This window comes from Cupressus sempervirens, chromosome 10, assembly GCF_028749045.1.
Source record: "Cupressus sempervirens isolate cs-2001-9-10 chromosome 10, ASM2874904v1, whole genome shotgun sequence".
Lineage (NCBI taxonomy): Eukaryota > Viridiplantae > Streptophyta > Pinopsida > Cupressales > Cupressaceae > Cupressus > Cupressus sempervirens.
The window spans coordinates 985,045,696-985,117,784 of NC_143127.1; the positions used below are offsets into that span (position 1 = coordinate 985,045,696).

The following is a 72,089-nucleotide window of genomic DNA, read 5'->3' on the forward strand; positions in this document are numbered from 1 at the left end:
TCTCACAAACTGAATTTTATTTCTATTTTGCAATGATTAAATGATGATTAATTGGTTCCAGATCAACAAGTGTTGATGCCTTTCCTTTCGATGCCTTAGTTGTCTCCCTTTTTTTCTATTGTTGGTGGTCGTTCAAGGTCATCAACTTAAATGGGTTTATCAGTTGTATCGAGGATTTAAGCTATTGATCACCAGAGAAACAAAGAGAAAATAACAATAAACTTGTTCTAATGATTATTCTTCTAAGCTATACATCCTCAAGCAAGGAATCAAAATATATTAGCTGAGACTAATTTCAATATAATTGACCATATATGGTCCATGAGTTTGTCTCTAGCCCTAGAATTGTTTCAATGTTTTTCTCAGGTGCTAAAAATAAGGACTTTTATGGCTATTGTGATATGTTACCTACTCTAAACACGTCAAGTATCAAAGTATTCCAACAATAAATAACTAAGCCCAAATAAGGACATTTCCCAATGAAACATGATTAAAGATCAATATAGTTATAGTAGATGATGTAATTGTAACTAAATACACACAAGCAAATATTTTTGAAGAATCCCATGGCACTAGATGCTATTGAAAGGGAAGATGGCAACCTTGTTGTTGACAATGCTAGTAGGAGGGAACGAGATGAATTTGTGTTTAGGAAAACATTGGTTACAGAATTTGTAGAAACTTTACACCATCCCTTCTTTTGGACAAGATTTTATGTTATCTTTTCCAAAAAGCTTATTCCTTCCAAAAGTTGTTTGCCAAAACTTATGTTTCTTGTTAGCAAATTCCTTTGTTATTTGTGAAATTATCTAAACACAATTCAAATCCCTAACTTTCTTGAGTATTGCGCTTCTCCATTTCTTTGGTATTTGCTAATGTTAGTTTTGTGTAATAGGAGGATCTAAGCACTTATGTATTGTTGACTTATAGATTGAGGGCCTGTTGTCACAAAAGTTTGCACCCTTGTCCAAAGTTTTTACCTAAGGACAACCTTGTGAAACATGGAAACAACTTCCAAGCTGTGGGACTTGAACTGTGAGGTTGAATCTCTGGAGAAGGTCGACTTCTTTTAGTATCAGGGTGCACCTAACTACACTTGGAGAGGAAAAGGGAGAAGGAATGCATGAAAGCAAATCTACCTACTCTAACTTAAGGGGTGATGCACCAAAATAGAGTGTTCAAACCAATCTCCACCCATACATGCACACTTGAGCCATTATGACATCACTTTTATTTGGCTTAGCACAATTTTTATTCCTCACAAAGGAGTGGCTTATAAGTGAGCATTCCCTCATAAATATAAGCTCTTATACACAATGGATACACAACAAATGACAAGCCCACAAATGACAAACCTACCACTAGAAACTTATTAAAACTTTGTTGTATCTTGCCAAAAAGTTAATATTGCATTTAATTTAAAAGAACAAGCCCACCACTAGAAATTTATTAAAATTTTGTTGTATCTTACCAAAAAGATAATATTGCCTTTAATCTAAAAGAACAAGTCCACCACTAGAAATTTATTAAAACTTTGTTGTATCTTAGCCAAAAAGATAATATTGCATTTATTTTAAAAGAACACTATTTATCTCAGACAACCAAACTAGAACTTCCAGCCATCCTAAAACCTCTTATTATGTCTTGAATTGTTTTTAAAGCTTGAAAAATATATCAAAAACTTGAAATAAAATGAAGGATTTGTTCATCATTGATTGCTAAATTGTCGTGTGCAACGATTCTTAAACTTTTGGTGTGTGTCTTGCTCTTTTAGCCCTCACTTTTGAATAAAAAGAAAACCTCTAAAAACTATTGACGTCTTTGGAGGAGAAAATGCTCTTTTTTGGTGATTTGTGTTTGTCAAATGACTTGCAAGCACCAAAAAGGGGTACTTGATGGAAAATGCATGCTTTTGGGTACACATGGAAAAAAAATCTTCATTAAAAAATATATGTGGTCGTCCCAAGCAATGATTATGCCCAAGGTATCACTTGGGTGCTTGGGATCACTATGCATCTTAAGGACCCATCACAGACTCAAGCTCAAAACTGACACCCTAGACATATCAAGGGCCTCTCAGGTCCAATTATGCATAAATGTTGCACCTGTACCCAAAATGAGGCTTGCCTAGAGGTACCTAGTTACACAATTAAAAAATAAATAATCATATTGTAATTGCACCATATTAGAACTAGCAAGTCAATAATAAGCACAAAACACCCAAATTACCAGGCCAGCCTTCTATTTGCTTCATATTTACACAAATTAGTACATCGTTAATCACAACTCATGTAGTTTCAAACACTATGCTACCATTATGTTACCTTGATAATTTACCCAAGAAGTTAAGAGAAAGTTTAGTTTGGGAATGAGAGTAAATTTAAAATGCAAAAACCTGCTCTCTCTACGAACTTTTCTCTCTCCATGTACTAAATTTTTCTCTTTATGTACTAAAATTTCCTCTCTTTCTATCAACCTTAACTTTTTGGAAAGTTAAGGTTAGAAAGTTAGAGTTTGAGAGTTAGAGTCGATACTTGGTGTCTCTCATTCTCTCTCCCTGAATCTTAACTTTTTTGCCCTAATCTTAACCCAAAGATTTCAAGAACCCAACTCCAAACTTCAAACCCAAATGCCCAACTCTACATCCACATGGGAATATCCTCCTCATAAGTGCCAATGGAAAATTGAGCCTTTATCATTTGTTTCAAAGGTATCAACCAATTTTTCTTAGATGTGATAATATCAGTGGCCAGGAGAAAGATTAAGTGCAAAATAGTTGGCAAGATGTCAAATCTAAAGACAACAAGGTTTATTGTAAAAAATGTGATCAATAGCATCTCCAACTTGTCACATGAGAAGGTTGTTGGAAAACATAGGGAGATAGAGCATCCAATGCTCAAAGTAACCTTGTGAAAACATAAATAGTGGTATTTGCACATAGCAAAGGTGAATCATGATGTAATCATGCCAAGTATTTAACAAAATGCTCTACCTAGTTTAGACATCAGTCAGATCATGAAATGATGCAAACACCAATGGAATCATAGACCATGCATACTTAATGATGAAGCAAGAAAAAGACTATGGTATCAAGTGCATGTCTCAAATCATAATGGAGGGCATTCATCAAATGTTACAGCTTCAATTTCCCTCATTAAAAAAATGTGAAATCACTGACAGAGTAGGTGTGAAGATCCAAATGCCAGTTCAAGGGAATAGTGTCTCTATAATACAATGATTGTCACTGAGTTGATCCATGATGGCTTTTGTATGATGCAATGAGATTTGTGTTTTATTTTTTATTGATGGAGAATTGAGCAGATAACTTTTATATCCTAAGGAACATAGATGAAACTCGATGCCACCCAAACAATGTGTAGTAAAGTATCTGTGTGGTAGTACTATCAACATTGCACGTCATATGTTCTACGAAATGTCAAGTTGAATTCACTTGCATTCAAGCAATAACTATTGAAGCTTGCATTCGATAAGGCTTAATATGCAGATGAAGTTGGTTTAATTGGTTGAACCCTCTATGGTTATTAATGCTTGAAGCTTGAGGAAATTGTGGAAGTATATGCTATATGTTTGACCAAATCCTTCTCTCCATCTCTTTTTCCCCTACGACATATAGCATATCATGTTCGCAGAGATGGTAATTCAATAGTCATCACATCTGAAATCTTTGACATTTGTATGTGATTGTTTTTCACTTTCAAAGGGTTGCCAAACCACAATATGCAAATCAAAAGCTAAGATCTCGTGGGAATCTTGACACCAAATTACATGTTTAAAATTGAATCTAAAGCTTGGTCTCGAAGTTTCATTATTGTTGCATACTCTTATCACAATTGATTTTAGTAACTAGAGGAACTGATCAGAGAGACCATTGAAGATGTTGGTTTTGAAGCCGTGTTAATAGAAACTGATGATGGTGGTCTGCAAACATGCCATGTAAACCTCGATGACTAGCTGGGAGAGTATGAGAGAAATGATAAGAGCATCAGATCTATTTGATGAAATTAACTCAAAGTAATGTTCATATCCTCCTTTCCTCACGTGTTGATGATGTGCCACCTTACTAATTGGCATTAGTCAAAGAGTGGTGTATATTTAGCACATATCGCTCAATTCTACACAAGTCATTGGCGGCACTTCATTGAAAATAACTTCCATAAAGATCACGATGGTGATATATGGAGTGATGAAGGGATGTAGAACCACCATCTCGAGGGAATAGTGCTTGTGTATGTTGTGGTTGTCATTGAATCAACCGTGATAGCTTTTAAGGACGCCATGTGATCTATGTTTTTCTTGGGTGGAGAGTTGAGCAATTAACTTTTATAATCTCTAAGGACTTCTCATCAATGGAAGCGAGTTGGTGGACAAAATGCCTATTAATGAAATGAAGATATTTTGGTTTTGTTTTAAGAGGAATTCTTGAAGTACATATGGAGACTTCTGGATTCATGAAGATATGACAACTGTAACTTAGATGACAAATCTATCCTCACATGCATGTGAGTCACGCAATGTTCTTGCAAACATATATGTTGATGTTAGCATACAAACAAGGCACGTGTACTATTTGACGTAATACTTCAAGAGGGGAGAGTACCTTGACTAGCTCAGTGGGGTGTAGTAGTTTTGATGTGAGGTGTTTGACAAACATAAAATTGGCGTGTGTCAATTGCTCATTTAATGATTGCAGGGCATACATAATTTTGGCAAGATACACTTCAAATGGAGAAATGGAGGTCACACTCTTTGCTAAATGAAATTATGAGAAGCGAAGTCAAGATTTCTTTACTTTGAAAACTGACAAGTGTCACTTATTGCAACCAAAGTTAGGATGTTGTGCTTCAACTTCGTAAAAGGTTGGAGTTGGTTGTGAAATGCATTCCCAATGTCCAAGTCCTAATTTTTAAGGTAGTTGCGAACCCGAAAAGTTGATTAAGCTATAATAGATTATAAATTCATGAATAACACATGTAATAGGGGACTTTTTGGATTTGGAAATAAAGGGACACTTATGTTGAAGCTTGATAACAAAGCAATTTTTAGAAAGTGCATACAATTCTCTCTTGTAATCAGCAAATTTTCTTATGTTCTTGATGCAAAGAAATAAAAGGAAGTGCATTTTACGTTTTTTTTTCTACCAAGTTTGAACTATTTGGGAGTTGATTCTTGTTGTAATTAATGTTTTCACAGTATGGTGTAGATGTTAGTGAACAATTGAATCATCATTGGGCTACTACTAACCTTCAAGCATAATTCTAAATCATTCTTGTTAGCAATTGAAGCTATATACGAAGGCTTCAAAGTCGTCTGGTGCATTCATTTTCAATAGCTTTCTTCATATATTTCTAAATTTGAATACATCTTTATTTAAAATCCATATTACATCTTATGAGGGAGCTGCCCCTCTAAACATAGAGGAAGGTTGTATACCAAGGGCCTATCCAATTGTTGGAGTATTGATTTACCACACATTCCATTGGATCAAATCACATACTTTCTAAGTGACTGTTTACCAACACACTACAAACATAGAGAAATACTGCCAAATAATTCTCATATATCTACTCCTATTGATGTTGTTGGTATTATCAAATAAAATATTAAATAGTCATAGAGATTTACAACTAATAAAATGTCAAGAAAAGATCTACAAAAAGAAAAATGGAAGAACCATATAAACAGTGTGCATGACAAAGGAGATGCTGCTTTAATGTATAAGTGTTCCCTAATGTTAGCATTCCATGAGAAGCGAGGAGTTTGCAATGATAGAGGTATTCTTATTTTTCATTTGCCTTGTACTCTTTTGAGTTGTACAACCCTACCTACCTCAAGATTTGAATATGTGACCTCTATTATCCAATCCACATGTCCACCATCAAACAAATTTGATCTGCACAACTGATTATTAACAAAAACAACATATTATAAAGAGGCAACATTTCTTCTATGATATTCTTACCTAATAAGTGATACAAAAGAATTGATTGGATCCAACTTCATGACATTATTATTGTTCAATCTCATTTAGTAATATATGTGTCCAATTTTTTCTATCTTTCAACTAAATATCCAAAACTGTTTTAAAGAATCAACCATAAAAATCAGAAGACAAGATTTTTAATGAATTGATAAATTCACTCCTCGCCCTTCACCACACTACACATTCCTACCATCTCTCTATCATGCCCAAAAAATATAGGGGCAAAACACACGCAAAAAAAATTATTATTGTTTTTTTTTTTACAGGAAACTCAAGTAATTAAATTAATTAAACCAACTCTATAGATGAAAGGATCTAGCACTGATCATTTTAAAGTACTCTTAAAATATTACATGATTAGAATATTAGCGCCGATCTTACTTATAAATAATTTAAGTTCTGTAAATCTTAGTTATCAACTTCGATTAAGCAAAGATTATCATTAAAAGGATGATTAGGTTTACGTGTCCATTTACATAACATTAATCAAATTTAAACAATATTCTTAAACAGGACACCCCCCAAATATAAAATCCTACATTCAAATAGTTATACTTTAACCAATTATATAAGAAAACAATTAACAACTGACCAATTGATTGGGTGTATTATTATTATAAAACTAATTAATCATGATTAAGATGTCATATTAACTAAAGTAACATTCTCTTATAATTAAGTACACTTTACTCTAATAACCAATTCATCTTACTCTATAATCTATACAGCCTCCACATATTAACTTTATCTATTAATCTAATGTTTTCTACAACTATCAATTTTGTATTTAAATCTATAATTATAATAGAAATAAAAATATATATTTCCAAGGATAACCACAACATAAATTAAACTAAATAAATGAACAATTATAAACTAATATTTGAACTAAACTAACTAAAACACTAATAGCTTTAACTACTAATTAAACTACTCTACTAAACAAATCCCAACTAAATACAATTTCACTACAAACAAAATACTATTCAAAATAAAATACTAACATGACTTAGCTCTAAAACTAACTTGAATCCAAACTAAATCAAATCTAAACTAAGTTACAACTTAGGCTAAATTAAACTAAAGAAAAGAAGAAACTAATTAATACTAACTAAATCATTAACATAAACTAACAACATACTAACTTAAAACAAATAACATACTAACTTAACAATATAAAATACTAACTTAACAATCCTACATACTAACTAATCAAACTAGCCTAAGACCTACCCCCTCCCTACTAGCTAAGTGGCTCAACCACCCACTTGGGTGCTTTCCCCAGTGGCTCACACTACCCCATGCAGCAGTGTGTTGCCCCATGCTACAGGAGAGTACGCATGAAGATCATGATAAAGGGATGGAGGGGGGATTAAGTTGTTTTGCAATGTTTCCCGTATATTGTCCACATAATAATGTTGACCTCACACTCAAACTTCACATCACACTACGCCAGCTTGGAGGGAGAAGTTTCTTGTTTTTTTTTTTTTTTTTATGTTTGGTTGAATGAAGACTCAAGCCCCCAAACGACTATGACAGTCTGCCACCCACGTGATCCAAGATTTGAGTTTTGGGACAATTTAAATTTTCATTTGCCATGATTTCTTTCAAGGTAATTTATTGCTAAAAGTTTTATTGGTGAGGTCCATGGACAAAATGCTAAAGAATAAATATATATATATATTTATGTATTAAAGAACTTGCTAACACCAAAACTTATTTATTTTCATATTTGAAAGATTGGAAAATATATTTTAAAAGAAGAATCAAACTGGAATATGCTCTGTTGTTTCTCCAAGGACCAACTTATTTTTCTCCATAGAATTTCCAAAGAGCAATTAGCTCTTGGGAGTGTTTTTTTTTTTTTGAGTGTAGAAAATTTTCCAACATGCATAATTTCTCCAAGGCATTTTTTTTTTTGTCTTAAGGGTTTTTATACAAGGAGGTTTATATCTTCTTCCTCTTCAAATTGAATTCACCAATTATTTTGTTAACAAGAGGGTTGAATAAATTTTGTTTATCAACCATGTGAAGTTTGTTTTATCTACCAATATGCATGAGTCAAATTGAAAATTTCAACATAACAAAATTTCTTCCTTAACATAATTGAAAATTTGAGAATTGCATAGTTCGAAAGCATCAACCTTTAAACTATCCTTCCACACACCTATACATGAAATGAAATAACATAAGATACAATGCAAAGAGGTTTTTTCAATTCTTTCTCTCTATTAATCAACCTGGTTCAAAGCTCCATCGGGAAAGAACCAGTAAAAAAACCCAACATCCTTGCCAATACATCAAAATTTAAATACATTTGTACATAATGTTACAATTCAATTGAATTCTCTTCTACGTCTTTCACAAGAGGCCTTTTCCATTATCTTCAATGCACCAAGGGAACCATGGGAGAGACAAGAACCAACACGGAGGTAAAACAACATAATATGATAAACAATTCAATCATGCATTCCCAACTCGATTTTGCACAATAGGTTCAACATTGAACCAAAATAAAGGGGGAGGTGGATTTTTTTAATAAGAGACGTCAATCACCATACCATAACATAACCCTTTCGGGGCTAAAATTTAAGAACTTTCGTTCTTCTACAAATGCCCTTTCGAGGCCAATACAACAAAAAAATTCATTCCTTCCCTTCTTCAAGAATTCAAATTTTCATATAAGGTATGTGATGACAAGGGCCCATACACCCTACCCTCTTTCCCTCTTCTCACCATGAGAGGAGACTCTACACTATTGAGGTCCAACTAAGGCCCTTCCTCCGTACTTGCCACTTCTTCCATATCCAATGGTGAGTAATGCCAAAACAATCTCCATGAAATCCCCTCAAAATTTCAAAGCAAAGCATAAGAATGACATCCAAAAACAAGTTAAGACCCCTCCCAAAACACCTTCAACACACATACAAGCAATACAAAGATCATCACAATGCCTTAAGCATGAATCAAACATGATCAAAAGAGTGAAGAACCCTACCTTCACAAAAAAGTTATGGTAAAATGACAAGTTGAGAAGAGTTTATCCTTCATTTCCTTCAATCTTCAACTTCTCTCTAAAAACTAAAGATTGGGTACTCAACTAGGTTTTAAATATCCCCAAACTGGAGTTTGAGTTACCAACTCATGAGAAAGACAAATCAATTTTCGCAATCAAACAAAAGTAAGGTTTTTGAGTGACCCTAAAAGTCAACCTAAAAGGCTAAGAGGGTGGAAAGTACTCTCAATCCCTACCTTACCCCTAGGGTACTTAAATTTAATGTTTTTAAGCCTAAAAAACTTAATAGAACCCAAACAAAAACTAGGAGAATTTTAAGACTATATAACAACTTTCAAAGAAAGACAATGCAAAAATAGCACAAATTAACAAGGGGTTTCGTTCCGTCTTTCCATTAGGTTTTTCGGTAAAATATCTTACACACTAATTGCACACATCAATAGTTCAAAAATCACATGCATATATGTAAATTACGTATCAGGAAAATCATGTAAATTTAAAACATCCATCTTTCTAATAATCAATTGTTTATCTCATTCTACTCATATTTTGACCATTAAAATTGCATAATCAAAGTGTTAGTTCTGCATTCATTTACTTCGTCATTATACATGTTCATAAAGCATTAAATGACTAAATCAAATATCTGAAAGTAAAGCATCACTCATCATAAAATAGCATAATAATGTTTAGTGCATCAAATAATGTCTCGACATATCGAGTCATGAGTATCAAAATAACAAAGTATCAACTAAGCTACGATGGGTCGAGGCGAGGCCTCTCTCTCTCTCTCTCTATCTCTCTCTCTCTCACACACAACGTATAATCATACTTCACATGCATATTTACATATATATTAGGCAGGAACCATTACCATGGAACTGATTCTGAAGTAAGTACTGCTGAATTTTTTGACAATGAGTTGATGCACATGTTCATCCAAAACTTTCACACAACAGTGACTTCTAAACTGAATCAAATTATTTTCAGAATACCGAGGATTTTATTGAAAATCCAAAATATGTTTTGTACAAACAATGGTCAAGACTTTTCTTATAAACAGGGCCTTTCCCAATATAGAGAAAATTGGAAGGAATTGATCTCTATATTAAGTTCATAATATCAATAAATAGTTTAAGTAAAATGAGTAAACCAACTAATATAGTAAGACGAGGGGTTATCTTTATTCAACATAGATCAGGAGGTTATTTACATGTGTTTTCTATCCTCCCAAATCTTCCTCCAACAGCCTGTACGAATAATCTGTACTTCACTGGCCACTATTTTTCATCAATGAAAGATAAAACATTTGAGAAAGTAGAAAACCTGGGCAAAATCAATGTTCATGGTAGACCAAAAGTCAGACTTCAAAGTTGAAACTGAAGAAAACAAATTTCTTTATGGTATTCCTCCACTTAAATACTATATCAAGGCATTTTAGGGGAACGAGGATGGACACTTGAGACTGCAGTTTCTATTTGTACTTCTTACAGAAACACAAGAAATCACATGTTTTATAAAATTTATCATAATTTTGGGAAGCCTACCTTGTTCATAGGTCTTCATATTCACAAGTTGCCAGTTTCAGAACCCTACATTTCTTCTTCATCCTTCTCCTTTTGTGTCCTATATACCCTCTTAGCTTTCTTCTGATTTAAAGCTTCCATAGTCTCTTCAAAAGACTTCTGCATTAAGAAAATGAATAAGAAACATATGACCAATTTTCAGCTCTTTATATCAACAGAGTTTTCTTTCAAAAACCCACATAAAAATTGTCTTCCTTCAAATAAAACTGGAAAAAGAGCAGTACATATATTTTGGTTGATCAAGGAAACAGATGCATATAAAGATTATCCTGAGTGAGGATTTTGCCCTATAGGATAAGCTATTGGAAATTCACGATTGTGTTCAGCTCACAATAGAGCAAAATTGCTTCCATTATTTTGCTAGAATTGTTGTGTAGCTGAGTGTAGGCTGAGGTAATGGCGCAAATCGTCTTATTTGTGTAATCCCACACTGATCAGCTACTTAATATTACACAAATTATTGGTAGATTGTGCAGTCCCTTAATTAGCCATTGCCCTTGTTCCAGCTGAGCAACCAAGTGTTTAGTAAAATCTGTATCTCTGGCTCTGGATACCCTTACCTGCTCAAATTTTCATAAGCTGTAGAGGCAAGTTTGTTGATGATAGGACCAGTTGTCTTCTAAGTTGCACCTAAAATTGGGTGCATAAGATACCCAATCACTTTAGATATGAGTTTACTCGCAGCATTGGAGAATAATTGTTATTACAGTCAAATATCTAATTTGTGTTTAATCAACAAACTTTATTATATTTCTTGAATCTCGTACTTGTTCTATAGCTTAAAAGAAGACTACAATGAATGTCCTTAGATTTTTGCCCACAAGATGAATTAGCATTAACATGGTCATACCTCATACAAACAATAACATAATCAAGTACAATCAATTTGGCTGAAACATATTTTAAAAAAAATTGCTCAAACAACACTTCACAAAAGGACGCATATGATGGTTAAGTACATACTCCTCTATTCTGCTTCTCCCATATTGCTTTACCAGTTGTATCAGCAACATAAAGACTTCCCATAAGGAATCTACAACATAAAATTAAATATGTAAGTAGAAACATTATGGCTTTTCTTTGTCAAGGATAAGAATTCAGTCAAATTCTATACGAATGCCTACGCATTCATGTGTTCAGCCAAAAAGTACACACGAAATAGTACAGTGTTAGGAACAATCATTATTCTTGGTCTCAGGATATATTATTAAGATGAATAAAAATATTAAGATATTTTCTGATTATAGATAGATATGGTTCATTTGAACACAAAACATAATCAGCCATACCATTAAAAATCATGGTTAGGAAAACAGAGCTTGATTTGATTACATTAAATCATTAAACTCCTCCTTAAACATAGAATCTTTTTATAATAAGTACAGAAATACGGGGATACAGAGCACTTCCTCATCTGCAAAATGTGAAAATAATAAACACAGTATTATAAATCCATTTTAATTGGGCAAGGAGCTGGACATATGACAAGTGGTACCATTTAATCAGCAACTTCTCCAAGATTTCCATGGAAACATGTAGGCTAACTGTTTAGTGGTTTTGAGATAATCCAAGGGCACGACACGTCAGTTTAACTAAACTGTCATTTCTGTAGTCAATAGTGGTCAGTTGTGTGCATACTGAGAAGGCAGTTGTGATGCCCATGTCTACTGTAAATAAGTTTGCAGTTTATTTTAGTCATCGGAGGTAGAAAAATCAAGGTAGAGGGTGAAAAAACATACAAATAGATTTTGGAGGAAACGGGAATTCTATTGAAGATAAAGACTTGGCACTCTCAGGGTGAACCACTTGTGCAACAGATACTGTAAGAAATTTCTTGAAGTTAATTTGAATTATGGTCTTTGAGATCTGTTTTACTTTTCAATGATTTAGATTCTTTTTTTAATGTGTTTGCTAAAAGTTATTAGGCACAATTTTCAGTTCAGCGCAAGATTATATGAATGTTTATGTGCAAAGTTAGCAGGTACTGCATAGGCTCAACATCATCAGGTCAGTATCCATCTTCCCATTTCAGTATGCAATGTACCCACTATGGTTTTAAGAGAAAAAATCAGATCTGAATTCATTTCTTAACAAAATCCATAAAACTCAATGAAAACTACACCACTGATTTGTATTGCCAATGCACTGGAAAACCAAAAACTTCCAAAATTTCTGGAATTTAAAACAAACAGATTATTACATGAAATTAGGCTATTATGATAACCAAAAATACCACAGAAACAGCCAAATTAAATCTGGAACTGATATTATTCTTCTACACAAATCGAGTGAGTTTTACACAATGTAATCTCAGAATACACTCTCCAGTTTTTACACAAACATTATAGAGAAATGCTATAGAAAAGGAACTGATATATATTGCTGGACAATAATAAAATCATGTTCTCAGAGCAGCAAACACGCCTACAGAAAATCTAGAAAATAAACTGCAAATCTTACACCTCCAAGTTGAAACAATCACTTCTATAAATTCACTCCCGAAGTGAGAATACCCACAAGAATCACAGTTGCTTTGTTTTATGACTGGTTTTCGTCAACAGAAGATACTGGCAGAACAAAGCATTCATACAATGTGGAAGACAGCATGAACCAGCAAAAGCACAGTTGCATAGAGACGCATCTTTAACCCCCAGGGATACGTCTCCGGTAGCAGGATGCATTTCCCTATACCAGAAACTCATCAAAGACAACGGGCTAACATTTCCTTAATTTTTTATTTTAAAATACAAAAGACCCTACATTTTGACAAGTTTTCATATGAAAGTAGAATAAAAAATTGACATTTCTGAATTTCAATATGTAGTATGAACTTTTTGACTATTTGACATTTGTGTTTTTGAACTTTAAACTTTACCAATGTTCTTGTTTTGAAAAATCAATGTTGAACCCCACACTACATTAGAAGGGAAATCAAATTTTAAATTTGCACTGAAAACTCCACCACCACATGTTGCCAAATGGTGCCTGAATTCTTCACAACTCAACATGCAAAGTTGCCATTACAAAAATCTGCCATAAACTCTCAGGAATAGTCCTGATGAACCCAAGAGGACGCCTATGTCCAATTTGCCAATATTTGAATAATATTAAGTGGCCCAAGATCATATAAGGATATAAGTTAAAACAAAACCTATCAATATTAAATGATATATTTGCCAAATGCTCACCAGAAATATAGAAAATGAGCTTAAGTACAATTGTTGGAAAAATTCACCTGATTTGGACATTACAGAGTACTATGAACAGTGATGTGCTTCATTTCTGCACCATTTGTGCTATACTGAGATTTAGCAATGCCTTTGTGTGCACACGAGCTTGCACTCACCACAAAGGTTGAATAAATGTAAAAAGCCCAACCTGGCTCAATCTGATAACTAGCTGGGTGTAAAGAATTTCGTCTACGTTTTTAAAATTTTATAGTTTTGCTTCTTGGTTCCTTGAAACATACAAATTCGTTTGATTTCTTATAACAATTAAATGCACATAGCCAACCAAAATTTGTCTAATCAATGTAAAAGAACACTTCTCTTATTGCCTTGTATTCTGCCAGCTATACAATTGTTGACCAATTTATTTAATTATTAAAAAGTATGCAGCAATTTATTAATTGGCTCATACAACCAAAATAAATAACAATGAACCTGGCTTGAAAAATAGATGGCAATGATCAATGCAGAAGTTATGTCCAAGGTCCAGATGCTCAATCGAATTGCTTTAGGAAGGCCGCAAGCAGTCAGCAACACCACTTGACATGCTCAAGACACTCCAGCAGCAACCGCAGCTTGTTGGGAATGCAAAACCAACTCAACAAATGCCAAAGCACTCCTCCAAACACCTGCCGACACCAATAAGCAGACCCAGTATTCACCTACGGCTGTGGTTAGAACATCCACGCAGCCATTAACATTCCACAGGCCCAGTTTAATGCCATTCAACTCCCACACAAAGGCTACGGAATTGGACTTATTCTAGAACTTAGAACACTGCCCCCAAATGATACTCAGCACTCCTTCAAATTAGAATTCGATTTCCAGCGGCAGCCACCAATTGAAGAGTAATTTGGATCTCTTCCAAATGTCAGTCTATCATAATAAACAAAAGTCCAAATACAGTATAGACAGTAGGAGTTTTGGCAATCACTATACCTCAGCAACGATTGCTTCAATTCACAAACTCAAGATTCTAAGAATTATAATTCCAATCTCCCAGACACAGATAATGACAGTTAGGAGATTTGATCAATGAAGCCACTATACCTCAGCAGAGACTTCAAACATCAGAAACTATGAGACCCTTATACGTCAGCAAGGGCTCACAATTCAGACTTCAGGAAAAACCGAAAAAGCCATAAAGGCAACAAAAGCAATTAAATTTTCAAGCATACCTTTCCCAAAGCAATGAGCTCTCATTTATAATCTTCCGTTGGCCAAAGTTTCCTAAATAACTCCACCTCAGAAATTGTGGAAGTTTCCCCAACAAAAGCAATTAAATTTTCAAACGTGCCTTTCCCAAAGCAATGAGCTCTCATTTATAATCTTCTGTTGGCCAAAGTTTCCTAAATAACTCCACCTCAGAAATTGTGGGAGTTTCCCCAACAAAAGCAATTAAATTTTCAAACATGCCTTTCCCAAAGCAATGAGCTCTCATTTATAATCTTCCATTGGCTCAAGTTTCCTAAATAACTCCACCTCAGAAATTGTGGAAGTTTCCCAAAAGAATTCAACACTAGAAACTTTCCAACACGCTTTTTAAAAATATCTCTTAATGTCATTATTATAATAATATAAACATTATTATAATAATGCAACTCAATGACTAATAAATAAATAAGAGCTCATGCAATTATTACTTTATTAACTGCAGGTGACGACCAACTACTGAAGCCACCTACTACACTACCAAAAATAGCAACTGCCAAAAATAGACTTACTAAAAATAATAAGTTTGCAACTGAGACCCCCAAAATACCCTGTCAACTCACGAGAGTCACTATGATGAGCTAACTCCATAAGCTGCAAAGAAATGCCAAAAACAAAGACATTACAATGAAGTTGGGATGATTTCCATCTTCCCATTTCAGTACCAATCACAGTGTTGTCCCACTTGAGCAATAATTAAGTTTTTTCTTAGCCAAACTTTTTGGTCCAACACAAGCCTATGGAAAGTCATAAGTTTGGAAGCCAAAAATTCTAGTGATAGCTGTATTCTAATGTTAGAAAATATTATTTAGAATTATAACCCCTATATGCAAATGATTAATCATTATTCAATAGTGTTTCTCAACACAAACACCATATAACTAGAAATTCAAGGCCACCAACCTTATAAAGCAAAGATTAAGAGCTTGTGTGTTGCATCCCAATTTTCGACCCAATTTAAAATGTTCATATAGCCGTTGAGGTTCACATGAAGTCTGTTGACAATTAGTTTTGTTATAATCCTATGAAATGGTAAGATGGTTAGTCATTATAATTTCCTATGAAGATAACATGCTAGTTGATTATTTATCATGAACTCATGGAATTGAAAAGGCAGTTAGCCATTATGATTATTTATGATTAATAACTTGTTATGATAATATGATTTAACTGCGGAGAATTTCCTTGTAGTGAGCACGTCTAAGGGGTGGAAGCATTGTCAGAAAAGAATTGGGCACAGGAGCATCACCATCACTGGGCAAATGGGTATGAATCTTCAATCACTATAGTTGAGGACCTAACAACTGCATAACAGGATATACACATTAGACACACGAGCTATTAGATAAATATTAAAAAACATTAATGATTTTAACTTTATTAAAGTACATACTTTTAAACGGCTTATGGTTAACATTTCCATCACTTCATTATAAAACATATTTATGTACATGTACATAAATATAAATATAAAAGTGACACCATGGTATTATTTTATACAGGATTTTATCTATTTAATGCGTACATTTAAATACGTGTACAAGAAGATAAAATAACCTTCCAAATGAAACATGTATTTAGATATACATATTTAAAAAGGTACAACCTTGGATAAACATTTAATATGATGTCATCTTAATAAATATATTTACGTGCAAGTAAATAAATATACTTATAAATTATCCTTGTTTTATAACCTTCAAATCTTTTTCCATATTTATTCAAATTCTTGCTAGAAACCGAAATGCGCATTTGGCATATTGATGTTCAAGAAGCCAAGTCCTTTTCTCTTTAAGTTACGGCTTCTTGGAAGCCAAAAGGTTTTTCGAATACTTCTTTATATTATGAAGTAGTGAGAGACCATGGGCATTATTACACACAATATATCTCTGCACTATTCCACCCGATATCCCTCTGCATATTTCCTTGCCACGATTTGCCCATTTCATTGAATATTTTTGCTGAAAACGTGATTGGTAAGCATATTGAGATCTGCATTTAAGTTATTTCCATGAAGGAACTGATTATTCGCATCCAACCAAGGCTTCAATACTTCTGAACTTACAGGTTATGTGGTTAAATTATCATATCCAATCGATTTATATATATTTTATAATCAAATACTACAGCATTGTATTTACAGCAGTAAGCTACAGAATCTTGAAATGCCATACAACATCCTTGTTTGATATCATCGGATAAGTTCATCCTTAAGTTAGAACTTCTCATGATAAGTCGAGACCAATTGTTCATGATATGATTTCACATCTTTATGTATTGCTGAATATCATAATCAAATGGTATTTATTTTGCCAAAGATTATATCTCTCAGGTCACAAAAATATGATATGTTGAAAATATGTAATATTCTTATATCAATAGACAGAGCTGATTTCTCTAAGATTCAAACACCTAGGACTCACCTGGTTGTATGGTCAAGGAAGAGGTGAAGAGGTGAGATAGAGATCTGCAATAACATGAAACAAAATCAGTTGTGACATAACAATTATTTAATATTTTAAAAAGAACATTTAATAGCTCATACATGTCCAATTCATTCTTTGTTGTCAAGTCGAGTGGTGTGATTAAATACCAGAATGCTCAGTGGCTGACAAGGTGTGCCATGTCTATTCCAGGTAGGGAGGGTCTTTCTAATTTGAGAAAGTGTGGGGATAAGTTTGAGGTCCGTGGTTGGGAGGTTAAACCCCTAACAATGTTTCTGCTCTCCACGAGATGTCAGGATGTGCATCAGATAAAGATAAGTTGATAATTCAAACATTTATTGGTAACAGGTATTTTTACTTTTATGATATTTATACAAGTAGAAAATATGATGGATTAAATTATATCGTTGAATTCAATTATTTCCTTAAGCAGGCTTTCTCGTCAATGAAATTGGTAACCAATTAGATTGGATGATCTTCCAACTAAATATGAAATATATCTATAGGATTGATGTTTCAGTCTTTCATTTATAAGAATAATGATTATGAGCATATCTTCTAATCTTATGTTATTGCCACAATTAGCAATTGGAAGAAAAGGAATGGAAAAGAGGTATCTAACGCCCCAAATGATACAGTGATATCTAATGTCCTAAATGATACAATGATATCTAATGCCCTAAAAGATACAGTGGTATCTAACGTCCTAAATGATAGTGGTATCTGATGCCCTAAAAGCTACAGTGGTATCTGACGCCCCAAATGATACAATGGTATTTGATGCCCTAAATGATCCAATGGTAATGGATGCCCTAATTAACACAGTGGTATTTGATGCCCTAAATGATCCAATGATAATAGATGCCCTAATTGATACAGTGATATGTGATGCCCTAAATGATCCAATGGTAAGTGATATGGTGTTTGATGGTAATCGTTATTTGATTTTGATATAGTGGTATTTGATGGTAATCATCATTTAATATTGATATAGTGGTATTTGATGGTGATCGTAATTTGATATTCATATAGTGGTACTAGATGGCAATCGTCATTTGATCCTAAGTGATATTTGTGGATTAACTTGGGTGTTTGCAGAAGCATCCTTAGATTGATTTTGGTTTTGAATTCCTTGGTATGTAGATTTTAATTTCCATAGAAAATTCATTGATGGTGTTTCAATTGTTAGTTATGAAATTTCTGTTTAACTGACTGTAACCATTAATCTCATTCACTTGAACGTAACTGATATAACTGTCTTCCTATGAAAATGAAGTAATAACTATATTTCTTTGATATGTTAGTTGTTAGTTAACACCCGGGAAAAAGTGGTTGTTACATTATGATAACAGCATAATTCCTCTATATCCCTGTTGGAATTTTCACATTACACTTACCATTGAACTTTTCTTCATCAGTAGCCTTCATCATGTGCTATCCTCCTTCAAAAAGTCATATACATCCTCAATCAACCACTTCAATTATAATGTTAATATCAGTTTAATGTCACGTATCCCTATATACTCTTCATTTTATACATTCAAAAACATTACCATGGCAGATATAATGATACAGTCTCAAAAATGGGATTAAAATTTCAAATTAACATTCCAATGTCTATTTCTTTCAAATACTGTTGAGATAGTGCAGACAGCCAAATTGGATTACAAAGAATCAATGCAGCGGTTGAGAGAGCCCATAAACATATGAAAATGCATAAAATATTAAAAAGGCTCTCAAAGCCAAAACGAAAGTAATGTCACTGTCTACATAAAACATTGTCAGTCAGAGACTGTGGTAGGCCACCCAAGTCACTTTGTGACCGGTGGTTAGGTGAACTTGAACGAATTTGATATAAAAAGGTATATCCACCCCCACAAAAACATTCACATCATTCTCTCCACTGCACAGCATTGACTAAGCCCTAAAATGCACAAAAGGGATCCAAAATTGTGGAAACAGATCTGCAATAGTTAGGAATTTGAGATGTAACTGTTGCATATCCTTGCAGATAACATGGTTTTAACAACGTGAATCTGTATTCCTACAGCATATTATTAGAAAACTGAAACTGAAAATCCTGCAGTATATTCAATTGTCACAGAGCTTGATCACATCCCTACCTCCCATTAAGTTGAGTCGATCAATACAGTCATCTCTTAGTCCTCGTACAAATGTAATCTTATTTGCTTGCCGATCCAACCTGATCTGACAAGCATGCTGCATATCTAACAAAAAAAACTCCGTATAATCTACAAAAGCTTCTTCTTGCTGTCTCATTCGGAAGATCTCATCCTTTATGTCTCTGGTTTTACAATATTCCTGGCATTTTCTAATGAAACACTCCATAGTATTCTATTTCAAGTATTGAAAGTGTTTCTTCCAAGCCCCATGAATCAATGCAGAGCTGCATCCAAGCAGGGAACAACTTAAGTTTTTGTGCATTGCTCTGATTATTATAACTGTGGCAGAACACATCAAACTCACGTTTGTTGGTGCCTCCTCAGGAAAAATGATGGAAAAAGAAAAAGAAACTAAACCATTATATGCCATTTCTTCAGATTCCTCCTACCACTCAAGATGCTGATAAACAATGAATGATGAAAATCATGGTAATACTGACAACTCGGAGTCCACTGGACCTCTCCTCTTCTTAGCTTATAGATTGCACACAAATTAAGACAAATTCTAAGAGGGCCTTTAACAGTTTCCCTCAAATTTATAGCCTGTGGATCATCCTCCACAAGAGCTTCTTCTTTACTTCTCTGGACAATGGAGAACCGGTTTTGACAGGACCACATTGTCCTTCTTCAGCCTCCTATGTTGGTTTGCACTCTTCTTCCCAGCTGGAGATATCTTACTATCCACTTTCTTGTTCCGACCATCATTGTAACATAGAATCCCTGCTAGCTTCCTTGTTAATGCAGGAGTATCCTTGGGTCGTTGGCGATCTTGTATCACCGAAAAATATTTCCTTTTGATTTATTTGTTTTCTGTTCACAGTTTTATTGTTGTTTTAGGTTGTGATCGATCCAGTTGGCTCATTTTCTCATGTAATCCTTATGGTGTGGTTTAGGCGTCATGGAGATCCAATGTCTAGCTTTGCATTTTATTCTGATGTTTCCAGATGAAGTTATCCTAAGATTGGTCCGATCCTATACTAGCTTTCATGTTCTAACAATCAGGGTAGCGAGTTGCGACTTGCAATGATGGTTCACGAGATGCGATGCTTAATGGTGCATTGTTCTATGTTGTAATACATTTGATCTGATGGAAATATTGTCATTGATGTCGAAGGTCTTCACAGGCAAGGACGAAGTTGTTAGAATAACCTTCATCAATGTCAAAGGTGTGAAAGCACAAGAAGCCAAAGCTCTGATGTGTGAACAAGTTTCAGATTTCTGAGATTAATGTTATAGATATTTATAGACAGAAATGTTATCATTAATATATAAATGATTGAGGAAGGTGAAATCATAGAAGATAAGGAGATCATAGACATATTCTCATTAAACAAGCTATGATATGGAGTCAAGAATCCGTATTACAAGGAAAGTGAATCATTAGAGATTATGAAAAGTCAGCAATGAGATTAGAAGAATTACTAGAAGACAACGATGAATGGTTCCAGCATTCAGACTTAAACAGCAAATGATACCAGCATGCTTTTAAGGTAGCAATAATCAAAGGAAATCGTGGCATAGAGTACGAGGGTGTTGTCATAGATCTTGAAAGATTGATTCTCCTATACAAAGACATTGCTGGAACAATACGAAAAACACAGTCAAAGAAAAACCCTTGCAAATGGAAGTGGCGTGATTACACAGCAATAATATATATGGATATTCAACAACATATGAAGTTGATATATTAGGCAGTTGTGTTTCACCATACAAAAGCGACTTCTTTGGTAGTATACATTTATCAGATTTGAACTAATCAAATACATTTATATCCACTGTAAATCTACAGCACCATATATTACAGAATGCATTTTTTTATCAATGGGTCAGGGTTGACTAATATTCAGCGCCTAAAAACAGAGGGTATATGCCATGACGAGCAGAGTTAAGAAATACACAAACTATCAAATAATAGCGACCAATAAATGATGTAAGGGTCAATGGATACACATGCCAGCGATTACATACAGAGCATTGTGATTGGCTATGTTTGGTGACATGTAAATCATTCCCGTTAGCGATGGAGAGATACGACAGAAGTCAAATAGATAATAAGGTTTTGACGTATTGAAGTTTCTAATATACATGTGTTCATTAAAGAGGATTGAAGCCAGTCTAAGTCCACATCTATACAATGTGGCACATGAAACTAAAAATAATTCATAAACAACAAAGCAACTATAATCATTGTCTAACAGCAATAAAATACACTAAGCCAAAAGCCACATCACGACATCAGAGATCGACGGTATTATGCAAAGACCATGTCTGTATAATAAAGAACGACATGATCAAAAATATCTTCAATATTGTTGCCAAATTTTAGTTCTATCCTTGTGAAGTTCAAGTGATTGGTATTTAAATGACTTTGTGTCCGAGTGTGATGTCCAAGCATCCTTTAGGTTACTTACTTCTCATCTTTCCCGGGTACCTCACTTTCCTTCTTTTCTAGGTCTCCCTTGCATTACCTTTACCTAATTCTTCTGTGTGGGTTTTCTGTTTTTCCGATGCGCACAGGGTCTAGCTAATCTAGGTATGGTTGGGATGTGTTTTGGCGTTTTCCCGATGAGAAGTAAGTTATCCGTGTTTCACCATCTGCTATCTTGCCCCAGCATCCTTTTTCCTACGGATTCCGAGCAATCGAGCTAGTTTTCCCCTTCAGCAAACTTAATCAAGTGTGTATCCGAAGAATGACGCCAGGAAGAAGCCCATTCATGTTGCAGAGGTAAAATCTACTTTCACGAGGAAAAGTGAGTCTATGAGTTTTCCGTTGCGCACTAATGGAAGCGAACATGTTTTGTTCTGCTTCCGAAGCTAAAATGATTTATGTCAAATCCAAGTCTTTACGTACAAACAGTAAAAGCACTATGTCTAAAGAATTGTTTTGAGCTCTTAATCAGTGAGGCATATTCAAAATCTAGCTTTGAAGCCATTAGATTGAGATAAAGGGTACAGAGTTGTTAGCTTCATTCCGGGAACAGTTACTAAGAGAGGGGTTTTTCGTCCCTAGGTAACAAAAAGGTCACTTCTCCGAAGGCTTTGGAAATAGAAACAAAGGTGACTTTAAAGTGCGAATATTCTTTGGAAATGCTTAAAAGATACTTCCGGAAAAGTCAGTGGTGAAGATGCGACCCCAATATAAAGGAAAGAAGCGTTAAATGCTTAGGGCAAAAAGTGAAAGAATGAAGTGCGCAAGCTAACAAAGGGTCACTCCCCACGCTGCAATTCCAAATAGAGGGAAAGTGGGCTAACGGAAATGCTAAGTTTCTCTCTCTCCCCCACATTTGTTAAGTTATCAAGTATATCTGCATTCTAGATTCTAAAGCAAAACAAGGCACTTCCCGCGGAACTAAAGCACCTCTTTCAGTGAGTAATTTGTAGTAACATGACTTTACTTTATGTAAAGTAATAAATATTTCCATGGCTATGAGTTATTGTGTGCAAGAAAACGAAAAGTTTAAATAGTCATTGATTATGGAATTAAATGCAAATCCTGCTGTTATAATCGTTGGCCGAACTTAATTTCATTCGTGTGGCGCCAACGTTCAGATTCCTATACCTATTTCATCAGAATTGATTGAAATTGGTTTCCCAAAGTATTTTTAGAACAACTATTTATCGAGAACTGCATCCTGTGCAATCATAGCAAATGGCAATCAAAATTGCAAGTTATGATAAGTTAATAGGCCTGGAGAATGAGTTGAAAGAATTAATAGATACATCATTTAAATTCTACAATTTGGGTGATCTCCATAGGAGACTTAATTCTCAACCTATTCACCCGATCACTCAAAAGCTAGCCTTAAAGAGAGCGGATTGGTTGAGGCAGTTGGTTTTCCAATGGCAATACATGCACCAAAGCTTGTAAGGGAATGTATCAAGAGATATGACCTAGAAACAAAGCAGATTTTGTTTCCTGATCAATCATCCTCATCTCGATCAACAAGGCACTAATACGGTTTGTGTTTGGCATCCTCACAAAAGAGGAGTATTGTGATATTGACTTCAGCTCTTCTGCATCAATATTTAATGAAAAGAAGACCCTCATAAGGGAAGACATGCAGAGGACATGGTTTCAAGCTCCTCACTCGAAGAAGAGCAAAACGCCCAAGACCCTGTTTGGCACTAATTTGAAGAGAGAGATCGTAGATATCCTCGCTCTGCTGCTTAGACTGAACAGAAAAGAGGAGATTCTCGAGCTCATTGAACACCATTTCTTCCTGGTGCAAGCTATATGTGCCAAAGGTATGCAAATTGACTAGGCACAAATTACCTGTGACGAGCTTGCCTCATGGATGAATCTAGCCAAAGGATTTAAACATTTTTACATGTCCTATCTAATTTATGCTTTGGATACTCACCACTTGTGGCCCAGCCTTCCTAGCATCCAAAATTATGATGAGCGTACGAAGGTATATGAGTTCTAACCCCCATCTACAACTGCAAAGAAGCTTCAAGGAGTATGTGGTAGTAAATGATGCCTTCACAATGAGGCTATGCTGGGAATTGCAAGGATGCCCTGAGAGGAGATTTTCACCAGAGGCAATTTCGGCTATCAATCAATTTGGATGCTCATTCATCCAATTTCCGAGCTTCTCTTACCTACGAATAAGTGTCTTTGATGGTTTTCCCAAGAGACTGTCTACATACCTAGAGGATAAGGTGGTTCTAGTTGAATTATGTCGACAAATTCTTGAGGTGAACACCTCGTGTTCAAACGTGAAGAAAATAGTCGAGATTTCCTTCCCCATAGTGGTTGGACCCTATCCAATGCTCAGAGGGTAAAACTAAATTGGTTGATTATGAGGTACTCGGGCCTCAATATGATCCAATGAACTTCGTAAGGGACCACTTAAAGCTAGGATATGCCTATAGACACGTTCTGAATATCGAAGATTACCGGGTTGGGTGTCTTAACGAATACCAGACTCGAGAGAAGTTTTGGTCCCAATTAACTATTGAGGAAATTAAGTTATTTAATGATTTTGTTAATGTTTCTGAACTTCAGACGATGATGCCTACATGTATCCTTCATCTTATGAGAAGATAAAAGGCACTCCTATTGTGTCTACTCCACCTATAGGTCCTGTCATAGACACCATGGAGCTCCTCATGCATAAGATAATCAAGTGAACAGAAAAATGTGTAGAGTGGACCCGAGCAAGGAAGAAGAGGGCAAGGAGCACTGGTTCTACGGGTGGAGTATCTTCCAAAACTGCCCAGACAACTATAGTAGTTGTCACCATAGTTGTTACTTCAACATTTGCTGGCCCATCACAGTCTATTGGTCAAGGTGGAGACTAGCCTCCAGAGAAGAATGTGACAATCACTCCTACCTGCGAAGATGGCTCTCTTCCAAACACGAGATAAGGACATAAGGACAAAGAAAAGGAGATAAGGAGATAATTTGGGGAGAAGGAGATAAGGACAAAGAAAAGGAGAAGGAACAAGAGTCAGTTGCCAAGCCTGCCTCCCCTGTTCAAATCATTAGCTTGGATGGTGACACGAACCCCATGGACGAACAAGGCACATCTCAGCAAGGGGACACCTTGGCACTCTCAGTGACTAAGGTCATTGCCTTCCCCATTGCTTCCCAAAGCAAGCAAACTCCCCTAGTACCTAGGAAGCTATTCGATCCTACTGCCCTGCAGTCTGCTATCAATGTACTCTCTATTGAGTCATGGCTTGAGGAGACCATTGATAGAAAGAAGAGAAGATATGAAGAGGCCACTCCATCAAAAGATTTGATCACACAAGCCACTTCCTCTTAGCCACCCTCCAAGAAAATGAAGAAGTAGAAATCAATTGCTGCATTGGCCACGGATCCCTTGACTAGCCACATGTTGGTAGAGATTGCAGAGCCACAAAAAAGGGTGGCAAATTCCATGAGCTTTCCACGGATGATTTCCAAATCAGAACAGTGGACCTTGGTATCCCTGTTCATGACTCCATGGTGAACATATGGAAGTCTACTAACGAAAAGATTGAAGATAGGCTGGAAGAGCTCAAAGCGAAAAAGGAGGTCCTCAAGGCCTCAAACATAGAATTGATGGAATATATCAAATCTGCACTTGGAAGCACATCAACTAGCGAATTTGACACGAATGCAGAGGAAAACAAGAATCTACTCCTAAAGCTGCAACAAGAGAGGCAATTCAAGCAGATTGGCCAAACATGGATAAATCAAATGAAGGCTCAAGGTCCCCCATTGATAGAAAACTTGGGAAATCTTCTGTCGGATGCTCACAAGTTGAGGGAGGCGGCTTCTAGCCATCAAACCACCATGCAAAACACAGCAGATAGACTAACGGAGAAATTGGCACTATTGCAAGAAGTGGTCGATATGAAGACCAATGTTGCCATCTCCCATGGGATCATTAAAACAGGTAACGAGCCATTGTTTCATTGGAAACAATCTCTGGATTTTATTGTGGAAAGTTGTGCAAGGTCCGCAAATGAGCTCAAAGATGTTCCTAACCTAGTGCAGACGGTTATTAAGAAAGTATTTGAATATCTGAAGATACTACATACAGAGTCCTTTGTGTCTACTAACAGTAAGCTTGTGGATGTTGAGAGGATGAAGTCAAAGTTCTTGGCATTTGTTGATGAAGTTGTTGATCCAATCAACTTCCAAATGTCAAATATCCAAGAAATCTCATCGGCAAACTCAATCATAAGGAGAGAATCAGAGAAGTTCTAGTCAAAGGTCGCCAGAATTGATGAATTGACTAAGATGCATGACTACTGGATGATTCAAGCTAACAATATCATCATTCCAAATGTCAAGGAACTAGACAAAGTAACTAACGCTATGAAAGCTTATAGAGCCAAAGCAATTACTCCTAAGAAGGCATGATGTTCTGATGTTCTTCCAAACATATGTCATTCTCTCTCTTCTTTCTTTTCGTAGCCATTCATAGCATTTTGTCAGTCTCTGTAACGAATAATGATTCAAGCTTGTCCTATTTTTAGCTTATTTTGTTCAAAGATGCTCTGCAATGCAATCATCTATTGTAACTGGCCATTTTGAGAAGGCCTATATATGTGACTTTTTGGGAAGTTAATGAGATCGGCAAAATTATTTTTGGGTGAACCCCTATAGCTAGGACTACTGTGTGACTCTGAGTCCGTTTTTAATTCTGTTGTTCATTTAGTTTCAATATAGTATGTGGAATGAATGTGCTATTGTTGAAAATCAAACAAATGCAAATGAACTTGGTTTTATTTCCTTCATTCAGTAGCTTGTATGCCTTACTTTCTTCAAAATAAGTATCTCTTTGTTTTTCCTACTATACGTCGTATTTCGTGTGTGCAGTGTAGTTCATTGCATGAGACAACAAAAAATTGAATGATGGAGTAGCTGGAAGATAGACAATCCAGGTATTGTCAAAATATCAGTTAACTTTGTAACTCGGGAACTACCCATTTCGTTATCCTTCCTACTCTCTTGATGTAGTCTTTAGTCATGCATGTTTCCATATCTTGCTTTTAAATCTAAATAGATTGCATTTTGTGAGTTAGTCCCCATTTTCACTTGCCTAGGTTGTTTAAAGTGTTGAGCAATCTGGTATTTGCCTCTTTTGCTCTCTGGTTAAGAGTATACCCCCAAAATCCAAAAAACAAACTTCATTACAAATCCTACATTAAAAAGGGTGTTGCACCTTTCAATTCAAGGGTCTTTGATAGATTACTACACTGACCCATTCTGTTGTTAACTTATTTTTCCTCCATAAGCCATTGGGCAATTTAAGAGTCAAGGTATAACCCAAAAAGATAAGGGGGACAAACTGTTAACCGACAAATATAAACAATAAGAACTTAGAAGCAATGGATTAATAAATTTGAAACCCGATGATCAGGGAGGAGGATGCCAAAAACAAAGCAGAGTATCTAGCTTATACATCACCAAAGATTCAGAGGTGTCGACACAATGTATGATATCGTTTTCTAGAAGCAATAATCAGGCATAAGATACGTGGCAGAATTAATTTACTAGATTGCTTAATTGTGTTGTCAAAGGACGTGACTTGATTTTCAAAGGTCGTGTTTTCTTATATTACCAAGTATAAATAAGGAATGTTCCATTTGTAAAAAAAATAAGTTGTATGAAATGGGGAGTGTAAGAACAGAGCCATGGAAAAGAATGTGTGGAGAACATTAGTGGTGTACGGTGAGTTAAAAGAATATATATATTCAGCTTTATCAAATCTGATATATGTATATATGTATGTCAAAGTTAGGAAATTTATATGTGCAGTATGTATTTTAAAGAATATCTACACCAAGGGCCACCATTGAAAAGGATTACAAACTTAATGAAGAAAAATATAGAAGAGAAGAATATACAGATATAAAAGATATATATATATAAAAAAAAAATTGGAGAAGAACAATTGTTCCATCATCAGTTTAAGTAAAGCAACATAGTCAAAGTGGAAAAACAGTTTGTGTGTAGTGGGTTGGTGCTCACGAAAACAGAAGCGGGGGTTGGTGCTTCCAATAGGTCAGTGTCTACAAAGTGTGGGAGTTGGAGCTTCCAGTGAGTTGGTTCTCATCAACATAGGGGTTGGGGCCTCTAGTAGGTTGGAGCCTACAAATCATTGTAAGAGAACAAGTTTATATAAAAAGCAATTATTTTGTCGTTGTTTTCTCCTGCATTAAAGTTTCCACATAAATCAGTGTCATTGTGTTCGGTGTGCATAATTGCTCATTCCAGTTATTGAAGCTAAATGTTTGGATTAAAGTTTTAAATTGAAAAGTTGTTATTATACTGATCCACACCCCCCCCCCCCAAGTATAATCATGTGCTCTTCATGATCAACCCTCTTGTATATTTGCACGACATGACGTATCTTTGTGGATTTGGGTCTTGGCCTATTTGTTTGTAATACGTTTCCTTTGTCTTGGAAATTAATGATCGGATAAGCAGATTTGTGGTTGGTGTTCTTGTATATAAGCAGGGTATAGCTCTTGTTTGAGTAGGGTTAGGTGGCTAAAAGATAGAAGCATAAGAAGAGGATCGGTAGAAGCAACTAGGATAACTAGAGACTGTAGAAGTATCATAAGTTTGTGGGATGATCAGTTGTGAATAGGTTGTCGCAGGTAATGAATGTACCTGTCTTGTTTGCAGTTGTATATTGACAATGTTAATGTAATATTTGCATTCACAGACTAACTTGTTAATAATCCAATGATATTTCTTCCTCTGGTGTTCATTGCTTGCTAGTTTGTTTGTGCATTTCCACTATGGCATAATCTTGCTGCAAGGTTAGACATTACCTTTGGGGATTCTCTTCCCTTGACTGTGTCAAATGGTATCAAAGCACAATTCTACATCAAAGCAAAACAAGCACTTGGAATCTGGTGTCTATGACTTGCATGCTTTGTTGTTGTGGAGTTTATGATCTACATCAACCAAAGGTTAGTGCAAGGTGGCTAGGGAAGGATTGGTTGCTTCGAAGATTGGAGATCACACTTGTGAACCTGGTTGTGGGGTGGCAGAGGATTGGATCTGACTAGCAATTGTGGAGGGTTGCACAATGAGGATTGGTTGGTTGACAAAGTTGATAGTTTCCTAGTTACTGAATAGACCTAGTTGCTTGAGGCATGTTGTTGGTGTTGTTAAATTGTCAGATCCAATTAGGGCAATCAACACTTGTAATCAAATTTTCGAACCTGACGAAATTGAAGATTGGCATTCTTGTAAACACATCGCCTAGAAGGATAAATTCTAGAAGACTAGAGCAAATGATGGAGGATTTCAGAAATGAGATAAGGACCTATTTGGAATGCTTTGGTTGGGACTTGACGAAACCCTGACACTTAAGATGAATTTGAAGAAGATGCTGAAGATCTTGAGACATATGAAGTTGAGAATCCTGTCAAGGAAGAAAGAGGGCTATGGCACAAATGTGTAAGAGTCATAGAATTGGTGTTGCATGTTTTTCTAGTTCTTTACATCCGAAGGAATTGATAAACTAGAGGATTACTTTGAACTTGAAGATATTAGAGATCCACAAAGCGTTAGGTTAGCACATACTAAGTTGAATTAATAAACAAGAGGATTACTTTGAACTTGAAGATGTTAGAAATCCACAGAGAGTTAGGTTAGCACAGACTAAGTTGAAGGGTCATGCTGCCTTATGGTGGAAAGAATTGCAAAAAGATAGGGAAGATAATGGAGAATCTACGATCACTAGATGGAGAGTTATGGTTGCTGGATATAATGCCAAGTTCATACCGAAGGATTAGGAGCTGGAATTTTTTAAGAGAGTGCAGAACTCGTAACAAAAGGATTTGAAAGTGAAGGAGTATAAAGAGGAGTTCTACAAGATGACAATCAAATCCAAACACTGATAATCATCTAACAAAAAGGTGGCTAGGTATGTTATCGGTTTGAGACTTTCAAGATGAGTTAAGTATGTTGAGGATTAGTACAACTGAGGTACTTATTAGTGCGCCCTAAAGGCAGAAGATAAGTTGAAGAGAAGACAAGTTACCCCTAGGGTTGGGGATAATCCGATTGTTGATAAGGGCAAGGATAAACTTGTGATTGAAAAGGAACCTAATTAGAAGATTCATGGAAAGGGCAAAGGCGACAGAGAATTCAAAGGTACTTGCTTCAAATGTGGGAATGTCGATCATAGAGATTTCCAACGTTCAATTGGTTCTAGCAAAGGAAAGCAAAACCTGGTGGCACATGGGGAACAAGCGAAGAAAGATGAACTAGTTGAAAGGGAAGTTGCAACTGAGATGGGAGAATCTTTGATGTGCAGGAGAGTTATGTTGAGCAAGAAGGAATTGGAGCCCATGCAGAGAAGGGATTTGTTCCGAACTATTTGTTAAAAAAGAGGTAAATGTTGCAAAGTGATAATGGATGGTGGAAGTATTGATAACCTTGTGTCAAAGGAAATGGTATGGAAGTTAGGATTGAGGAGACTCAAACATCCTTGTCCTTATGGGATAAGTTGGTTTCAAGATGATCATATAGTGGAAGTGAAAGAACGGTGAAGGTCAATTTCAACATTAGACCATACCGAGATGAGGTATTGTGTAATATGGTTAGCATGAGTGCTTGCCATGTTTTGTTGGGTAGACCTTGGCAATATGATGTTGGTGCTATTTATGATTGTCGGAGGAATGTTGTTTCTATTGTCAAAGATAGTAGAAGATTTGAGCTTAGCTAAGCTAAAAGTCAAGAGGAGGCTCCATTGTTAGGGATTGGCCTCTACTCACTCACATTTTGTTGATGAGTTGATCAATCCCCACTTCAAAATGGCATTTCCATGACTTGAAGTGAATCACTTTTTCTAGGGTTGTGAGCAAATATTTTGAGAACCAATTGCAATTAAGTTTAAGAAAGAATATTTGAAGAAAGGAGATAAAAGAGAGTAAAATGTCAGAAATAAAAAAAGCGTATGATATAAACTATATCACCTACTATTGTCTACATTACCATTTTTCGATCATGAAGGGATGCAGGTGTTTGACAAAAAAATAATGGGAATGATGTTGTGAGATTTCAATTTGCCTAAGTATTTTTTGAGCTCTTTACGATTATAAACGTATCACAGCTATTCATTAAGGTTCTTTACATTGTGTTGATGTGAGTTTTGTTCCACTACAAAGTGTAGAATCAAACACTCAATGTTTCAAGGTGAAACACCCAAAAATCAATCCTCTCTTGATTAAAAACACTTGTTATGCTAAGACTGCAATGAAACATCATAAGGTGACTTCAAGGTTCCTTCTTAATGTGGATACTTGCTCAATTGGAATAATGTGATTTGTTGGATCACTAAGGGTACTTATGTTGTTTTCTAAGACTTATCAACTTGATTCTAATGATTTGACTTCACAATGTGCAATGAACATATATTTTAGTTTTCAACTTTTGAACTTCAACTTGAATTTAAACTTTCTAACCTAAACAAGTTCTAATTCTACATTTGTTCTACTTCTACTAGATGCAGTCTAGTTAGCAACTCCACCCACCTAGTGCAAGCTCCTAAGATGTATCCAAATGATTTTCAAATCAATACCCTTTCTTCAATCTCATCAATGGATGCAAATTGGAGATTAAGTATAAATAAATTTAGTGCATTCAAATATCATTTGACCATGCATGGCAACACCCACAATTGTAAGTAGCTAGTGGTTTGGTCTATGTTCGAGTCAAGAAGTATACATTCACAATTACTCTTATCCAACTAAATTACTTAGAGCAAACTCTAACTTAACAATTTGAAACAAAATCTATTTTAAGTGAGGAATATAGATCACCACTTCCAACTTGATCACAATAATTCACCATTTAAGACACAACAATAAATAGTAAAGCAAATTTGGCACTATTTTAGCGATAATTTTCTAATTCTCCCTTACAAATGAGGAAAAAAAGGCTTATATGGGGGCTCAGTTACAATGAATGACCAAGATTAGTCCCTACAAACCCTAATTAGGGTTATCACTCTATCATCCAATGAAATTAAAGCACCCTCAACTAAGTCAATAGGAAAATTACAAATTTTTCTCAACTAATCAAAAAGAACCATACCATGAACCAATCAAAATTAAGCTTCTAGACATTCAACCAATGAGAAAATTATTTGCCACTTAGGCTTACATCAAATCTTCCTTTGGAAGATTATTTCCTTTGTTCTTCTCTCTCTCTATCAATTCAGTGAACCTGGACAAGATATTGCTGAGCTCATCCATTAGAGGCATAGATACCTTTTGCAACTTCAAATCAGTCATGTCTAATTTAATTTTACTTACAAAAATAGTCTCCTCCCAATCTAGCGTGTTGCCTTGTATTGGAGCCATGAAAACTATGAAGGCTGCAAATTTTCTCAATTGCTCCCTTTTGATGGTGCTACAATCCTCAAGGGTGAAAGTCCTCAACTTTAAAAAAATTCCAAATTCATATTTTCTTCTCTTTTCCATCAAATCGAAATGTTATTGTCATTGCTTTTGTATACTCATCACTTGTTACCTGGATAATGGATTTAAGGTGGTAAGAATCATTCCTTATCTTCTCCAAAGTATCTTGCCTGAAGATCAAAGAAAAATACCATTCAATAGCATTCTTCATTCCGCTTGTGTTTATCACCTTGCTTCTTCTCCAACAATTGCTCAAAAATTTTTGTCATTACTTGCAATTGAGGTATATTTCTCCTTCTGATGGGTTGGAAATCTTCCCAAAGTGCATCCAAGGCTTGAAATCTTGCTCTAAGTGCCTAATATTGTTTCAAAAATCCTGGAAGGAAGGTAATCACCTCTTGAACAACTTCTTGGAATCCAAGCCTACAACTCCTGAAATGACATCCTCAAACTCTCCAAATTGTCTACTAATTCTCACTCAAGTGAAAAAGTTAGTGCAAATGAATGATCTCTCTACTGGATAGGATTGAACATGTGCTTGAAGTACTCCCTAAATCTTTGATTCTGTTCTTTATATTCCTTTTTCTTTCCAACTTCCTTGTTCACTTTATCCTACAAGACTTGAATGGCATCATGGGCATCTTCAAATTCTCTTTTTTATTGTAGTGGCTCTCATGACGTGTTTAATGATCTTATAGTCTTGGGGAAGGATGTTATCCCTTGTTTTATCTACCTTTGGAAGGGAAATTCGGACCGTGTGAATTCCCAAATCATCTCTAATGACTTCAACTAACCTTCGTGCAAGTTGACTTTCTTTCTCTCCTTCAACATTTTTTACAATGTCTTCAATGTTCTTAATTGGTTATGGATTTGTAATCTCCTTCCCATACAATATTTCTCTTAACCATGCATGTGTTGAGCATGTTGGCAATTTGGCTAAGAAGATATATTAGGGTTGTCATTTATGGAAACATATAGCTTATTTTGTTTAGCGCAATTCACTAAAGGCACTTGGGAATGTACGCACTCGTAGAAAGGAAGAACATAGTCTATATAGCACATAAGTAAAAGTGCTTAAGATTCTTTTATGTACAGGAGTTATTGCAGATTTAACAAGAACAGTTTACCAAGACTGAATAGAGTTAAAGGCAGAACAAAAAGCATTTTGGTTAAGGAATTGTCTTGGTTTACCAAAACAATTACTTGATAATGTTGGGAAGACATCCTAGATGTTAACCCGCACATGGCAAAAGATAGCTCATTTAGCAAAGTATCAAGCAGCAAGGCCGACAGGATGAAGAGATTTCATATAAAGGAAGAAGATTTTGTTTAGCAGAGTATGGTGTTATATGGTAATGATATAATGTTTGAATGTACACTTTTTATGATTAGTATAGATGTGAATTTGATGCTTGTTCAAAGAAGTACAATTGTATGATTAATTTTGAAAAAGGAACCAAAAGGACAAATCGGATACTAAAGATATCAATACTGTAAAAGGTTTTTGTACCTATTACCATTTGATAGCATTGTAAATTTATATATGCATGTTTGAGCAGTGGGCTCTTCTTGCACTCTTTTGCATTGTAATACCAACTCCTAACAAGGTTGAGGCTTCTAACAAGGCACAGTCCTCTAACAAGGACAGATACACTATAAAGATGTAATAGACTCCTAACAGGATCAATATCTTTCACAAGATACTTTTGATTAGTGGATTATTTTGTGGGTACCATCCCCACTGGGGTTTTCGCTTGGCCAGGGTTTCCCAAATTAACAAATAATGGTGTTATGAGTTACATTGTGTTATGCTTATGTTTACTTTTCAGTTTAATCATCTATGCAAGTTTAAAGTCTGTGAATAATGTCCATAGTTAGGAAAAAATTTGTAGAAAACTGATTCACCCCCTCTCTCAGTATTCCCTATTTCTAGCAATTGGTATCAGAGCACAGTTACTCAAAGCGGATTGAGTAAGATCTCTATGGATATGGATCAATTGCAAAAGAAGTTTGAGGAACTTGATATAGTTACAGAGGAAATAAATAAGTTGACTATCAAACTTAAAGATGCACTAGACTTCATTTGGAAATTGAAAGAGTAGATTGAATCATCTAGATCAAAAAAAAAGAGTCACATGATCAGATCAAGCATAGTGAAACAGTTTCAAGACTTAAGAAGGAGAATGAAATTCTAAAACATGAACTTGGAATTACAAATTTGAAAATGAGCATGATGAAAGATGAAAAGGAAATTCAGCCAAATTTGAGATTTGAGAATGCAGATCTGAAATCCAAACTTGCCAAGGTGACATTTGAACTTGAGACTACAAAGTTACAATATACAGAACTTGAGAAGTACAACACCATTGTCAAAGGAGAACTTACACAAACAAAACAACATCTTGAGAAGTTATATTCAAGCACTGAGAAGCTTGATGAACAAAGGAATCGTATGCTAAATTTGGTTATCCAAAACTAGATGCGGCAGAGGTGGCATCCTATGGACTTTGTGCTCTCACCAGCATAGCAGATGCAATTAAGGATAATTAGGACAAAGAGTTCACCAATCTGAAAAAGAACTTTGCAGATTGCATTACACTTCTTTCCACCCATCCAACATGATGAAGATATCAAGGTCGAGCAACAAAATTCTGACATGTATATATCTTTTTCGACTCACTTTTATCATTGATGTCAAAGGGCGAGAGAAATAATATAATATTTGGAAAAAGATAGCATGCATAGTATATAGCAATGTAAAGGGAGATATAAGAGTATAATCTCAAGGGGAGCATATATGTAAAAGATGGTAAATGAATATATATAATGATTCACATTTTGAATTTTGATGGCCATGTGGAATACTTCAAAGATTTTGAAATTTTGAAACTTTGATACTTGGCCATTTTTTCTCATATGTTGCCATCAATGCCAAAGGGGGAGATTGTTGCCAATTGGGCTAAGGAGATATGTTAGGGTTGTCAATTATGGCAACATATAGCTTATTTTGTTTAGTGTGGTTCACTGGAGGCACTTGGGAATGTGCACACTTACAGAAAGGAAGAACATATTGTATATAGCAAGTGGGTAAAAGCGCTTAAGATTTTGTTTATGTATGGAAGGAGTTATTGCAGATTTACCAATAACAGTTTACCAGGACAGAACAAAGTTAAAGACTGAACAAAGGCATTTTGGTTAAGCAATTGTCTTGGTTTACCAAAACACTTACTTGACAATGTTGGAATAACATCCCAGATGTTAACCCACACGTGGCAAAAGATAATTCAAAAGATTTAGCGAAGTATCAAGCAGCAAGGCCAACAAGATGAAAAGATTTGGAATAAAGGAAGAACATTTTGTTCAGCAAAGTGTGGCATTGTATTGTAATGATATAATAATGTGCACTTTTTATGATCAGTAGAGATGCGAATTTGATGCTTGTTCAGAGCAGTACAATTGTGTGATCAGTTTTGAAGAAGGAACCAAAAGGACAGATCAAATATTGAAGATATAAGCACTGTAAAAGATTTTTGTACCTATCACCATTTGATAGCATTGTAAAGTTATATATGTATGCTTGAGTAGTGGGCTCTTCTTGCACTATTTTGTATTGTAATACCAACTCCTAACAGGGTTGAGGCTTCTAACAAGGACAGATACACTATACAGATGTAATAGACTCCTAACAGAGTCAATATTTTTCACAAGACACTTTTGATTAGTGAATCATTTTGTGGGTACCATCCCCACCGGGATTTTCCCTTGGCTAGGGTTTCCCTAGTTAACAAATAATAGTGTTATGAGTTGCATTTTGTTATGCTTATGTTTGTTTTTTAGTTTAATCATCTATGTAAGTATAAAGTTTGTGAATAATATTTATAGATGGGCAAAAGTTTGTAGAACACTGATTGATCCACCCCCCCCCCAACAATATTCCCTATTTCTAACAGTACACTCTTCCAATCCAATGTTCGGTTCTTCCTTGTTTCACTCTTCAACTGGAATGACAGCTATATTTTCACGTGGGCCTTGGTTTGGAGAAGGGATTTCACCTTCAAGAGAGAGTCCAATATCTATCATCTCGTCTTCATTTTCTTTTTGTGGAGGAAGGTTTCCTCCTTTCTCATTTTCATTTAAGGGAGAGTATCCTACAAGAGTTTTAGCCAATGTTATCCTCTAATTTAGAGGTGAATTCCAAATTCACTTCCTTTCCCTTCGTTGGAATTTTCTTTCCTTGTTTCTTAGTGACACTTTCTTTGGATGGAGAAGCATTTGGTTTTCACTTCTTCGCATGTGGCTCATCAATCCTTACCCCCTTGTCTTTTGAGTTTTTATTTGGCGGAGCTTTACCAACATTCTTCCTCTTCTTATTGACTTCATTGTCTTTCACTTGATGCTTGAGGCTGCTCGGGTGATTCCACTTCGACTTAATCTGCTTCATCTTTTCATATGTAAGTGGGATTCCTCTACTTGCCAAACTTGCCATCTTCCTATCTAGCCACTCTTGAGTGAAAAGAGCAAATGGGATCATCAACGCCTCTATGTTGATCTCCTTATCATAATGTCAATTGATGACTTCCAATTTCCCGATTTGTAGTTGTCGCAAAATTTCTTCTAGTGATGTTATGATCCTCCTCTAACTAATCAGGGAATTGAATATGCATCCACTTGTACTTTCTAATCATGCCCACTGTTAGACTTGAAAGCATCCTCTTCCTGATCTCCAAATCATCTTCAACATCTACCCAATAATCTTCTATATGTGGAATGTGAAGGTACCTATTCACATATACTCTCTTGATTTTGTTTTCAAGATCAAAATTTTCTCTTGCCTCATAATATTCTGAGCCATAGAATTCAAACTCTTTCTCTATAGCCTCAATGGCTGCATGGGATGGACAAGTTTCACTTCGAAGATTGAAATGGAATCCAACCCTGCATTGAGTTTGTGTTTTTGGATCTTGTCATAGGCTATTAATTTCCTTGCCACTTCCATGATCACCATCTTGTTGGTAGGATATCTTGGGAGCTTCCTAGGACAACAAATACTTCCTAGCACTTGAACGTATGAGAACTTGGGATATTGGATGTACCATGATCCATGCTTCTTGATCATCTTCTAAAGCTTCCTCACATAATTTTACATGTAGACCCTCCTATAGTTCTCTTACAACTCTCATAGAAAAAGCATTGTTGAAAATCTTGAAATGCTTATTGTTATGAAGGTGCCAATTTGAGTAACATAAATGCACAAGGAACTATCTTGTTGCAGTTCCACATCGCCCCAAGCTTGTCAATCCTGGAAATTTGAATACCATGGCCAACAAAAGGGAGATCATTAGCAAAGGCCAAAGCTTTCGCAAGATTCTAATAAGAGAGAGTTGAAGATGCCAAAGAAAAAGGAATGTCTTTTCCAAGGGAGAAAGAAAATAAATGCCTCTATTTGCTTTGAAAACTTCAGGGAATCAGCATAAACAGTCTGTTGGAAACCTATTATTCTTTCTATAATAATGACTCTATTTTCTTTAAAAACCTAAGCAATATTTGCTTTGGTTGCAATCAAAGATTGATCTCTGGTTGACAGAAAAATGTATGGCTATTATAGTTGGCATCTTAAAAGGAAATATAATGTTTGCTGATAGTATGAGGTGTCTTTCCCCACGTGTCTAGATGTGGAAGTGCAGACGATCATCAACTTTGATACCAAGGAAAGTAAATAATATTGATTCCTGCATTCTTTTAAGCACCAAAAAAAAATACATAACAGAACTCAACATTGAATAAGCTCAAACACAATGGATATCTATGGTACTAACAAAGAGGAGAGGTTTATTATCAAATAATATGATATAAAAGACATGTCAAATCTATTGAGGCTTATGCTATCAAAGATGCCTTTGGCCCTTTGATGAATGTTTATTTATCAATAAAGACTCTCGAAGGAGATTAGATTGTCTAATAAGCTTTTACTCCTTTCACATGATATGCTGTGATAATGAAGATACAAATCAAATTTCTTCAAATATTCAAGAAAAGCAAAGAGCATATATATTTACATCAAGATAATCAGGTATGGAATCAACAATCACTATAGATGTGGTATGTTGAAGATCAAAACATGCCATTAAGTGGACAATTAGATAATGCCTAGTTCTGGAAACATTTTCAGAAAAGTGTTTTGTCCGCAAAGTGATTTATTGTGTATTCTGCATACTATGTTCTTACTTTTGTTTTATTTTATTGCTCTGTCATTCTGTTTCGTTATTTGATATTATGCATTTATCATACACTTCAGCTGTCATTTTCTATCACACACTACTCAAGTTTCTCATCTAATTTTGCAATTTACCCACAGAAATTGTAAACCCTCAACAAATCTCTTCTATAACTAAAACAAAAATTAAAAACCATGCTTACCCGACAATAACAGCATGTAGCAAAAAATTCATGCTGGAAAAATATAGTAGAGATGATCCCAATCTGACGTCCCAAGCACGTGACCAACTAGCCCTTCTTGGATAAGAGGTACCGTATCCTCCACTGTAGCTACCGTTAGTACTATATCCCCCTTCCCTATAGGCACTGCTATTATTGTTATAAAACCCAGTTGTCGTTCTGGCATAATTATAAGCAGCCCTCTTCTTATCATCACCAAGTACATCGTAGGCTTCTGAAACCTCCTTGAATCTCCGCATTGCATCTTCCTGGACAGCTTTTGAGGACTTCATATGCCGGTCTGGATGAAATTTCAGAGCAAGTTTTCTGAAGGTATCCTTGATATCTTCCTTGCTCGCATCACGTCTAAGTCCAAGAACCTTGTAGTAGTCCATAATTGATTAGCTATTTATAAATCAGAACTGATTAAGGTGCACCCACATGAAAACAATCTTTGATTGAAGTCAATCGGATCAAATTATCATGCCTCCCTATCACAACATGAACATTGATATGCAGAAATCCGATCAAATAACGACGCACCTACAACCAAAAGAAATCATTGAATGGAAAGGAAACTATTCCGAATATGCTATCCATGTAACCCATGCAATTTAAAAAACTTAAAACCAAGGTAACTGATAGCCTAATGGTGACAAATTGCTCGGAAATCAAAATAGGTAATACAAGGCTAAAAAGTAGTGGTCGCAAGCGCGCATGTTGTGGAGGGCTTCCCCGCCATGAGTTTGAAAGTAAGTCATTACAGGGCATAGCGGCAGTCTTCTTACTTTTTGTTACGGCTTGAAATGGTCAAAGACCCAAATGGAAGAGCGTTGTCTATGTCTATGTATCAATGGTCATAGTTTTTTTTTTTTTTTTCCTAAATAGACATTTTCTATTAATTAAATATTAAAGATATATATTTTCGAAAAAAAATAGCGGGGATATAAGATCACTCCACAAGTGCACGTGGCACATATTCGAACAAGAAAACTATCCATAAAAAAAAAATATTAATATTGTAAATAGAAAGCCCTCAGGCTACAAGAGCAGTGATAGCTGAAGGAGGGTCTTTATCATCAGAACCCTAGAAGTCTATGGGGTTGGCAAATGGCTCAGAGGAGCCCAACCATCAGCAAGGGTGACAACATCATCATCTTTTTCTTTCTCTCCCTTTGGCGTGGGCGGAGAGATAGCTAAATTCAGTCGATGGAAAGCCCACTTAAGGTCTTTGTGAGCAGAATGTCAACCTGCATCAGGGGCAGAAGGAGGAGCCACTGGGAACCCGTCCTCGGCGAAGGCAATGCTAAGCAGCGGTGACCACTGAAACAGCCACTAGGAGAGTGGCGAGACATGGAAGAATGCAAGTGGTGTGTATAATTGTTCCAGCCTCTCTAGTGACCGCAAGGAGTAGGATCACCGGTAAAAGTATTTGGTGGTATGTTAGGAACCTGTGTGTTCTTTCTGTTTATTTTGTTAGAGTAGTGTTGTTGGACGCATATGCTTTGTAAGTCGTCCCGTGAGTATATTTTATTATCCCACATGCATAGGTAGTATTACTTTTCTAGATCGTACCCAGTATATAAGAATAGGTTGAGGCCCTTGATGGGCACGGACGAATTTATTGTATTGAGCTTGCTCAAAGGAGGTTACCCCCTCGAAGTGGCCTGCGATCAGTAGATTCATTCTGAGTTCTGCTATCACTTTGTATTCTGTTATTTCGAGCATTCTCACGATATTGCTATAAGGAGGTTCTTCACATCTGGTATCAGAGCACTCTCTTGGGCTCGCTGGGTGGAAATTACATCAAATTTTTTTTTTCTGTCGTGGCCTTCAGGTTCCTCTCACTTCTAATATCTCTTGTTATTGCAATAACTCTTTTCAGTTGTTCTGTCTGTGAGTGAATTTTTCTAAGTCGACTGTTCAAAAAAAAAAAAAAAAAAAAAAGAGTAAAAATTTTTCTGTTTTTTAGTCGTAGCTTCCTTGTTTGCTTTCTGTTTCTGCTCATACTTCCGCAGAACGTCTGCAATATCATTTCGCATACTTCCTTCCTTGGCGACCCAACCCCAAATTTTACATATCAAAGCCCTAAATCCCTCATTTATCTAATTTTAGGGTTTGCCCTATCTTTTTCACCTCTCATCCAATCGCCACCAAACTGAGCCACAAGATTCAATTCCTCATTTTGCTCCCTTATCCCTCTTGGACTGTTCGCCTCATTTCGCCTCCCTACCCTTGAAACCCTCATTTTTCTTTTTCCCTTGTCCCCAGATAGTCTCCCACCACTCGTCGAACACCCATTTCCTATATGAGTTTTACCCAAATCCAAGTTTGCCGTAACTAAAAAAGTTTTTGTTTCTCATCTTCTACCCATTCCAAAAATTTTTAAAAAAAAAAAAAAAAAAACCTTGTTTTATGGTTGTTACGCGTACAGGAGAAAAAATCATGGAAGAGGAAATTGCATCCCTCAAAACCAAACTTCAAGATCTGGATGACAAAATTTTGGGTCTTAACTTTCAGCAGTCAGCCATGAGCCGAAACCATTCAGGAGATACTGGGTCCTCTTCTGGCAATTTCCGTGGACCAAAGCTTGATTTTCCACGCTTCGATGGTTCTGATCCGACTGGATGGATCTATAGGGCAGAGTAGTATTTCAGCTTGCATAATACTTTGGATAACCACAAAGTTCCCCTTGCATCTTTTCATTTGGAACATGAAGCTCTTCAATGGTTCCGTTGGTACATCAAGGCTAATGTAGGCCCAACGTGGAGAGAATTGTGCACCCTCATTTTGGAGCGCTTTGGCCCTAGTTCCTTTGATGATTTCACAGGAGCACTCACTAAACTGCGTCAAACAGGCACTGTAAGAGAATACCAGACAGAGTTTGAAAAATTAGCTAATTACACAGAGGGCTTGTCTGATGAATTCTTCCGTAGTTGTTTTGTCAGTGGTCTGAAGGATGCACTTCGCTCAGAAGTCAAAATGTTTCGACCTACTACAATGATGGAAGCCCTTGGGTTGGCTAAGTTAGCGGAAGACAAAATTAGTGCTCTACAACGCTCCAGATCTAATTTTGTTCCATTCAGAAATACAGGTTCTCACAACCCTCCAGTCATACCAGCTCCCAGAACTACTCCGATCAAGCACTTGTCTGAAACAGAGATGCGAGTCAGGCGAGACAAAGGGCTTTGTTATAATTGTGATGAGAAATGGTCTCGGGGCCATAGATGTGTTCAGCAAAAGCTCTATCTCTTGGATGTGGATTCTCCACCGGAACTGGAAGAATATGTAGATGCTCAGGAAACAGTGGATGATGAGGTTGAGCCTCACCAGCCTGAACCTCCTTCACCAGAAGCTCCACCAGAGATATCTGTCCATGCTTTGGCAGGAGTCACTACTCCACAAACCATGCGGGTCCAGGGTTTCTTCAAGAAGATCCCTCTTACTATACTCATTGATTCTGGTAGCACTCATAACTTCATTGATCCACGAATAGCCAAACAGGCTGATTGCTTTATCCATCCCTGCTCTAGCTTTGAAGTCATGATTGCCAATGGGGGCACTTTACCTTGTAAAGGGAAATGTCGCAATGTGCGTCTCTCTATTGGAGATTATAACATGCGCTCTGACATGTTTGCCTTACCCTTAGGTGGCTGTGATGTGGTTTTGGGTGCCCAATGGTTACGCACTCTTGGCCCCATTCTCTGGGATTTTGCTGAACTTTGGATGCAGTTTTCAGTCGAGGGGCACCAACACACTTTGAAAGGCTTACAACCAGGGTCTCTCAGCATCATCAGTTCACACCGTATGGAAAAACTTCTTAAGAAGAATTCACATGGTGTCATCGCTCAGCTCCACTCCATTCAGATGCAGCCATCAGCAGTCTCTAGCACTCCTGCCGATCTCCAACACATTTTGGACAAGTATTCTGTTATATTTGTTGAACCTGTGGGATTACCTCCTTCTCGTCCAGAGGACCACCGTATTCAGCTCCTTCCTGGCAGTGTTCCGCCCAACATCAGGCCCTACCGCTACCCATTTCATCAGAAGACCGAAATCGAGATACTTGTCCGTGACTTACTGAAGCAAGGTATTATTCGCCCTAGTACCAGTTCCTTTTCTTCTCCAGTTCTGCTTGTTCGCAAAAAAGATGGGTCATGGCGACTCTGCATTGATTTCCGAGCACTTAATCATCTCACTATAAAGGACAAGTTTCCCATTCCAGTTGTTGATGAACTTCTTGATGAACTTCATGGGGCTCATTTTTTCTCCAAGTTAGATCTTCGTTCTGGGTATCATCAAATTCGGGTTAATGAGGAGGATATACCTAAAACTGCCTTCCGCACACATGATGGTCACTATGAATTTTTAGTCATGCCCTTTGGCCTCACGAATGCTCCTTCAACATTTCAGGCAGTGATGAATAACATATTTCGACCATACCTCCGGAAATTCATTCTGGTCTTCTTTGATGATATCCTCATATATAGCAAAACTTGGGCTGAGCATCTCCATCATCTGGAGCTTGTCTTGCAACTTCTCTCTGATCATCAACTCTGTGCAAAACTATCTAAATGTGTGTTTGGCCAGGAGGAAGTGGAGTATCTCGGGCATATTGTTGCACACCATGGAGTGCGGGTGGATCCTACAAAAATAGATGCCATGAAAACTTGGCCGCATCCTAAAACTCTCAAGAGCCTTCGGGGTTTTTTGGGGTTGACTGGCTACTACCGCAAGTTTGTCAAAGATTACGGGAAAATTGCAGCACCATTGACAGCTCTGTTAAAAAAGGATGCCTTCTCCTGGACCCCTGTTGCTGAGACTGCATTTGAACAACTGAAACAGGCTATGTGCAGTACACCTGTTCTCGCGATGCCAGATTTTTCCAAACCCTTCACTATTGAGAGTGATGCTTGCAGCAATGGATTGGGTGATGTTCTCCTGCAAGATGACCATCCTATTGCGTTCACTAGCAAAGCCCTCTCTGGTAAGAATCTAGCCCTCTCTACTTATGAAAAAGAAATGATGGCTATTTTGCATGCTGTACAGAAGTGGCGGCCATACCTCTTAGGGAGTCATTTTTGCATCAGAACCGATCACCAAAGTCTGAAATACTTCCTGGAACAACGGGTATCCTCTCCTACACAACAGAAATGGGTCAGCAAACTCATGGGGTATGATTATGAGATCACCTACAAGAAGGGTAAGGAGAATATTGTGGCAGATGCTCTTTCTCGCACATTTGATAATCAAGCTTCCCTTTCCGCTATTTCTATGCCCATTCCCAATTGGTTAGCGTCTGTTCAGCAGGGCTATGACAGTGACTCTTCTTTATCTCAAATCATTCACCAGCTAGCCAATAATCCTTCTGCTATACCACATTACTCTTGGGATGGTGCTTCTCTTCGATACAAGGGTCGGCTAGTGCTTCCTCAGAACCCAGCTCTACATCAGGCTATTTTTTATGAACTCCATGCTTCTCCTTCAGCAGGGCACTCAGGCTTCCTCAAAACTTATGAGCGAGCAAGGAGAAACTTCTTTTGGAAAGGGATGAAACAGACGATTCAACAGATGGTGGTTGAATGTGATACTTGCCAACGCCACAAGGGTGAAACGACCCTCCTTCCTGGCTTGCTCTAACCATTGCCCATCCCTACACGGATTTGGACTGATATTTCTATGGATTTCATTGAAGGGCTTCCTAAATCCGGTGGCAAGACAGTGATCTTGGTTGTGGTTGATCGTCTCTCGAAATATAGTCATTTTTGTTCCCTCAGCCACCCCTATACTGCCTCCTCTGTTGCACAAATCTTCATGGACCAGATATTTCGTCTTCATGGACTCCCTTCTTCCATTGTCTCTGATCGTGATGCAACTTTTACCAGTCATTTTTGGACTGAACTATTTCAGAAAACTGGCACCAAACTGAAGATGAGTTCGGGCTATCACCCACAAACTGATGGTCAAACTGAAATTGTCAATAAATGCTTGGAAACTTATCTTCGTTGCTTCACTTCCGAACAGCAACATCAGTGGGCCAAGTGGCTCCCTTTAGCTGAATGGTGGTACAATACCTCTTACCACACTGCCTCTAAAATGACTCCATATGAAGCAGTCTATGGTCAGGCACCTCCAGTGCTCCTTCCCTACACTCCCAACAGCTCACCAGTCCAGGCAGTTGACATAGTTCTCCGCAGCAGGGATCAGATTCTTCGTACCTTACAGGATAATCTTCACATGGCCCGTAATCGGATGAAACAGCAAGCAGATCAACACCGTTCTGAGCGCTCATTTCAAGTTGGGGATATGGTTTTTCTTCGTCTACAGCCATACAAACAATCCTCCCTAAAGCTGAAAGGGCGTCATAAGCTGGCCCCAAAATTTTATGGGCCTTATAAGGTTCTGCAGAAGATTGGTTCAGTTGCTTATAAACTGGAACTTCCTCCTTCTTCCCGCATTCATCCAGTCTTTCATGTTTCTTGTCTAAAGAAAGTTCTGGGTACCACTGTCAGAGCACAAACTACTCTCCCTGAAATGGATACGGAAGGATCCATTATCCTGGAGCCGGTGGCAATCATTGACCAGCGCACTCGCCAGCTTCGCTCTCGCTCCATCTCTGAGGTCTTGATTCAGTGGCATGGCATGCAACCAGAGGATGCTACCTGGGAACCCCTTCTTCAGATTCAACAACAATTTCCACACCTTAAGCTTTGAGGACAAAGCTTTTTTCTAAGGGAGAGGGGATGTTAGGAACCTGTGTGTTCCTTCTGTTTATTTTGTTAGAGTAGTGTTGTTGGACGCATATGCTTTGTAAGTCGTCCCGTGAGTATATTTTATTATCCCACATGCATAGGTAGTATTACTTTTCTAGATCGTACCCAGTATATAAGAATAGGTTGAGGCCCTTGATGGGCACGGACGAATTTATTGTATTGAGCTTGCTCAAAGGAGGTTACCCCCTCGAAGTGGCCTGCGATCAGTAGATTCATTCTGAGTTCTGCTATCACTTTGTATTCTGTTATTTCGAGCATTCTCACGATATTGCTATAAGGAGGTTCTTCACATGGTACCCGGGCGACCATACAAGGGGCATTACCCCAATGAGCCAATAGCTCCTGCAAGTGAGCAACCTCCAATGCCATCTTATCTATTTGTACCTGAATATGCATTATGACATTATTACAAATACATGCTTTAACGTACATAGCAACATGTATATCAAGAAAGTTGTGAGAGAATAAAATAGCATTGTGGCCTTTCAAGATAGTAAATAAAATCTCCAGTCTGAAAGCATGCCATATCTGGAAATGCTTAAAAAGAAGTCTGGTCGAATCTCCCAGCACAATCATATGCTAGGTAAAGGCCTCTGGGTGAAAAGGCTTAAAAAATCATGAATCCAACGCTAATAATTATGGGCTTGCTTGCAGAACCAACAAATATGCAAGAAGCTTTTCAGCTGACCACAAAAAGGACATCTAGGGTCTGGGATACCTAGATGCCAGAGCCGAGGCCCAATGGCACTCCCTGGAAAAGGAGACACCAAGCAAAGTGAGCAATTTTGGGCTTCGTGATAGTTTGTCAGACTGTGGCAAATCGAAGACTCCAAGTCCTGTGAGAGGACTACAAATGCTAATGCTGGTTGAGATTTTCAACCATCAAAAGATGGGGGACCAACCACTGATAGCCCAACTTGGCTTTGTAACTAGTCAAAGGAGTGGCAGGATACCACTTCCAATCTTTCCACCATGGGCAAGAAGAAGGAATACCAAGCTTGTGCAACATATGGGATGGCATCACAGAAACTAGAAGATCAATTGTCTGTCGATTTGGACAAATAAGCTTGAACTGCACCTATAGGTCCTCCCATGAGTGAAGGCTCACAGTAACCCTGGAAAAGAGATATTTGGGCATGCTAGCTCCTTGAGTTTTAGCCAATGGAAGACCTTGAACAACAAACAAAGGAGACCACCACAAATTTTGATGGTTCATAAAGAGCCAATCTCTGAACCCATTGTCTGCCTAGCAAAGCCAAGGCTTGATGGCTTTCCAGGCTTTCCAAATGTTTTTAGCAACAAAGGTGCTCTAAATTTGCACTAGTTCAATGATCACGATAAGGGTTTGAAAGCTAATCCCCTTCCAAGCTAGCTAGTTAAGCGAAAAGCATGAAGAAATACAGTGTCGCAACAAGATTTTCCAAGCCTCATCGTCAATGAGAACCTGAATGACCCACTTAGCACAAGGGTCAATCCCCTGTTTGCAAGTGGATAGCAATCCAAGATCACCAAAGTCTTTTGGCAAACAATAAAAGTCTCAGATTGGAGACCTAGAGGGAATCCCTTAAGAGGTGTTCAAGTTTGAGGTATGAAGCTTTGGAAGGGGCACAACACAAGGAATAATAAACATGCATAGCAACCAGCACTTTGGAACAAATCTGAAATTTTCATGCAAGGGAGAGGGGTTTGGTGATCCAATAGTCCAACTTCTTCTTAATCCACGCCAAGAAAACATTCCACAACTCCATAGGTGAAGCTTGAAAAGAAAATGGAATGCCCATAAATTAAAAGATTTCTCCATGTTGAACCCATCTCCACCCGTAGCGTTGCAGCCATTGAGGGCATGAAAATAATGATTCCCTATAGCAAAGGGTCTTGTGCCATTGAATAGCAAACCCAGAGGCAAGGTAGAAAGTATCCAAGCATTGTAAGGCATTGGCAATATTGCCTTCATCCTCTAAAAGGATGAGAAAGGAGTCATCAACAAAATAGTCATTCACAAGCTACGTAGTGGAATCTGAGAGAGTTATGCCATGCACAAGACCCCAAGAGACAATGTCGGCAATAAGATAGCCAAACCCTTTACCAACCAAAACATAAAGAGAAGGTGCTAAAGGACAACCTTGATTGATAGATCTATAGCGTCTGAAAGCTTCAAATTGCTAGTCATTTATGGTGATACAAGCAAAGGCATCACCAAGGAGCATCTAAAGTGATTGCAGAAAGATTGCGCCAAACCCTAGGGCTTGAAGCATGGCCAAAATGAAAGGCCATTCAATCCGGTCATCAGCTTTGGCAAAATCAATCTTAGGAAACAAAGCATGTTGTTTACACTAACAAGCCCACTCCATACCTTCCCGGACAACAATAATATTATCCAAAATGTATTTGGCTTTAATGAAACTAGTTTGTTCAATATGAACATTCTATGGGAGCAAATGCCAGAATTTAAGGGAGAGAGCCTTGGCAATAATCTTGTAGGAGACATTCAACAAAGTAATGGGCCTCCAATTGCATATGTCTTCGAGATCGTTGGCTTTAGGTATGAATTTGATATTACCCTTATTAATAATGTTGCTTATGGATTGATTATTGTATGCTTCTTGTATACCTAATGCAAATCAAGCCAATATCCTCCCATAAAGCTCAATAAAATTCACATGGGAAACCATCACATCCAGGGGCTTTATCATCAACCATGGAGATGATAACTTCCTTGAGATCAGCAAGCATTACCTTCTACTCATAGAAGGCATATTGCTCTAGAGCAAGCCTATTGGGAGTAGTGGCAAAGCAGGCTTGTGATGCTTGGTCATGCACAGTAAAGGGCCCCTGTGTAGTGAAGACCACCTCATAATGATGCACAAAATCCTGAAGGATGTTAAGCAAGTCAGAAAGAACATGTTGGTCTTCCCTAATGCGCTTGATGCCCACCGTTGAATGGCGAGCCCACACAACATTGAAAATTTTCTTAGAAGCCTGATTGCTAACCTCCAGCCAATTGAGATGGGCTTTAATCTAAGCTCCCCTGACGGCATAGTTGTTTACAACTTTTTTTTGGTGTCGAAGATTGGCAAGTCAAACCTGTAAATCCATATCAAATGAATTCATGGCAAGAGCTTCCGAGGTCATACAAAGATCTTTAGTAGTGGCTTCATAAGATTTTTGTAGTACATGGCCAATTGTCTCCTACAAATGCAAAGAAAATGCATAGTATAGAGGATGGCATCATTCCACCATTGAATCCACCCAACATGGGTGTGGGGCCTAGGCTCAAGGTTCCATACTTGAAGAATGTGGGCAATAGTGGGTGAATGGGATAGCAAGTATTGAGAAAAATTTAAGTTTTGCAACGTCAAGGCTGAGCTATGTGCCAAGTGATAGAAAAGAGGATGGGGTAATGATCTGACAAAGTCACATTTGGCGATGGGGTTACAGGTAATGCATGCTTGTGTAAGAAAAAAAAAAGGACTAAGTCGAAAGCATGGCCCTATCTAGTCTCTTTAACACTCTATCACACCCAACTCGAAAGTTGGACTAGGTATACCAAACCCCACCAAACTGGTGACGATTAGCATTGGGATCAAAAAGGCCGAGTATTTTTCACATGTAGAACCAGGCTTCTCTTTTGTTAGTTGCCATCAAAAAGGCAGAAGCCCTTCCTTATCAGTAGCCAACTCAACCATATTAAAATCCCCACAAAAAACCCCCAAGTGGCAAGTGGCAAGTGATCCGCTAACCAACACTGCAGGTGTGAATGCTCAACAACATCACTGGGGGTATAAATGTTAACAATGCCAAAGGAATGATTCTGAAAAGACATCAAATCCAAGCAATCCTCTCCATGGGGTCAGAGCCATGCGAAATAACTGAAGAAATTAAACAAGGAGAGAGAAGAGTGACAACACCACCTCGTCCAGCCTCATGTTGGGAAGCAAACAAGGCATTGTCCAACCAAATAACACAACAGGCTCAATTGAGAAGAAACCAAACAACTTTAACTTCTCGAAGACACAGAACATTAAGATGATCAAGCCAACACCTGGTATCACTAGCATAATATTTTCTAGGGAGGTATGTTAGCCCCTTCACATTCCATGAGAGACAATTCATTGTAACACAACTTGCATGTCTTCCTCATCCCCAAGAGAGGAAAAGTTATTGTGCAAAAATGTGGAGGCATCAAACGAGGAGTCTCCAAGAGAGATGACTGTTGGCAATATGACCAATCAATCAAATAAGGTGAGATATGTGGTTGTCATTTATGGCAACATATGTTTTGCAATATAGTTATGATTATTTGTGAAGGAAAATTGTCTAAGTATTGGACAATGTTACAACATCATGATGAGATTTATTGATAGCAGAATATTCCCTTAGAATATTCTCTTGCATAGTCAACCATAGATACATGACATCACTCTAATGATGCATACTAGTGCACATGTTCGTACAGTCAACCAAGTTCAAGTTATGGAGGAAATATTGTTGCAGATACTTCATTGTGCAGAGTAGAGCATGTTAATAAATTGAGTTCTACGACCTACAAAATTATTTTGATTACTAAATCTTTATGAGCCAACTCTAAGGATGATATGTGAGTCGACTAAGGAAGGATTTATTATTATGATTGATATAAGTAAAGGACTTCATTTGCGTAGATAGGTGTAAATGTGAAAATCATGTTATGTGATCTGATGATGTGAATTGATATATGTGCAATTACTCTTTGCTAATGACATTGAACAAATAGTAAGGAAGATTGTTTATAGTCCACCAAAGGCTTATATGAAGAACTGACAATCAGAAGAACTACAAAGTACAACAAGTGATCTAGTTTTGTGTGAATATCTATTCTCTTGAAGAATTTATTGTATAGTTGTATGTTAGGGAAGTGGGCTCTTCTTGCACACATTTGTATATGATCCACCAACTCCTAATGGGGTTGAGGCTTCTAAAAAGGCCTAGTCTCCTAACAGGGACTCAAGACACTATACATTCTTCATAGACTCTTAACAAGCTCAATATCCTTAACTGGATTCTTTATATAGTGAATCATCTTGTGGGTTTCATCCCCATTGGGGTTTTCCCTTGGCTAGGGTTTCCCTAGTTAACAAAATATGGTGTTATGAGCTCTCTTTATGTATGGTTGTTTATACTATTCAACATTATTAGTTTACTTTCCTATGCATGTGGCAAAGTAATTAATAATATTCAGTTGTGGGCAAAAAGATTGATAATACCGATTCACACCCCCCCACCCCCGCTCCCCCCCCCCCCCCCCCTCCCTCAATATTATCTATTTCTAACAATTGGTATCAGAGCTTGGTTATTCAAAAGAGGCTTAACAACTTGAATACAATCTCTATGGATATGGACTAGTTGAAGAAGAATCTTGAAGAAGCTCTTGAACAAATTGATATCCTTACTGACGAAAGAGATGGCCTAAAAGACATATATAAAGATGCAAAAGCTTATATTGGTGAACTAAAGGACAAGATAACCTGAAGCAAAAAGGACCTAGTGAGCAAACTAGTAGTGATGATATTGAAGATCTAAAGAAAGAAAATGAGATCTTAAAACATGAGTTAAAAATAGTTGAACTCAAGCTAAGTGTTAAGAAAAATGGAGGAAAGAATGACTCTTAAATAAAAGCTGAAAATGCAGATCTAAGATCCCAGTTAAGCAAAGTAACATCTAAATTAGAATCTATCAAGTTGGAGCATGCAAAATTAGAGAAATACAACACTATAATGAAAGGTAAGTTGGTGCAAACCAAACAGCTACTTGAGAAATTATATACTAGCAGTGAGAAGATTGAAGAACAAATATCTATACAAAGACCTAGTTATGATAAGACTAGACTTGGATTCTTCCTTGGACAATCCGCCAAGAAATCTATTGAGAGAAAAGAACCTGATACTCTTGAAGTCAAAAAGGATCTAAACATAAGAAAAACAGATGATACATCTAAAGACAAAGACAATGTTAATCACTCTAAGAAATCTAAAGAATCTGATCAAGATGAGGATAATAGAAGAAAGGAATCTCATGCCAGGTGCAATGAACGTGAACATACTGGAGATGATTGCAAAGGTAAGTCTTTTAAACCTATTTCAAATTTTTATTGTCATAATTGTCATGGATATGGACATCATGCAATAGATTATAAGAAACCTAAATTTGATAATGATAATGTAAATAGTAGAATGTTTAGGAAAACTAACCGTGTAGGCAACAAAAGAAGATCTCATAGCAATGAAAGTGGAGAAAGAAGACAAATTGTTTGTTACAGATGCAACAATCTTGGACACATCACAAGGAATTGTAGAGCACTTGACAACTAGAATAATGAACAAAGAAGGAATGTACATGTATGTCAGTTATGTCATAACTTTGGACACACAAAAAAGTTCTGCAGAATGGATAGAAGAAACCTTAATAGGAATCAGAACTACAAAAGGAATAACAAAAGAAATGATGATAGTCTGAAGGAAGAAATGAAGGAGCTAACAGAAGAATTTAAGGAAACATGTGTAAAGCGAAAAGAAACTAGAAGTTCTCATATACCTCAGGAAGAAGCACATCCTAATGTACCTGATGAGATAGTAAAGTCACTTATTGTCTATGACCCATCCTACCTGCATTAAGCACTCTTAGCAAAACAACACGTTAGTTAATAATAACTGATGTTGGAGAGAATATCACAAGTTGCGCAGTTAGTAGTATATACCAGACATTAAGAGGAGCCTATAATGAAGTATGCATTGCTTAATATGACCAGTATAAGGTTGCGTAAGAAAAAATAACCTCTATGTTATATAGAGACAATATTTTAAACTAGTGGCAGATACACATTTAATGCGAAGTACAGATTGCAAAAGATTTAAAGGACACAAATTGATTTACGAACATTATTTGCTTGTGTGAAATCTTAAGTGCAAGAGTGGAGAGAGATTTGAAGTATCGAAGAAGTTTGCAGATACGTGTGATCACTAAAAACCCTAAAATGCAAAATTGAGGTATTTTTTGAATTTGTTGAGCATATTTTCAATAATGTCAAGATAGACCTGGATATAACTTCAAGAAACACCCATTTGTTTCTTTACTTGATGATCCCATTGGAGCATTTTCACAAGTATTGAAAAATGTTCTTTGTGTTGAAGACATAAGAAGTTATATTCACTGTAAGATAGAAAGCATAGGAGATACTGAGATTCATAAGGAATTGGAGAGAATGTGCAACAATGATTTTCATTGAAACTAGAATATGCATACCTAGAACAACTTAACCTAGTTAAGCACATGTTCTACATGGACTTTGCTAACCATGAATGGACAAGAATCATACTAAGTAGAGTTCATGATGACCTTCTATGGTTGAGATATTCAATTATATGCATCGATAATGATCTAATTCACAAGGTCACAAGTTTGAGCAATGCAAGATGCAATCCCGTGAAGATAAAGAATGTGTGTAGATTAGTTGAAACAAATCTCAACACAAGTTTTGATGGCAGAAACATGAAGATTAACAACATTCAAGATGATGGAATGAGACTTATTAGTAAAATTTTGGGATATAAGTTCAACCATGGATCTAGGATAGACTCAGTCCCTATAGGATTTCTTCATGTAGCTTATGTAATGGCAGTAAAGGATGAAAAGGTCAATCTATGTGATAGTATATGAACTCAGTTGTAGGATAACATATCAAAAATCAAGAAGTCTAGGAATGCAGTCTTTAGGTTTGAATCCCTATTGACTCATATATTCTTCAATGCAACAAAGAAGTTTCTTGGTATTTCAAATTGAGATGGAAGCGAGTACGCAATGCAAATTATCACTCGTGCTCACAGATCTAAATTAGAAAGAGTCAAGGAAAATGATATTGACAAAATGATGAAATCATTCCAAGCTAAAATGAAGCAAAGGTATAGGATACCTCCTGTGCTGATAGAAAAATATAAGGATGAATTGTGTTTCATGGTAGAAACAGATTTCACATGCATGGAGGTAGCAGTTCCTCTAGTGAAGTTCATTGAACCTATGGGTTATGAAATGAGTGTTGAACTAATTGAAGGCTATGTGCAGACAATTCTACACTCTGAAGTTGATTTTGGATGCTCTAGATGGGGTACATATGCTGAAAAGATGAAATAAGTCAAAACAAATCTAATGGACAAGGATATCAAAAAGAAAATAGATAAAGTAATTTTTCCATCTTAAAAGAATCAGGGATCTCAAGAAAGGAATTTTAAGAGGTGAAAGGGATAGCCTTGGAGATGAAGGCCAGCGGTCAAACTGAACTATTGACCCCTACACGTATTGCAATGGCCAAACCTACTGAAGAGGTCACAATTACACAGACAAGTGTGCAAGCACTTGTAGTGCCATATGCAGTAGTTGTGCAATAGCAACCTTTGAGGAATCCAAAGAAAATAGAGGAAGTGTCAGCACCAAGGAAGTCCGCAAGGTTTGAGAAAACTAAACCCCCTCTTGAGAAGAGAGTCAAGCAAAGAACAAGTGGACCAAGTAAGAGGAGAAGAACCTTGCAAATTAGTTCCTCAGAATCTGAAGAAGAGATTAGTGACAAACCAGTAGAGCCAATAGATCAGGAAGCGAAGACTTCAGTAGGAAGGAAAGCATGGAAACCTAAGGTAGAAAATCTTAATATGAAAATTATTAATGACAATAATTTTGTGCAATTGAATAAGTATTATGCTTTGTAAAATAATATTGATATGAGACAACTAGAAAATGTTGTAGATAGAAACATGTTCTGAAAGATAAAAGGTTTGATAGCATAAAAGGCCAAATACCTAAAGACTTCTAAAATAGACTAAGAAATAGAAAAAGTAGAGTAATTGAGGAGGATAAATAAATAAGGATGTTGTGTACTAGAGAATTTGACCTGTTGGAAGCAAAAGCAAACAAACAAATATTAGTTGCACATGGATATTAAGATATTCAAAACAAAAATGCAACACAACTAATATAATGCTTGAGTTTTGCAACTCAAAGCAACCAATAAATCAAGTCCTCAAGCAACCTGAAACAACTCAACAAAGGCACCCATGAGAGGCCTTGTTGGTGTGTTTAGATTGGAGGGATGTTGGTGTGCTCTCCCCAAACACAACTATGGTGAATCTCTTGATGTGAAAATGCAAGTGTGATAATGAAACTATGCTATATGAAATGAAGAACACCTCAAACAATGGCTATGGAGGAATCCATGTTTGAGAGAATTCAAGTGGATGTGGAAATGGAATGCATTAAAGAAACTAAGCTAGTATGCAAGTGAAATGAGAATGTAAATGCGTGAACAAACTAATCTACCAATGCAAATGCAATCTACTATCAACTACAAAAGGTTAGTATGCAACATGAAAATCACTCTGAAAGCTCTAAACTCAAACTAGCATGATAACAGTGCAAATGAGGGAGATGGTAAATACTTGAGACAAGGGCTCTATTTATAGGCTTGAGAGAGGGCCTAGTGAGGTGGCATCTATGTGGTATCCACATAGGTGCCACATGGGAGACATGTGAGCAAGCCATGCAAGTGGTCAACATTCAAAGTTTGCTCACACATGTGTGAGCAAACTTGAAGAGAGGAGTGGGGGACAAATTTGTAAGAGGTGTGAGAAGTGTGAGGGGTGTGGAAGGTGTGAGTGGTCCTCACACATGTGTGAGCACACACTTAGGCTAAGAAGGGGGTTTAGCAAGGTGATTAGGATGATTAAGTGGGATTAAACGATGGATAGGCTTAGGAGGATGAAAATGATGATTATAGACTAGGTTTTTAGGCTAGGTTTAAGATTAAATTAAGTAGGATTTAATTTAATCAAGATTTAGAGAAATTAATGAGATGGAGGGATTTAAATAAACATAATTTATTTAAAAGAGGGATTAATGGAGGGTTATGTATTAAATAAATTTAACACACTAAGGATGGAAGTATTTAAATTAAATTTAAATACCTTAGAAAAGTGAACCTACTTAATTAAATAAATTTAATTAAATAGGTAGAAGAATATGAAAAATATAATTAATTAATGATAATGTCAAGGGAAATATTAAATAAATTAATATAGTCTTTAGGACAATTTTAAGTGTCTACATTTTGTCCCTCTTTGATGCGATGTCAGGATGACATTATATCAAAGAAAAGAAAATATAGGTTGCCCCAGAAAGGATAGGAGTCTTAGAAGCGACGACAGAGGAGGAGGGTGCCCCCTTGAGGAAATAGGATGAAAAAGGAATATATTTTGCTCCATTTTCTAAAAAATAGACACAGGAAGGAAAAGGGAAGGAAAAATGCTTAAAAAGAAGGTCTTGCATGACTTGTTGGTAAGATCATAATGAAGCGGGGTGAATTGGATAATGATTAATCTAAATGCAACTTAACTACATGAATGCATGGGATTCAGTTGTGTTCATATGGGAGAGCACACCCTAGTTTGATATTGCAAGAGGAGTTATGCATCAAATGCTATAGAAATGTAGATAACAAGATTCCTTTGTGTGGACTAGACTCTCAACACAATAGATGTAGGTTTTAGAATCATGATCGAACAAATGACATATACGCACTGGAGAGATCTGGGCACACCCAAAGTCTTGTTAGGGATCTTGGTGAAAAGTGTGCTAACCCATTGTCCCCAATGAGAAATGCATAACCATAACTTGAAATTGACATAGATGTGCTAAATAATCATGAAAATAGGTCATATTGCAAAATGACATGTGCAATCAGGTTAAGCCATTCAAATGATACCAAGATAGTGAAGATCGAGGCACACATGGGGAGGCTATCACTGACACACAAAGATAAAATCAACAAAAGATCGTATGACCAAGTAATCATTCGGTTCACGGTTCTTACCATGAACTTGATTTTGATGATGAAATTTGTTAACCCTGTGTAGGAAGGATTCATCTTGTCAGGCAAAAATTGATTGTTTGATTGAATTGTATTGAAATTTTTGTGATTGTTTGCTGGCAATAGTATGAAAGGAACAATGTTCTTAAAACATTTAGTCTTAGTGTGAATTTGTGTAAGTTTGTTTGCAATCACTATTTGATAAGCTTAGTTTGATGGGTTGATGCTCAGTGTCATGAGATAAATAGAAGAATTTGGATAAGATATGATAAGATAATGGATGAATTGAATTGGAATGAAAGGGGAATGTGAGAGAGAAAGTGATAAATGTTCTATAGAGTAAAGTGTGTTTAATGGAAGACTAGAAAGTTAATCAAGGTATATGCAAATAGATGGAAAAATGAAGCAATTGATTATGGAAATGATTTGAATGAAATGATTAGAAGAAGGGAATATGATTAGATTAGAGGAGAAATGAATTGATTGAATGGATTGGAAGAAGTAAAAATTGATGGAAGGTGGAATGGATTAGAACCAATGACAAGGGATAACCAAGGGATGGGAAATGGAGGAAAAGTAACATGAGTTGGTGGGTGAAAGGAATGGTGAAAGGATATGAGGGAAAATGCGGAGCCAAGGACCATGTTTCAAAGGAGTCCAAATGCCCCATACCAAAGATAGGAAAATGGAAGAAAATATGGTGGAAAAGGATGCATGAAAATGGAAAGATGGTACAAAGTCTAGCGTATGGAGGAAGAGAAGGCATGTGTTCTTCCAAAGCATGTATGAACATTTTGTTATTGTGCCTCTAGTAGTGATCACGAGCATGGGTATGAAAGTGGAATGAATAAGGGATATGGGAGGGAGGGTATGAAAAAGAGATGCAGATATGAAGGGTATGGATGAAATGTGGGATATGAAGCAGATGAAATGAAAGGGATAACCAAGACCAAGGACATATGAAAGAAGGATGAAAATATGTAGGTGTATGAATGGAAAATGGATGAACATGACAAGGACTATGGGATGCAAGATATGGATAGCGTGTCAAGATCAAAGATATGAAAGGATTATGGAAGTATGTAGGAAAATGTATGGATAATGTGCAAGGGATATGGAAAGTGCATATGGATGGATGAAAGGAAAGTGAAAGTGAAGATCAAAGATGGAAAAGGATAATGAATGGTAGATGGAAATATGGAAGATATGTAAGGAAGAGTAGTATGGATGGAGCTTGCCCCCAGTGTAGAGTGCAAGTGGAAGAGGAAAAGTGAATAGATGGATAAGTGGAATTGGAAGACATTGGATAGAAAGGGAGGACTCAAGAATCTAGATAAATGGATGGTATCCCTTGATATTTATTTCTCTTTCTTTCTTATTTTCAAGGAATTTGTACTAGTTTCTCATAGATGTTGGTAGGGCAGTGAATGGAGGACAATGACTTATGAACAAGGTTGGATTAAGGGGGTGGAGTGGGTGGGAGGAAGACATGGTTGATGGATGGTAGGTTGGAAGACTTGTGGATGAGTGGATGAAGGAGGGGGAAATATTGTCATTGGCACACACCTTGAAGGGTGATGGAAAGGAGGAAATTATGGAGGATATGTAAGTTTGGATTTTGGGATATAGGGACCCAAAATGGATGAAGGACACGATGAATTTGGGATGGTGTATTTGGGCATATAGGGACCCAAAATGGATTTGGAAAATAGAAGCTGGGATGATTTATGCATGAGGGAAGCCTTTGGATCAGCAGAATTGGATGTCATTTGGAATCTTTCTTTGAGATTCATTGCTACATTAAGTAGCTTTGGGATCCACAAAATTTTTGCATTTTTGATTTTTAGCCTTTGTGGTCTTCTAGTTATGTTTTGGATCAGATTGGTCTTTTCTTGGACATGTCTTTTAGAGGGGACATGTTGATCCTTGGGCTTTTGTGGATTTTTAGCTTTATTCTCTTTTTCTTTGGCATCCAATTCGCTTCCATTGGTCATGGTATGGGTGCATGAAGATAAATTGGGTGGAGAGTAGATGGATGGTGACCATTGTAAGGAATTCAAGGATGTGTGCCTTTGTTGATCTTTACCAGGAGCATGAGGGGATCAAGTGGAAAACATGGATATGGTGGATGGAGTATGTAAGGACCCAAAATGGAAGGAAGGGATGAAGGGTTTGGATGTGGAACATAAGGACCCAAAACAGATGGAAGGGATGGAGGGTTTGGATGTGGAACATAAGGACCCAAAATGGATGGAAATGAGGAAGGAATGGGAATATGGATACAAGGGCCCAAAATGGACTTGGAAAATGAATGATGGGAAGCTTTAGGTTTGGAAGGAGTAACTTTGGATTTCGAAGGAGTGGAAGGCATACCAACATCCTGAGACATTATTTCTTTAATGGGATACTTATTATTTTTAACACAAGATGCAAGTCGATGTATATGGGGTTCATGAGTGGATTGGATAGGTGTGATAGGATCATGTGGAGGATTAGGATCATATGGGGGATCATGAGGGATAATAGGATCTTGAGATGGAGTGGAATCATGAAAGGCAAATGAAGGGGAGCTTTGATCTTGACTTAAAAGAGGATCATGCAGTGGAATGAGTGGATCATGAGATGGAGTGATTTGATCTTGACATGGAGGAGTATTAATGGATGGAGTGGAAGGAACTTCTTAATGAAGTGGAGGATCTACAAATGCTAACTCTTGAGATGGAGTGGAATCAGTAAGATGTGTAGTACATGGAATGCCTTGATCTTAATTAGGAAGGGAATCATGACATGGACTAAGAGGGATAAATGGATCTTGAGGGATAGGGGAATGATGGGATGGAGAAATGCTCAGATCTAGAGGAGAAGAGGAATCTATAATGTCATGCTTTGGAGGAAGGTCTTGAGATGGAACTGGGGGTATGACTTTGGGTGATTGGATCACTTTATTTTGAATTTTACACTTGGCTAAGAAATTGCGTGAGAAAAACCCATTATGAGGTGGGGATGATGTCGATTTTGGAGGATTAGAATTGTGTGAAGGTGGAGGTATGGGTAGGGGATTGGGGTGATGGTTTTTGACATTAAGCTCAAAGTATGGGGAATTTCATGGAGGATTTGGGCTAGATGGGACATGAGGACTATGGTCTTTGAAATGTGGGGGAAGAGGACATATTTCATGGAAGGTGGACTTTTTCTGCTGATTTGCTTGGCTCAAGATAGAATTCTTTAGTTCCTCAATTTCTTTGGCCATGGCATTTCTGCTTGAGGCATTGTGTGGGCTATGAATGGGATTGTATGTGGTTAAAGGATAATGATATGGATTTCCCTTGTCAAAGGTAGAAGAATAATGAACATAAGATGGATTAGAATTGGATATGAAGTTATGAGGATTGATTTGATACATAGGTTGAAAGGGAGGTATAACTCCATATTGCCTTTGAATATCGTCACCCATTTGATTAAGCCAATTCTTATCCATAAGATTAGACGAGGAGTGGTGAGAGATTGGATGATAGATGGAATATGAACTTGGGACTAGGTGCAATCGTGGGCTTTGTGTTAACTTGATTTGAATTGGATTTGATTTGATATTGATTGGATGAAGGTTTGATTTGATTTGATAAAAACCTTGTGATATTGCAAACAAGTGAATGTGGAATTTGAATTAAAGTCTAATGTTCATGACAATGCTCCTATGTCCAAAGTAGAAGTTTTTATGAAAAATTGAATTAGGAGAAGATTTGGATAGATGAAGTAAGATTGATTGATTTTGGATGAGGATGAAAATGGATTGAATGAGGGACAAATTAGAAAGGAAAAAATTTGACAAGGGATTGCATTAAGAATCATGAGGATGAATCATTGAATGAGGGAATTGGATCTTGATGTGGATTATGAACCATGATTAGGATGAAGATTAGGGATTTGATTGAATGATTAAGAAAATGAGGAAATGATTTGGATGAGTAGAGATGATTAAGATTTTGAGGAATGATTTGAATGATTAAGAAGGTGACTAAGACAAGAGATGCATGATGATGATGGGATGGATGAATAGAAAAAGTGATGGGGAAAAAAAAAGCTTCTTTTTGTTTTTTTGTTTTTGTTTTTTGAAATGTTTTTTGGATTTTGAACTTTTATGATGTATTTGCATTTTTTGAAACTTAACATGCAAAGCATACAATGAAATATATATACAAGAAAAATCTTAGATGGTGTGTCCCCTTCAAATGGGGAAGTTTTTGAACATTCAAGCAAATAAAACACACCAACAAACCTATAAGGCTTTGACTAGGATATACAAGCTCAACTAGGGGTGTCCTTGATATACACAAGGTACATGAGGCCCAAATCTATAGATGAAATAAAATAATGTCACACAACCGGGAGGAGACGGTAACCCAAATCTCCACCTTCACTTTCCAAAAGTATAAAGTTCTTTGGGGCTTAACCAAGAGTGACAAGATTTTACTTCCAAGAGAAGTATCTTTTGATTCACTTCCTGATATTTTCACTCTGCCAGAATGCTAGAGTTGAGGTCATCCCAAGGGGTGATGAAATCTCCAAGTAGGCCTCCTAAAAAAATAAAAATAAGATCACTTATTTTTTTTGCACTCAAGATCACCTGAAGGCACAAGGGGAGAGAATACATAAGTGGCCTTGGGGTTTAAAAGACACTTGTTCTTTCCCAATGAAGCTTTAAGTTTTGTAATCTACTTTGAAGACACGTGTTTATAGCATAAAATGTTCTTTCCAATTTGACAACGTTGCCAATATAAATAAAAGCACAGATTCATCAACAAAAAGTAAATCGAGTGTGCGCATAAAAAAATTGCTGAAAATGAAACCAATTTCCTTTAAGTCATTCAAGAGTGTGTGAATTCATTTTAAACATCAAATCCAAATGTTCATTGCCATGTTCTTTGATCCTTAAGCATTCAAGATTTGATGAGATTCATTTTAATCCCAAATTGAAATGTGTATCATAGAATTATTTTTTGACCTTTATGCATTCAAGAGTGTATTTGACTTCTTAGCATTCATTCCAAAAAAATGTTTGTGAATTTTCTTAAGGCATTCAAGATAGTGTTTGATTTATCCCATTAAGTGCAACATTCATTTAAAGACAAGTGTTTAAGCATTCAAGTTCATTTCTAAGAACAATAAAACATTAAGAAAAACTTGTAAGAAAACATGGTTAGGTGTTTCTAAAATGCTCCAATCTGCAAGAAAAAAAAAACTTGATTAACCTCACAAGAAAAACTCCAAAATGAAGGCTTTACTATGGAAAAATTTATTTTAATTTTTTTTCATTATTTTTTCTATACGTAAATAAGCTTAAAATAGCCTCAATCCTACAAAACCACCAAAAGTCAAAATTTGATTTATATTCTTTTTTTTTAATATTAAAAGCATAGACAACAGAATGCAGGTAGAGACAACTAAACATGAAGGTGACATAAAATCGTAGACGATAAAACCACACAAATGACAAAACAGAAAATCACTAGAAAATCATAGATGCCAAAATAGAAGGTTGTCGAAAAAGTGCAGATGACAACACAAAAGGTCACTGGAAAAGTGCAGACGACAAAATAGGTCACCAAAAAAGCACAGATGACAGTATATAGTGGAGATTCCAGTTCAGAGGCAGAGACAACAATATACTAGGCGCAAACGATAGTATATAAATATGACTATTTTTTTGGGCCGCCCACAATGCAGACGACAAAGTAATGTTTGTGGAGACGACAGATTATAAGTCAAAGATGAAGAAACTATGGAGACGACAAAATAGAAATTTAAAATAAAATTTAAAAAAAAAAAAAAAAAAAACATGCGGAGACACTAATCTGCGCAGACATCGATCTGCAAAGACGTTAGAACGTAGATGACACTGTGTTCGACGCAGACGACAATGTGAGATTTTTGACAACAAACTGCAAATTCTTGACAAATTTTTGAAAGGAAAATAGGGATGTGGGTCCTATAGGGTGTGCCAACATGTGTACTAGAGAATTTGACCTGTTGGAAGCAAGAGCAAACACACAAACATTAGTTGCACATGGATATTAAGATATTCAAAAAAAAAATGCAACACAACTAATATAATGCTTGAGTTTTGCAACTCAAAACAACCAATAAATCAAGTCCTCGAGCAACCTCAAACAACTCAACAAAGGCACCTATGAGAGGCCTTGTTGGTGTGTTTAGATTAGAGGGATGTTGGTGTGCTCTCCCCAAACACAACAATGGTGAATCTCTTGATGCGAAAATGTAAGTGTGATAATGAAACTATGCTATATGAAATGAAGAACACCTCAAACAATGGCTATGGAGGAAGCCATGTTTGACAGCATTCAAGTGGATGTGGAGATGTAATGCAATAAAGAAATTAAGTTAGTATGTAAGTGAAATGAAAATGAAAATGCATGAACAAACTAATATAACAATGCAAATGCAATCTACTATCAACTACCAAAGGTTAGTATGCAACATGAAAATACTATGAAAGCTCTAAACTCAAACTAGCATGATAACAATGCAAATGAGGGAGATGATAAATGCTTGAGACAAGGGCTCTATTTATAGGCTTGAGAGAGGATTTGGTGAGGTGGCATCTATGTGGTATCCACATAGGTGCTACATGGGAGATAAGTGAGTAAGCCATGCATGTGGTCAACATTCAAAGTTTTCTCACACATGTGTGAGCAAACTTGAAGATAGGAGTGGAGGACAAAGTTGTAAGAGGTGTGAGATGTGTGAGGGGTGTGGAAGGTGTGAGTGATTCACACACATGTGTGAGCACACACTTAGGATAAGAAGGGGGTTTAACAAGGTGATTAGAATGATTAAGTGAGATTAAATGATGGATAAGCTTAGGAGGATGAAAATGATGGTTGTAGACTAGGTTTAAGATTAAATTAAATAGGATTTAATTTAATCAAGGTTTAGAGAAATTAATGAGATGGAGGGATTTAAATAAATAGAATTTATTTAAAAGGGGGATTTATGGAGGGTTATGTATTAAATAAATTTAACACACTAAGGATGGAAGTATTTAAATTAAATTTAAATACCTTATAAAAGTGAACCTACTTAATTAAATAGGTAGAAGAATATGAAAAATACAATTAATTAATAAATAATTAATTATAATGTCAAGGGCAATATTAAATAAATTAATATAGTCTTTAAGACAATTTTAAGTGTCTACAGATGTATATGGTGAAAAAGCTATGTATAGTATATAATGAGGAAGAGATAAATAAAATTTTGAAAGGAATAGCACCGTTGTTGAGGAATAAGAAGAGATCTATTCTTCTTATAGGAGGAAATTATGAAGAGGTGAATGTGGAAACTCCAAAGGCAATAGTTACATACATGTATACTATGCCTAAGGTGTCTAAGGAGAGTGCGCAGTTAGAAAAGGCAAGCCCTACTGTGGCAGTAGTCAATCCACCTCATAGTTCTAAGAAACTAGTTGAAACCTCAATCCCAAGTGATTCACCACACATTACCATTGATAGTGAATCCATGCAAGTATATAACACAAATGTAACAGTGGATAAAACTGAAGACACATTCAAAGATTTTGGCTCTAGCATTGTTGGAAATATTGTTGATTACACTAGCTCATTCGATGAGGAGAAAGAACAGGAGCAAAAGCAAGAAGATGTACCTTCCAAGAAGAAAATTGAATCTATGTCAACTAGCACTAACGAAGCTACTACAAGTGATCCCTTAGAAAAAGCTACAATGAAACCCTCTACACCACCTACACAAGCAGTAGTGGTCACTACAGTAGTAGTACAATTAGATGAAGAAAATGAAGCACACAACCTTATATCTTATTTGAGTAAATTCCTTGAAAAAAAGAAATCAGTCAAGTCTATTGAGAAGACTTTAACTTTAGTTTTCGAAAGGTTGGAGAAGACAGTAAGTTCTGTGGATACATCTACAAATATTCAATAGAGAGGAGCAATTGTGTGCAAAACCTTTGATAATGAGTTTACAACGCTTACCAATGTGGCTACAATTCAAGCACAAACTAAGCATGATGGTAAACTTCTTAATAATATGTGTACAAATATAAGAAATGATATAGAAATGTTAAATGTATGCATTAAGGAATTAAGGCAGAGTATGGAGGAAGGGAAGAAGATATATGCTAAGTGCAACATGGCATACCTTCACCTTCATAGTTTTGATGAGCAGATCAAAGAAAAGGTAACTGAATTTCAAATGCTCACTGATAACTTTTTGAAATAGAATCAGTAGTTAGAAACCTTTGAGCATACAATGTAAGTAATTCATGATAGCATCCGGGATATACAAGTAGAAAAGGAGAAAGCTCTAAAAAGATTTACTCTATTGAGGGACCATTTATTCTCACATATTACATTGTTACAAAATTAGTTGGAGGAATTCTTGGCAACTAGGTCCTCATATGACAAGTTTGTGGCTACAGACTTAAATGCAATAGAGTTAACCGCATATGCTTTATATGCGCTAATAAGTGTGTCAAATGCACTGAAAGAAAGTTAGAAGAAAAATCTTGCACAATTGAAGACTTACTTCAGTGATTCTTTTTCCAGATTTTGATATAGTTTTTAGATTTCGATAAGTTTTTCTTTTTTGTTGACACCTTTGTCATTGATGTCAAAGGGGGAGAAATAAGGAAAATTGTAATTGTAATTTATATAGTTGTACTTTGACGAATAGTAGTAAGCTTTGCTTTAAGAAAGCTTTGTAATCAAAGTCAAAAGGGATATAATCTTTTTCAAAACATGAATATAATGTTTTTACTGTGTTATGTATGGTTATTTACCTTTATTGGTATGACAACATTTTTGGGACTTGGCCAATTTTCCCAAAATGTTACCATCAATGCCAAACGGGGAGATTGTTGGCAATATGACCAATCAGTCAAATAAAGTGAGATATGTGGTTGTCATTTATGGCAACATATGTTTTTCAATATAGTTATGATTATTTGTGAAGGAAAATTGTCCAAGTAGTGGACAATGTTACAACAGCATGATGAGATTTACTGATAGCAGAACATTCCCTTAGAATATTCTCTTGTGCAGTTAATCATAAATGCATGACATCACTCTAATGATGCATACCAATGCACATGTCTATATAGTCAACCAAGTTCAAGTTATGGAGGAAATATTGTTGCAGATACTTCTCTGTGCAGGACAAAGCATGTCAGTAAATTGAGTTGTACGACCTACATAATTACTTTGATTACTAAATATTTATGAGATGACTCTAAGGATGATATGTGAGCTGACTAAGGAATGATTTATTTGTATGATTGATATAAGTAAAGGACTTCATTTGCGTAGATAGGTGTGAATGTGAAAATCATGTTATGTGATATGATAATGCAAGATATGATACAAATTGATATTTGCGTACTTACTCTTTGCTAATGACATTGAATGAATAGGAAGGAAGATTGTCTATAGTCCACCAAAGGTTTGTATGAAGAAGTAACAATCATAAGAGTTGCAAAGTACAACAAGTGATTTAGTTTTATATGTATATCTATTCTCTTGAAGATCTTATTGTATAGTTGGATGTTAGGGTAGTGGGCTCTTCTTGCACACATTTGTATATGATCTACCAAATCCTAACAAGGTTGAGGCTTCTAATAAGGCTTAGTCTCCTAACAAGGACTCGAGACACTATACATTCTTCATAGACTCCTAATAGGGTCAATATTCTTAACCAGATTCTTTATATAGTGAGTCATCTTATGGGTTTCATCTCCACCGGGGTTTTCCCTTGGCCAGGGTTTCCCTAGTTAACAAAATATGGTGTTATGATCTCTCTCTCTCTCTCTCTCTCTCTCTCTCTCTCTCTCTCTCTCTCTCTCTCTCTCTCTCTCTCTCTCTCTCTCTCTCTCTCTCTCTCTATGTATGATTGTTTATACAATTCAACATTATTAGTTTACTTTCTTATGCATGTGGCAAAGTAATTAATAATATTCAGTTGTGGGCAAAAAGATTGATAATACTGATTCACCACCCCTCTTAGTATTATCTATTTCTAACAATGACCTGTTGTATCTTCTCCCCATTATTAGATGTTAGAAATAATAATCCACCAGTATAACTGAGAGGAGGCGGGGGCGGGGGGGGGGGGTGTGTGAATCAGTTATATGACAATTTAAAACATTTATCCTTTTAAACAATCTTGACCATTCAACCAAAGTAAACAACAACCATAAAGAGATGCACATAAATAATTACACTAGAGACGTTGACTACAGAAACCCTTGATTAGAGGGAAAACCCCAGTGGGAATGATGCCCACAAGATGATGTACTAATATGAATATTCTTTGTTAGAGGATGGACCCTGTTAGGAGTCTTATTACACCATTTAGTACAAAGAGTCCCTATTAGGAGATTGTGAATCCTTGTTAGGAGATTCTAACCCTGTTAGGAGTTGTTGAAAGAAGATGAATCCACTGTCCTAATAGCTTCAAGATTAGATCAACGAACCCATTGTCCAATTGACCTTGGTACTATTCCTTTTAGAATAATAGATGTGAAACAAGGTTTACTTCTTCCTTTGTCTAGTACATCAGACTTCTTCTCCTTTAGACCATGCAATCAGATTTGGAACTTTGTTCTTAGTAACAATGACCCTTAAGGCTACTTACACACATTAGCAAGTCACTCTGCTCTGTTGCTTAATAATTTGCAAGTCTTATCTTCTCATTACTTTTTTTTAAACACAAAAAACATCTTTCCTTTATACCATGCTCAATAATAAATCCTCGAGTTGGCTTCCCATTTAATTATAACATGTTAACTAAATGCATACACATTTAATTAATGTTGTCAGCTCACAGTTGTAAACAAACTTTCACACGTGCAACTTTCGTACATGTGCACTCTTTAACATCATCAACAACTAGTATACTATCTCCAGTTAACTGCACTATATTTGTGATGAATTGTAGCAATCAAACAATAGGAACTGCTTTCCTAATACTCTATTTTCATACAGTTCTCTATAGATCAACCATATCTTTTGTACATTGTCACGTTAGGTTCTGCACACTTGCCCTTGTAACAAATTCACACTGCAGTATGTGCTTGAAACTGCACATCATCAAATAAGTAATATAGTGCTCTTAATACAAAAAATCACAGCCTATTGTTCTGCTAATCTTTTACAAACTTATTACTATGTTGTCATCAATGACAAACATAGTCATGAATACATCACATCAATGTTCTGTAATGCTTCCCCATAGCATTAGCATTCATGCTAATAATCTCCCCCTTTGGAATTGATGGAAACATAGATGAAAAACATCTAAGTTCCAAGAATACCATCATGTTCTACTTTATTCTCAATTGAACTACATAGAATGTTTTTCATGTCACTTTCTCCCCCATTGACATCAGTGTCAAAGATAATACACAAATGGTTGAATTGCTTGAACATACAATAATTTATCAACACAACCACAAGCTGATTTGTTGCTTTACAACTTTTGTATTTAAATCCATAAGCAACTCAAGTGTCTAAAGAAAATGTTGCATATGAATTACCAATTACCAAGAATCCTTTGCTGACTCTGTTCATCACAGATACTCCCTCATTGAGGAAGCATCAACATTTAGTCTAGTCTAACAATAATGCTATGTACCCTGGATTGATGCACTTTTGCATCTTCTATTTAGATGTAGGTAGGGGAATAACCCCAAGAATACCTCTTAGATACTCAAATGTGTCCTTTAGTAAGGCCTTTGTGAAAATGTTTGCAATATGTTCCTTAGTGTTAATATATTCCAGTTTGATTTCTTTCTCTGAAACTTTCTCTCTCAACACATGATACGTTATAGAGATGTGCTTAGTCTTAGAATGAAAAACAAGATTCTTAGACATGCTTATGGTACTTGTGTTATCATAGTAAATGATAATAGGTTCTTTGAGTATAATTTCAATGTCCATCATCTGCTTCATCCATATAACTTGATTACAGTTGTTTGCTGATGCAACATATTCTGCCTCTGCAGTACTTTGTGAAGTGCAGTCTTGTTTCTTGCTAAACCAAGAGACTAGTCTTCACCAAGACAGAATGCTCCTCTACTGGTGCTTTTTCTATCATCCATATCTCCAACCCAATCAGTATTAGTATAAGTGCAAAGAGTAAAATCATTATGCTGCCTCACGTTTCTCCCTCTAATTAATTTATAAAGTGAAAATTTGTGCTTTAGTGAAGTCCTAGGTATATTCTAAGTCTAAGTCCTCTTAAGTGAAGGGAGTTTTCATTGGATTTTTCATCTCCCCCTTCCCCACATTTTATAGCTAGGTGGTCTTCCTTCATGTTGTGAGTTTTTATGGGTAGTCTAGTACCTAGTCTGATGGAGATTCACAAAACATGCAAGGATCATTCGCAAGAGCTATCCTATCATTTTCTCCATGAAAAGAGAAGCTTGCGAAAATCTGGACTTTGCCTTCTCCTTGGTGGTTTTTCAACCCATGAAGGCGATTTCCTATGAAGAGCACCAAATGATGCATATGAGCCACAATATGAAGATGATGATTTACCTTATGATAAATTATGGTTTCCTGAATGATTATCCACCTCAAGAAGTATTAAAGATTCATCATAGTTCTCAAAATCGTCCTAGGCTGAAAACTCAAAATTGACTTCTCCTTGGCGGGTTTTCAACCCATGAAGTTTGTTTTCTACAAAAGGTAATTTTAAAAGGAAGGAAATGAAAGGTGGGTCCCTAATGAAGCTCCACACTCCTTATGGATATCTTCAAACCCAAAGTAAGGAGTAGGTCAAAAAGAAAAGTAAAAAAGAAAGCCTAAGCAGAGAAATCAAAATCATCTTCTCCTCGGCGGGTTTTCAACCCATGAGAATGATTTTCTACATTTTGAAGAAGATCAAACATGTAAGTGGATGGGACCAACAAATTGTACATGAATAATCTTGAGATGATGATAGAAACAATCTAACCATTGCAAGAAAGATCTATTAAGCAGAATCCCATTTGGTAGATATTTCCTTATGGAGTACTCTGTTCATAACTTCCCGAAGCTTAATGGGAAATGGGAAAGTAAATACGAAAGGTTAGAAAGTTACCGTTGGACCAACAGAACATTGAAAAGACACTAAGATATCCATTAAAACCTTGCATTTACTATTTCAATGAATCTCTCCTTTAGTTCATTCATGTGGCACGAACTCTAAAGATCAACAGATGAATTTAAGTTCCTATATAGATAGAAACATGAACAGTTACAAAAACTACTGCTCTTTCTTGAACTATTATTCTATTAAAATTGCACAACTTTTTCAAAAGCTAGTATTTGTGTGTTTGCTATTCCTTTTGCTTCCTACATTCGGAATCCATCTCTAAATAGAATGGCAACTAGATTTGCGAGTTTTCATGGGCTGAATGGAATCAAGTCTATGTTGCAAAATTTCATGGACACCTCTCTCCATTTCTATGATATACAAGACTTTCAGAAGAAAGTGAGATCAGAGCCTATACATCCCATTACTGAAAAACTCTGAGGATGTGGGCTAGTTGAAGCAACAAGTTTTCCAGATGCGGTTCAAGCTCCGGAGTTGATATATGAATGCATAAACCATTGTAACCTAGACACTAGACAAATTGTATTGCTGGATGATACAATATTGCTTTTCATTGATAGATAAATAGTGGTAAATTGTCTACAAATTGAGGAGTGGAAAGAGTTTTTAGACTTGACAATTGGTGGAGTCGTCCCTGAGTTTTCTGTGAAGAAAATGGTTTGGTGAAATGAGATTATGTAGTCATGGTTTCAAAAGCCACAGAGCACCAAGAGTAAGGTCCCTAAAACTCTTTTTGGAACTAATCTCAAGCCCAAGATTATAGACATCCCAGTCCTCTTGCACAAGTTGAAAGGTGAGGTAGAAACTTTAAATTTCATTGAGCAATATTTCTTTTTGGTACAAGTTATCTACTCAGATACCCAATATATTGATTGGGCTCATGAAGTAAGGGAGAATCTATCCAATGCTCTAAGGGCCACAAAATTCTACAACACATTCTATATGTCCTCCTTTCTCATTTACATGTTAGCTTCCCTACAATTGTGGCTAGGTCTCCCAAGGGTAGAAAATTTTCCTGATGATGTAAATTCTTATGAGTTGTACCCATGTTTGCAAATGGAAAATAGTTATGTAGAATATATAAGAGTTAATGATGCATTTAAAATGAGAATTTTTAGGGAGCTCCATGGATGTCCAGAGAAGAAATTCAGTCTAGAAGCTATGGCGGGCATCAGTCAGTTTGGGAGTTATTTTATCTAGTTCTCATCTTTTTCATATTTACACCTTGCAGCTTTTGATGGATTCCCTTTGAAGTTGCTGAGATATCCAAGCAACATGATCGTGCTGATTGAGATCGTGAGGCAAGCCATTTAAGTAAACGTTCTAAGTGGGAGTCTAAAGAAGAAAGGTTACGAGTTTCCAATGAAGGTGGGAGCTTTCAATTACGAGTCTCATTCTGATGCAAAGAACATGTTAAAGGCATTTGAGAAGAAGTATCAATTGGAGACATATGAAGTTTTGAGGCCCATGTTCAATCCAAATGGATATGCAAGAGATGTATTGTGGATTTGAAGCATTATCAAACATGTCACCACTATTGAGGACTACTGGGTTGATTACAGAGATGAGTTCAAAAGTCGTGATCATGCTTTTGCCAGGCTCACAGTTGATAAAGTGAAAATGTATAAAATCAACCTTGATGTTGAAGGAATTGAAGGTGATGGGAAAAATATGTATATTAATACATATTTAATGAAGTTAAGATATACTCCTATCATTTCAGAGCCGTATCAAGATGCTGGGGATGATCTAGAGGTTATGATGGCCCCAATTGTTAAAAGGATTGGGAAATGGGTCAAATGGACCATAGCAAAGAGGAGCCAGAGAAGAAGTGTGAAAACTCAAGCCTCTCCAGTAGCTATAATAGCTCCTTCATATCAAAGTGATACATTGGGTGTAACACTAGCTATTACCCATGTAAGAATTTGGTATAGCTCTGATACCATGTAAGAATTTGCCTTAGGGCAAAATTCACCCAAGAACTAAGAACTCAAACACAAGCACAACTATAGACCAAAAATGGATATGATCAATTAATTAGAGTATGTCCTAATACATTTCTCTGTTTAGTATATGATATGCAAACACATTAGGAGTGCTTGTATATAAAGGCCTCTCAGGAAGCAACTAGAATGTCTCTAGAAAGAACCAGGAATAAGATAAGCATCATGAAAACTAAGTGCATGCCTTATCTATCATTCTAGATGAGTGGATAAGAATTAGAAGGTTGTAGACACCATGTGCTTAATTAGTGTGTTAACTCCTATGTTGTAGACACCATGTGCATAAAAGAGGTATAGAC

The 72,089-nt window shown here is 36.5% G+C and overlaps 1 protein-coding gene across 3 annotated transcripts; it reads right to left on the reverse strand.

The window, feature by feature from the left end:
* Positions 1 to 9,997: 9,997 nt before the first annotated feature.
* On the reverse strand, positions 9,998 to 39,679 carry LOC149537272 (Chaperone DnaJ-domain superfamily protein). 3 transcript variants are annotated; one of them, XM_089807619.1, is made up of 4 exons: positions 38,969 to 39,679; positions 11,567 to 11,636; positions 10,565 to 10,702; positions 9,998 to 10,297 (listed from the first exon to the last, which is right to left on the reverse strand). In XM_089807619.1, the coding sequence occupies exons 1-3, from the start codon at positions 39,379 to 39,381 to the stop codon at positions 10,610 to 10,612; spliced, it is 576 nt and encodes a 191-aa protein (XP_089663745.1). In that variant the 5' UTR covers positions 39,382 to 39,679; the 3' UTR covers positions 9,998 to 10,297; positions 10,565 to 10,609. The 3 variants fall into 3 exon arrangements, with proteins under 3 accessions (XP_089663745.1, XP_089663744.1, XP_089663746.1); XM_089807618.1 differs by having other exon boundaries at positions 9,998 to 10,343; positions 38,969 to 39,651; XM_089807620.1 differs by lacking the exon at positions 9,998 to 10,297 and having other exon boundaries at positions 10,635 to 11,233; positions 38,969 to 39,642.
* Between the last annotated feature and the right edge of the window lie 32,410 nt (positions 39,680 to 72,089).

Bases quoted from the DNA above. Each gene is read 5' to 3' on its own strand.
- LOC149537272 (XM_089807619.1), bottom strand. From the start codon at position 39,381: ATGGACTACTACAAGGTTCTTGGACTTAGACGTGATGCGAGCAAGGAA. The intron at 11,637-38,968 runs GTAAGCATGGTT...TTTATGTTGTAG, and splicing joins CTACATGCTGTTATTGTCGG to ATTCCTTATGGGAAGTCTTT. The intron at 10,703-11,566 runs GTATGTACTTAA...TTCTTAATGCAG, and splicing joins GGGAGAAGCAGAATAGAGGA to AAGTCTTTTGAAGAGACTAT.